Genomic DNA, 72089 nt, shown 5'->3' on the forward strand with positions numbered 1-72089 from the left:
ATAATAGTAGCAAGACACAGCTGTAAAGACAAAGCATTACAAATGCTTAGGCAGTCTGGAAGGAAGAAGACAGACACTTTTGAGTGTTAAAACGAATGTTGCAATTCAGACCTCCCAGCACCATCAGGTTTGGCTAGAAATCTCAGGGTATCTGAATTTAATTTGGAATTTGAAGTCAGACTTACTTTTAGTTGTGGCAGAATAATATGAAAAATGCTTTTTGTGTTTTTTCCAGATTTTTTTTTTTAAACTTTGAAACTAAGAATAAGAAAGGTTTATATACGCTTCTGTTTTTTTCTTAATTGGCCAATCTCATAAAAGCTTTGGTTATGATTCAGTTCAGTTCTAACTATATCTAACTTCTGTTCCTCCTTGGATATTCTGCTCCTGGGCACACAACATTTTCTTGTTAGACTGGAAAAAACTTTGCCAGATTCAGGAGCAAAGAAGAGAAAGATACATTTTGGACATTAATAAAACCTATTTATCCTCATTGGTCTAACAGATCTGCTCTCCTTTAGAGACCTGCAGAGTATTTCTAGAGCAGATGCAGGACTTGAATTCCAAACAGTTTTGGCAGAGGAATCATCTGAAAATGCAGCAGTTCTTTATATGTTAAGTAGGTATTCACTGTCTAGCACTTAGAAATAATGGGCCAAGACTTTAAAAATGTCTTCCGAAATTTACGTTGCTATGTTTATTTCAGGCCTGAGAACTGTCAAGGTTGCAAAATCTCTGAACTCACACAGTTTCCATTCAGCTTTCAGTTCCTAATTCATTTAGTAAATAAATCATGCAGAAAGCAAGCCATGTGGAAGCACTCTGTGGCAGGCAAATGTCCCAGCCAATTAGTGCTCTATGCGACACAATGAGAAAGGCCATATGTACACTGCTGCACTGTTCTTCTGACTTGAAGATCTTTATGTCTGAAAAGTTCCCCTATGAATTTTAAAAGGCTGTTATGAGGATATTCATTTGTGATAAAATCCAAGCTGCTGCTACAAGAAGATTTTTAACTGGCACATCAAGTTAAAGAGAATTAAACCTAAGGGCCAGAAACTTCTGTGCTGCTCACAAATATTACAGCTTTATAAGTAGTTCAGTGGAGTTCCCTGGGACTATTTGGAGAATGAATTGCTGCTCTGCACATGCAGAATCAGATGCTAACCCAAAATGTCTGCCTGAGACTGGTGATACAGTTTTTCCACCCTCTGCTCACACCAGTTGCTGAATATGCTCTTATTATACTTCCCTCCATGGCTTATTACTGCAATGTAACTTTTTATATATAAATCATCACAGGTTGAAGGAAGAAGGGCAACAAATGGTCTCCGAAAAATTCCAGACATATAACTTTTCTCAAGCTTCATGTGCATCAAATGCTGTTTCAGTTATACCTGGGACTTTATGTTTTGTGTCGGGCAGATGTAAAACAGCAGAAATACGTACAACGAGGTATCATGATGTCAGCAGGTAGGCATGTAAGGCTTTAGTGGCTGATTTGTTTGGTTGTTTGGGGTTTTGTTTTGTTTTGTTTTGGATTTTTTTTGTTTTGGTTCGTCTGGTTTTTTATTCTTTTCTTTTTTTTTTTTTTTTTAACATGGTTTTAAAGGTACCAAGCTAGGGATGGCAGAAGCACTTGCATGTGACTATCCCATCCATGGTTTCCTTTGATCTCTCTATCATTTACATCCTTAATTATTTACCAAAAGTGCACAGTCAGTACAACACAGCACAGCAGGCAGATGTGGAAGTGCTAATCCCATCAATATGGTTGTTAGGAGAGACAAGCTCTGAATCAGCTAAACTGTGTTCAGCATGAAGCAAATGTTGGGGGGCACGTGTGGGGTTTTTTTGTTGGTGGTTGGTTGGTTTGGTTTGGTTTAGTTTTGGGTGGGGTTTTTTGGTTGATTGGTTGGGGTTCTTTTTAATGCTAATGCTACATTTTCAAGTCCATTTTGCCCTATCAGGCAAGAGACAGCCTCAAGGTTTTCAATGTATAAATTTAAGTAGATGAAAGAAAGGAAGGAGATTAAAAACATACATCAAAGAGGGTTGGTTGGCTGGTTGGTTGGTTTTTATGCACAGCTTTACAACTTCTTGGCATAGGCAGAGGTTAATTTGCTCTCTTGATATCTTAGAATCATAGAATCATTTTGGTTGGAAAAGACCCTCAAGATCATCAAGTCCAATCATTAACCTAACACTGTCACTAAACCGTGTCCCTAAGAACCTTATCTATGAGTCTTTTAAACCCCTCCAGGGATGGCGACTCCACCACTTCTCTGGGCAGCCTATTCCAATGCCTGACAACCCTTTCTGTGAAGAAATTTTCCTAATATCCAGTCTGAACCTTCTCTGGCACAATGTGAAGCCATCTCCTCTCATCATATCACTTGTTACTTGGGAGAAGAGACCAACACCCTTCACGCTACAACCTCATTTCAGGTAGTTGTAGACGGCCGTAAGGTCTCCACTAAGCTAAAAGAAGATCTTGGAGGCAAAGGGGTGTCAGACAGGGTGAAAAAGGTTTGAGATGCTGTGTCTACACGTTAGTACGAGGTTTCCTGTTCACACTCAGATCAAACAGCCTGATCATCCATACTGCTGCACACATTGGCTTTAGTCTGGAGCCCACCAGTTTCCTAGGCAGAGGAGATCTGATCCTGCACAGGGATGGGCTTTACTTGAACTCATGAGCTCTGCCATTCCAGGCAGTGTGAACACAGCTGGAAGCCCAAAATTCAACTCCATTGCCAAAGGCAGTGAAAACATTGTCATTCAATTCACTGTAAGACCAATATGCCACTGAAAATGCTAACTACATATGGCCACACTTGCAGACCTCGGATAAATTTAGACCCTCACTTCAAAAGGTAGCCTGACCTGTGCCTTAAGTGCTGCCTGGGCTCTAGAAATGTGGGTGAAAAATAAAAACACTGAAAAGATCCTCACCAGCAATTCACGTGAACTACTTAATTATTCTTTAATCTATGGATTTCTTTTCTCGGTCTAACACAAAGGAAGGCAGAAACCCTTTGTTTGCAACTGGATATGTAAGTGCCTGGCAAGACCTGGAGTTCAGGGTCCGGTTCAGATATAAGTGTAAAAAGAACAGGAATTCACATCAGAACAGGCTTCCTAGAAGCATTTTGTCACTTCTGTTCTGAGATCTGAATAAAAACCTCAAGGTGATAATGCTTGGCAGGGTATCCTAGAAATTCAACAACAAAAGAGTTAATGCCAGAAGCGGGTGTGAATTCAAGGGGTTCTTTTTCAATATGGATCCCCTTCCTTCACCTCCCCGCTCCAGCCTTTTCTCTCTGCTGCTTTCTCCTCTTCTCCAGTCCTGATCTGGGAAGAAAATGTCAAAAACTAAACTAAAAAAAAAGAAACCCACTCGAATGTGAGGCTTTGGCACCTTTTTCAGTTTCGAGCCAGAAGTCCCTTTTTGTAGGCAAATAATCCTGCCACAGCCACAGAAGTAAAGAAAGTGGAAAATCCAATCAGCTTTAGCAATCCTGGCACAGATGGCAAGTTCCTTTCCCAGAAGGTTGTAGTGATGGGCAAAGCTGGAACATCCTGCAGGGAGAACAGCCATTATCAACATAACATCTCCAATGTGAGATGTAGGATGTAAATGAAGTAAAAACTGAACTGGGTTGAAGCAGTTCATGCTGTGAAAAAGCAGAGTGTATCAAATTTTTCTGCTCAGTTACGGGGAAGAGGAATAGACACACAGAAAGGATTCATAGCCCAGTGAAAAAGTGCAGTTCCCTCTGACCCTGTGTTACAGAGTTGTCAGATAGGTGCCTTTTCTGAATTTCTGTCATATTCCTGTTTAGGGAAGACAGTTTTGGTCAGGAAAAGTTTATTGTGCTTTTGCTTTAGTGAACCTAAATAAAAACGGACAACAAAATTTAATCTCATCAGAAAAACAGAAAAAAAAATCCATTTAATCTACAGAAAGACTTACAATTGATTCAGGTTCTGGCTTCCAAATTTCACTGTCTGGGATCTTCCTCATAGCGAACAGTATCTGAAAATATATAACATTTTTCTAGTAAGTACCATTGAAAGGGAAAAAGAGCTTGCTTCAATTTTTGTTTTTAAATGGTATGATGAAGGTAACAATTGTCTACATAAATCTCTGTGTATTCAAATTCTAAAGAAAACTTGACCTTTTTACAACTCATTTGTGGGGGGCCTGATATTTAATAAGACCTTCATCCTAGTGGAAAGTAGAAACAGTAGGAGAAAAACCTCTCACTGCTTAGTCCATGTGAGATACCAGAACTTGAGTAGTCCTATTGGAACTGGGTAATATGATTTTGACTAGGAGGTAAGTATGCACTCATGGCAAACCAAGGTGTGCATAAACTGGCTGCTGCATGGGCAAGCTGTATAGCCAGGAGTAGCTTGGTTTGCAGATTTTACCATGGTGCTGGAAGACGAATAGAATCCTGTGAGTGATGACAGACCACCACTTTCAGCCAGAGAAAAGCAAGTAAAAAAAAAAACCCCTTTGCAATGGAAAAGTAACTATTCAAAGTATCAAAGATATCAGAGATGAGTAGGATAGGAAAGATTATCTGAAATGATAGTCATGAAAGACAGCAAGATTAACTATGTCTACAGTAAAATAAAATTGAGGTGGTGATATTAATGTTTCTCCTATTTCAGGTACTTGTAGATTTAGCAAGATTTTTCACCTTTTATAATGGGTTTTTATTTTCACACACCCTGTCAGCTTTTCAATACAGGAGAGTGAGAAACACACTCACATTGGATTTTAATCATATTTTCCTTTCACAAGTAAGTGAGAAAAGGGAAACTAGATTTTTTATGAATCAACCTCGCTTGCCAACTTCCCTGCTCAGGCCTATGGAGGTTCTGCTGTAATGTCATACCTCTGGAGGTTTTCAGGACCAGCTTAGGTACACACTTCACAAATGGGACGGTTTAGGGACAGTTGATCCTTGTATTTTGGGGCAAGCGTATGGAATCTCCAGATCCCTTCCAGGCCAATTTCTGTTTAATTACTCTAGTTCTTAGCTGGAAGGTTCCCTTCACCTCATAGAACAAAGGTGACATTCCTTTTGCTGCTTCATAAATCATAATTTTCCTGAAAATATTGGAGAAATTTGCCATTTTTTCAGAAGCAAAATACTTAAGTCCTTGTTTAATGACTTTATGCAAGACTGCCTCAATGGTATGTCACTGTGTCAATGGTGTTAGAAACAGCTGAGGAAGGGACTGGCTTGGTCTGCAGAAATGCAGAACTGAGCTGTTTGAAGTGAGGCTAATGGCCATGATCTCTCAATATGATGACTAACAAAGGGCTCAATTAGGAGAAAAAATGACTACGTGAGAATTCAGGATTTCTGTTAAAGAAGAAAGGATTTCATTCCTGGAAACAGAGAAGAGTTTGATGAAATAGCCCAAGTCTGTTCTAAGCATTCCAAATCTAAATGCAAATCCTTCACCCTTTTTGAAGTCTATCTCCTTTGCAGGGATTTGCATCAAGATTTCAGAACACCTGAAGGTGTCAACACTCAGTTCCCATCTCACCACCAACCAAAAGATCTTCCATTTTCCAGAAGATATTTGACAGTGCCCTGTTTTGGGCTTGTGCCTGTACCTCTCTGGCTGCTCTTTCTCCAGCCTGTATAGCCCCCTCCATGTACCCGCTCCACTCCGTGGCTGTCTCTGTGCCAGCAAAATAGATCCTGCCGACAGGCTCCCGAATAATCCTGGAGGGGGACAAGCAGTAAGTCACATCAGCCATATCAGAAAAGAGAATTTGGATCCTTGGGTTAATGTTAGAATAGAAGTGTTTTAAATAACAGTGAGCACTTAAACATAGTAACTTTGGGTTAGCTGAGCTGGACAGGGAGTCTGCATCATATTTTCTAAAAATTTACACTGCAATTCCTTCAATGTTATTTCTGGTAGTGAATCTAGTGCTCATAGGTATGACGGACAATCAGCTTGAGATGAGACCTACTGTATCTCAGTTTCAGACAGTGTGATAAATACCAATGCTAGGCATTACTGGCACAGTGTAGCATTCTGAAATACATCCCCATGATATCTAAAGTAATAAACAATTTTTTGAAAATAATTTTTAAAAATTTACTCTATTTTTGCCAGAATTTGCAATAATTATCATTAAAATTATTTTAAAAAGCAAGGCCTCCATATGCTCTTCATTACAACCGCTTTATTGTTCCAAGTTATTTTTATATTATGAAAGCTTATACTTCAAAAACAGGGCTATTCCACCACATTAAAAACTATGTATCTGAATCCAAGATCTTGTCTGGCCAATAAGTCTTTTTCTTTTTGGTAAATCTTATTTTCATGCAAAAACTTGTGTCAGAGAGGATTGTATACAATGGCACACTGATTAATGTATTAAGACTGTACTGCCAATAGGAAAGGAACAGGCCAGAGAAATCACTCATTACTGTCAAGGTTGGCAGGAATTAACTCTCTTGTCAGTATTTATAAAATACCAGCTAAAGATGTACCAGAAACAGTAAAATCAACCTCAAATACTCGAAGCCAGTTTGGAAAACAGGTTGTGAAAACCTCCCAACTTCCTTCAAAAAACCTACTCAGATGCATTCACTGAATAATAAAGGTGACTAAAAACTCCTAATGATACTGTACTCATCCATCATAATGTCCAACTGAGACAAGTGGAAGGCTATAATATCTGTTTAAAATATTCCCCAGTGATCTTAAAGGTATAAAGTGAACAATGACAGAGGATTTATGACCCTTTCTGAGGATATTTGTTAACTTGGTCTACCTTACTACTCCAAAGCCCACTATAAATAGACACTGTACCTTCCATACTGAGTCATTATGCCTGGTGGGAAGTAGGCTGTGTAGCAACCCCCAGAATACTGCTCTTCACACCAGTTCTTCTCTTCATAATGCACTGGCTGTAAGACAGAGATTAATTCACTGAAGGAAAGGACAAAGTCCTGAGGAAGCTAATAAAAGGACTGAGGAGACAGCAGAGGAGAATAGCATATGATTCGTTGCATGTCAATGTCTGACAAGATGAGCACATTTAACAAGTCTCTTAATGCAGCATGGATGCAACACAATAAGCCTTAATTATAGACACTGCTAGCTATTTTAAAAAAAAACTAGATAATCTGGCCACTGTAGAACATAATCCTCTTAATCTGTCAATGTAAATTTATGCTTTAAGCACAAATTTAAGTTTTGAGCCATTTAAAGCAAAATTAACCTCTAGTGTAATGGGTATAGTACTTGTAATATGTACATTGGACACAAATATATACTGTTAAAAATGCAACATATAGCACTTGCATGGTTCTGCATACAATGTTGTTGTGTTTTAAAAGATGTCATTTCAAGAGATGCTGTCTATAAATTCAACTTGCATAAAATTGACCTTAAAGGACAAAGGGCATTGATCACATAAACTAAGTGTGTGATCACACAAATCCTGTCAGTTATTTACCATTACAGGGAAGAGAAGGCAAGTGAAAGGCAAAAAGAAACCACATGCAGCAGTGGATCCTAGCAACCAGTAATAGAGAAGAATCATTATGCTCTACCAGACTGAGGGGAACAGGCAAACCTGTCACAGCTGAAAACAGTCGAGATGTATAGTGGCAAACAATGTGAACACCATACATGATTCTGGACAAGAACGTATCTGTCTTTTAACCATTTCATAAGCTTGTTCTTATCCTCAGTGTCAAACACAACCAAGATATGGCATAACCTCATCTCTACCTCTCTACAGAGGGCAACAAGTGCTCCCGTAGCAGGTACCTTTTCCAAAACACTATGCAGCGCTGTGCTGGAGCATGGCAGCATCCCAGTTTCATTCTGCCCTTCCCCAGTTCAACCAATGTGACAAGAGAAACCATGGCTCAGATTGTGTGCTTACATGTAAAGCTTCCTCTAATCCGAGAACTTTTGCATAGAGCTCACATAGCCTCGTCTTCCTGCAAGAGAAAAGCAATGTAAAACTTCTGTGTAATGAAAGAGAAAACAAACCACCTCTAGTATGACATAGTTGCAAAAGAAAAAGTATTAATATCTGCATGAACTTGAGGTTCCAGCTTTTTGGGATCTATCCTAATTGCTCAGCCTCTGGATCACTAGAAATAACTCACTCACACTCCTATGCTGCATAAGTGCTGGTTTTATCAGCAGCTATGCAAGCTGTTCCCTTAAGATATGTCTAGCAGCCCAAATTCATATATTATCCAAAGGTTCTCTAGGCTGTCAGGAAAAGAAACTAGTAAGACATTGCACTTCTTTTGTCTTGACATATAGTCTAACTTACAGTTTGTTCCTACAAAGATCCAGGTACTGATAGCCTGAGGCTCTCAGGGAATCAGTATTTTATTTCTGTACCTACAAAATTTCCTCCTGTTTTAGTTTATGAGTCCATAAATCCATGAATATACTTCATTCTGTAGCAAACTCCAAGTACGAGTAAGTTTGTTCCTAAAAGCTTCTGGGTCTTACTGTTTACTGTTGGCCACGCTGCACCAATTCCCAAACACAAGAAGATCAAGATTAAATAATCGTTAACAATTGTGAAAAACAAACCTGCAAACACAACGCTGGAAAGACATTTACTTCTGGAAGCAAATCCTGTGCTCCACAGAAAGCCATGCTGAGCACAGAAATACAGCGGTCCCAGGTCTCTAACCATCTGGACTACATGTCAAGCTATATAAGCATATGAGGAAACCACATCTATACTCCTGTATGAAGCAACTCAGCTATACTCACAAGCAGCTGAACTCAAAGAATGTTATAAGAAAGGGTATGAGGAAAGCCTGTGCTCTGCCCTTTCTCCACATGTGACCTGCCCTTCAGGGAGCCTGGGAATGGTATACCAGAGGCTGGTAGGGATTCTCATGTACAGCCAGCTCCAGGGCTCCAAAAAGGTACAAGTTCACTGCTGTTTGCTAACCACATTGCAAATACAGATAAAAATAGCTGTGCAAAAGAAAACATTAAGCTTCAGGTCAAGGGCATCTTCAGACTCAAGAAACTTTGACCTTGGAAGGAATTATTCATCAATAATAGGTAGCATTTGACGGGAAAAAAACAAAAACAAAAACAAAAACAAAAACAGAAATGCAGTTTCTAAATGACTTAGTTGTACCAACATTAATCTATCTTGAGGTCATTCTCCCTAATAAGAACAATCCTTGAAGATGAGCTAGTCCCTGTGCAATATCTGCACTTTTTGTCCTAGAACAATTTAAATAAATACTTATTTATGGATTTATGGCTAATGCTAGCACGAAACATATGGAATGTGCAGTGAGCAAAATCCTTATTACTTCGTTTTGGACTCAGCTGTGAAATTGCTACCAGCACTAAATAAGAGGAATGCTATACCTGGAGATACCTAGGTAGGGTCCTGTTAAGAGTTACACTGTGCCCAGTGTGGAAGCAGCAAACACGCAGACACTCAGCTCTTTTCACTGGCCTCTTATTCCACAGCAGTGTGTGATGCCATCACCTTCGTTGCACAGGTGTGAAGGGTAGGGCACAGTCTAACCACAATAATTGCTCATTGGTATCTGGCCTGGGAAGACCAGCTGGAAGGCAGCAGTTTTTCTCTCTTCAGTCTAGCCTCAGTAAAATGGTTTCCATCCCCTCCCACAACTGCTGTTCTCAGCCATGATTTAGGATAGCTGCCATGGGCTTTACATCCTTCTCTTAATGTCCAAGCATTACCAAAAACCTTACCCAGCCATCAACATGATAGAGGGAAAGCCCAGCTTGTGTTGATAGGTGAGCACAGCATCTCAGCAAGATGCATCCTCTGTAGGGTGCCACAAGAAGCCTGTCCTCAGAAGAGATGCCTCCCTGCAAGCACCATAACCCCCATCTAAACAACACAAACTAGTCACACCCTGAGTGTACCCTGAGAGAAGGTCCAGGTTCATGCTCTGCCTTCTACTGGACCGTGATTTCCACTGGAAGGAGACTTGTGCTCATGTGCAGGACGGGAGCTGCAAGGCAGCCCAGTGGACTCCTGCCTTGGTCAACTGTAACCAGGACTTGAGAAGCCAGAGGCACCCTTGCACGAGCGTACCTCTATCAGGTACCAACCCAAGCGTATTTCGTAACTGCGAAGCCCTTCCTAGTCTAAGGTTCATTCTTCAAAAGACAAAAGTTCAAAATCCTTCTGTTTACAGCTTGTCCATAGCCAGCAGCAGAATCAGATAATTGTGCTAATGACATTAACGTCCAGGGGAAAGCAACCTTTCCTTCATAGTGCCCTGCAAACTACCAGGACAGCCCTTCATTTCACAGAAAGAGAAGCTGAAATACTGCAAATGCTCAGCTGTATCTAGCGTATTGACACACAGCGTAAGATACCATTTGGTGTTTATGACGGCTTAAAATGCTGGGCACACTGGATTTCAGAATACCTATACTACTTTTATCATCAACCACCTGCTGGGGGTCTATCTCGAAGCTTAGATGCTGAGGAAAAGGCTGACTTGTCCATTCCTGCCAAATTTAAAAGTGCTCTGTGGTACCAGGCTGTCATTTGAAAAGACTGGGACATTAACAACCCCATTTAGACCCATTATCCACAGACTGCTAGACTACCTGCAAAGCTAATCTGAGATGACTGCACCTTCTACAGTTGAACTAGCTATTACTGTGAAAATGTTTACTTGGACACAGTATTCCTTGTGACATGCTTTAAAAACAATTGTGTTTTCTCCAAGTCAAAATAAGGCTCTCCTCATATCCACGCTCTATACTTGTAGCTTTAATTTGATCAGATACTGTGAAGCAGTGTGATGGAAAAAATTCATTACTTTGTAAACTCTGTTTTACTAATAAACAGAAGAGCACTACTGTATGCATAGATTTGGTTCAACAAGACAGTAAAAACAAGCTTCATCTGTCCCTGAAAGGCATTTTTTCCCTTTACTGAGGGTGGAGAGCTGGAGGCAGCTTTCCGACATCTTTGTGATGCAGAGCTCTCATTCATGGCAGCTACAGCAGCCCCAAGGTTACACTGTGTTACAGACACTGAAAGGACCCTCCACAGTGACTAGGAAAAAAAAATCAAGCTCAGAGGCCAAAACTGTCCTTCTTATAAGTTTTTAAAGAGCTCAGTGCACTCACAGGAAGCCAGAGAGGCAGCAGTGGATACAGACGAGGGTGGCCCTGAACGCTTTCCAGGAAGGGCAGCAGAATGTTTACACTGGTTTTATAATTAGCAGCTTAGAGCAGTTCTTTTGCAAAAGTGACATATAAGCAGAGTAGGCCAGCTGGAAAATGAGAACCGGGCCCTGCGAGTGTCCAAAGGGCAGGGGCTAGCTGCCACATCTGCTGCCTGATGGGAGGAATTCTGTGGGGTCTTCATCCAAAAACACCTAAGAGATCTTCTTGCTTAAAGTGACATGTCCTCCTACTGTTGAAAAGTTACAGACAACTTCCTTCAAATCAGTGCATATTTTTCCTACTCTGGTAATTTGTAACAGACATTTTACTTGAATTCCATGCAGATCCCCTGTGATTGTACCTACCTTTCTTCTTTTGTGAGACCTGTCAGTCTTCTACATTTTCGAGCAAGAATGAAGCTGTAGGAAGACCACAAACAATTTACTTCCATTATGTTACTACATTTCCTGCATTATTTAAAATGCCAATACCTTATGATGGGGTGCTGTGATTCATAGTATTATCTCTATCCAAAATATCCATTTAATCTCCCTGTATAATGTTATACGATCTGCCTGCTGCTTGCAGAACTCACCGTGAAAGGAACCACTCTGAGATTCAGGTTATAATATTTGTATGAGCCGTTTCCCAATGACCTTAATTTTATACAGCAGTGCATGTAGGCGTATAGCAACATGAGATGAAGCCTAGGATTGAACTGTAAATTATTGTTAAATAAACTTTCTAAGACTGATCATATTCAAACAAAACAAAACAACAGCAACAAAACAAAAAACAAAACAAAACAAAAACCAAAACCAAAAACAAACAAAAAAACCAGAACAGAACAAAGTATAATTCTAGAAAACAAATTTTTTTTGAGGCAAAATATCTGGAGAAAACTTTAAATTTCTGTAACCACCCCCTTTTTTCTTCTGCGTCCTTTCCTCTTCTCCAATTTTGTACTTTGCCACATGAAAAGGCAAAATATGACCATGAGAAAAAGAAATACAGAATTTCATTTTTTAAAATTAGCAATTAAATCATAGAGATTTTTTTTTTTAAATAAAAAATCAAACATATTCACCACACACTGATAAACTCAATTCTCTAAATATTTTAAAGTATTTCCCTTCAAAGCAGGTTTTATTTCAATTGTTGCCTCTAAGACAAACTAAAAAGGCATTAACTAGACACCTTCTTTGTCTCTTACCCTATTATGGCAGGAAAGCTGCCATCAGGCTTAGTATCGTCAAGTGTTAAACCAATAGCAGCATCCTCATCTTCAATGATCATGGTACCACAATACCCTGTTAACCACAAGGTGGAAAAGAAGTGAAGATCTACATATCCAAACACAGGAACAAGCTGACAAGAAGTTGTGAAATACTCAGAACTTGACTAGAGGAAGTCCTAAACAACCTGATCTAAATTCACCCTGCTTTGAGCAAGGTATTGGACTAGATGACATCCAGAGATCCCACCCAGTCTCTATACTCTGATTTTATGATTCTAACACAACGAGATATGAAAACAAATGGAAGGAGAACAAAGAAAAAAGTAAAGTGATCCCCATCAAGTGACAAAGACTAGTGTGCTGCTCCCTTGCTGATCTGCAAGGCAGTGTAGTGTAGTGTTGCCTTGAGTCAGAGAAGTGTGAGATTCCACTGGAAGAGAAAGTTTGGGTCTGAGATGTTCTGACAATTAACAATCTTTTTCAAGCATCTTTAAACCAGCAGGACAACCAAAGAATCTCCTGATGTTGAATTCATGATAGAAAAATAAATCATTCTTCAACCTGATTAGCAAGGTAATTATTAATTGCACAGAAACAGATTGCTCTCAGATACTGAAGATGTTCAAGCGACTCTAGCACAATTGTTTCCACATATGACATTTATGCCAGACATAGGAGGAGACATCAGTACACTGTTTTGAAAACACAAATGTTTTTAAAATAAGAGTTTGAGGAAAAAAAAAATTGTTCTTAAAACAACAATGGTGTTAGCAAGGCACAGCACACAAACTGTGGGTTCTACCAGGAAATGGAAGTTACCTCTTGCCAGTCCATCCCAAACCCAACAGCCACAATCCAGAACTCTTAAAATAATTAACAGAGGTGGAGACTGGGTGAGATTTGTAGACAAACACAGATTTGGACTCATTATAACCCATAATGAGAAATGGGTGCTATTACATTGCATTTTGTCATATTTTCAGAAAGTTCTAAAAGAAATCTGAGCAATCATGATGTAAAGGGAGTCCAGGATGACTATCCCAGCTGTTGGTATCTATGTGGAGACAGCTCCAATTAACCCTGCCCAGTGCATCCAGAAGGCAGAACTTCCACTGGCTGATAACTGATGGGATAAAACCCCTTTACATCACATATCACTTGCATCTTTACATTACTGTACAAGTAGAAGAGACTTATCTCACACCCAGGTGCCACTGAAGGAAAAGGAGAGGACAACAAAGAAAAACCAAAGCAACAAGCAAGAGGCATGAGTTCCACCTTCATGCCTACCTCCTTTTTATTCCCCCATCCACCCTCTCTTCCCAACCGATCTCTCAAGTTTCTCAAACAGGGAAAGGCAAAAATGGCATAGCAGTGTACCAAGTCTCCTTCTAAGGTCCAGCATACTCCAAATACAAAGTCTGCTCCATTATCAAGTACCCTCTTCCCTCTCTCTGTCACTACTATACAATTCAAGTAAAACATAATACCCTTCTTCCTCCAAAAAGTTTCCTTATAGTACACAATGCATTTGATGACTGAGCCCATGGGGATTCGGTTGATGAGCTGATTTCTCGCTGAAGGCAAAGGTGGGTTGAAATGAATCTTCAAACAAAGAGCTGGGGGAATGGCACTGATCACATATTTGGCCTGGAGAAGAAATTACACGTAAGCCAAACGCATTCTCTGCTACTTCATCCTAAGTATATTGCTCTAATGATCTTGGCAGACATCTGAGGAAGCTACAGGGTGTATCTTCTGAAGCATTTTGGCATTTAGCATGAGAATTGCACAACTGAAACCTCACAAAATCCTGGTTTTTAAACAACAAACAAGCATTATATAAACAGCCATCTGTTCCAATGATGGGCACCTGCTCTTTCCCCAGCACTTGAAAAAAAGCCAGTGGAAAGATTTTCCATGTTACGAGAGCCCCTCAGTCTCTCTTCCATCTGGACTCCTCTGTTACAACCTGGAAGCAAAGTCTGAAGTGTTTTTCACAGAGAGTTTACTACTAAGCTACATTTTTCTGTTCATCTTACAACTATCCTTTAATTCAGAAGGTTACTGAATGCTAGAAGATATGTTAGCGAAGGAAAAGTTCAAATATGCACTTTGCTTTTCAGGCATCACTTTAAAGCTCTATCATTGCTATTACTTGGGGACAATGAGAAAGTGTGACTTTCTGTCACAGTCACTTTAATCTCTGCTACATTTTTGTGCAGGGTTTTGGAGAAGTCAGAAAGGAAAAGCTAAACATTTTCTAGACATGCCAGAATAAAAAACTACTTAGTGTTAGAGGTTTCATTACCTCATATAATTCATTATCTAAGGTTCCCACTACAACACGTTCACTCGACTGGTCGATGCGCACAACTGGCTTCCTCAGCTTCACCCGGCCTCCCAGGCGCTCCATTATTTTCTCACTGATCTGGCCAGAGCCTCCAACAAACTTCCTCTCCTGAAACAGAGAAAAGAACAACTTGGAAAAGCAGAATCAACAGAGCGGTGCTTGTGAAGCATGTATCATGGCAAACATTTTGCTTGGCAATCAAAACAAATCCCATTCTTCTGTTGTTATCAAACCATTTCAGGAAAGTTCATCAGTCTCACTTGGAAAACATATTCACATTCCTTTCTCTTTTAGTGAACTCTTCAAAAACTTCCTGTATTTGACCACCAGCCAAAAGTAGAAGTATCAGTAGCCTCAGGAGAAAATCCCTTCTCATGTGGTCTCCAAATGGACTGCACAGACTGTGTATATGTTTTCCAAGTAAGACCAATGAACTTTGTTAAAATGTGAGTCGACAAGACTTCTGGAAAGTGCTTAAACTTCTAAACATTTCTCTGAGTTCACTCTTATCCTCGCAGAAGTCTGTGCATTAGAAGTAGGAGCCCTCATCCTCATAATAAATAACAAGCTATAAGATGGAATCTTAAAGGCGCAGGAGCAGGCTGTCGCTGTGTGCTGAAAGACAAGCTGGTGGGGTAGAAGATTGGCTTGTCTGAATAGAGACCTTTGGCTGGAACTTGAGAATAAAAGAATTTATAACCTTTGGTAGAAGGGGCAGGCAACTCAAGAGGACTACAAGGATGCCGTGAAGCTGTGCTGGGAGAAAACTAGAATAGCCAAAGCCTGGCTACTGCTGCAAAAGGAAACAATAAAATGCTCTATAAATGCATCAGCAACAAAAGGAGGGCTAAGGAGAATCTCCACCCTCTGGTGGGTGTGGGAGGAAACATAGTGACAGAAGATGAGGAAAGGCTGAGGTACTTAACGCTGCCTTTACTTCAGTCTTTAATAGTCAGACCAGTTGTGCTCTAGGCACCCAGCCCCCTGAGCTGGAAGACAGGGACTGGCAGCAAAATGAAGCACCAATAATCCCAGGGAAATGGTTAGCAACCTACTACACCACTTAGACATGCACGGGTCTAAGGTACTGAGCGAGCTGGTAAAGGTGCTCACCAAGCCACTTCCCATCCTTTATCAGCAGTGCTGGCAAAGTGGGGAGGTCCCAGTTGACTGGAGGCTGGCAAACGTGATCCCCATCGACAAGGGCTAGAAGGAGGATCTAGCAAGGTGTTTAAAGATGTATAGATGAGACTCTTAGGGACTTGGTTTAGTGCCACTGTTAGGTTAACAGTTGGATTCAATGATCCTGAGGGTCTTTTCCAACCAAAATGATTCTATGATTCTAAGAAGGGATGTAGCTTACACTAAAAATGCATCCTGCAGTATGTAATGTAGCCTAACTTAACTCTAATCACCTATACTATAACACAGAATTGAAATAATACATTATGCAAGGCATTTACAATTACATTATCTATAATATTTATATCTATGTATATTTATCTGTTTTAACACGTTTTAATGTAGTCTTTGTATTTTTTAGTTACATGATTAAATAATTTGCATTTCTAAAAATATAATTACTTCTAATACAATTAGCAAAATTCGTATTCTCAAACAGAAGACCGTTAACTGTCTTCACTTCATTGAAATGCAGAAGCATTTCAAACATCTTAGAGCAATATTTAAGCAGGGGTGTTCATTTTCTTCTGACTGATTTTAAAATCTTAACAGTTTTAATCTATGGAAGCTTGCATGTTAGGGAAACCAGCTCTGGGCTACATATTCAGCATTATTTTGAAGCACTCTACACACTTTTACAGCCAGCATTGCCATCTCCATGAAGTGGTAAGGCTTACTTCAGCCTCATGACAGAAATAAGCATAGAATGTGGGTAAGCAAAGCATGTGTTCTAAGCAGAACCTAAAATGAAGTCAGAGTCAGGAACTGATACAAATCTACTGATCCCTGGGCTGATGCCTTCAGCAGAGGAATAGCCTTTAACACTAGTTTTGCAAGATCCAGATTAACATGTAAATGAGCAGAACTAGCTATCAGTGTGCTACTGGCTCAAAATCATGGGTGTCTCAGTTGGCCCTCTGAACTAAAATAAACAAACAGAAGAATGAAGTTAAAAGAGGGCCTGTCACAAGTCACAGGTGATGGCTGACAGTACCTGCCCTCCATTGGTTGTTGAGAATATCCTTGTTGTGCCCCCACACTGCTTCACGTACCACAAAAACCAAAGGGCAGAGACCTCATGCGGTTCAGAAGTGACATCCACATTCACAAACAGGGTTGCGAAACTCTTGGCAGCACTGCAACAAACACAATAAATGAATTCATTTAAAAACTGAAGGGTGACAATCTTGTTCTGTAGCAGTGGAGAGACTACATTTGGCAACCTCTTCTTTCACTGAGAGCAAAGGATTCCTTAATTTCAGTTAAAGTAGGAAACAATTTAATTTCTCTTTATGCAACATTAAAAAAAAAAAGTTAAGCAAGCACAGCTGTATTCCAGCAAAATTAGTGTTCCAGGGGACGCAAGAGCCAATGAAAGTTCATATCACTTTATGCTACTAATACAAGGTTAGCTTGTCACCCTAGACTCAGGATTAAGGGAACCAAGCCCTCCTGTCTTCACTGGACTCCAAAACCACCATGTCCTCCCATGGTTCCTGGGTTACATTCAAGATCTGCCACTCTGTTTGTACCTGCTGAATGCCTGTCCCACAAGCACGCAGCATAGGGATTATTCAACATTTGTCATAAAAAACTTAGGGATCTTGTCTAAGCTAATTATCTAAGCTCTCTGGATTAGTCAGCATCCCCTCATTGCCTGCTCCTCTACTGTGCTCAGGGAGGGTGCTGCAGCTGGAACACAACAAGGAAAGAAATGCAAGTAGGAAACCATAACTAAGGAGACAGCATGTAAACATTCATGTAAAAGTCTGGCAAGAAAAGTGAAAGAATACTTTTGGGTGCTCAACTCAGTATTTTAAACAGTGGTCTGGTAGCCACAGAAGTGGAAAAGTGGCCTGTGTCTCAAAAAGAATCACTGTTTTATGTCCTCCAGCTGGTGCTTTTATAGCAATTCTACTGAAAATTACTCTATAAATCCATATGAGGTCTTGTGGTGCACTAACACAGAGATAATTAAGGCTCAGGCGACATTCCTCCTGTTAGAAGTAAACACTTCCTCTGCCCTTACAATGAGGAGGAGTTTAAAGGCACATCGACAGGACCAGAATATGCTCAGCTTAACTGTACTGTGATTGACAGGGATTGAGATTCTAGAAGTATTTCATATGTCAGACATCAGGCAATCAATAACTTCCAAAACCAGTACAGAATCCATTTTAATTGCTTCTTCCTTTTTTTTTTTTTCCTCAGTTTTCAAACTTAAAAAAAAAAAAAAAGATGAAGAGTTAAAAGTGTCACTCAAACATATTATTTCAAACAGCTGTAGATCTATACAGAAGAAAAGGCGTCTTCTGTCCTTACTGAAAATGCAAAGTCCAGCTGAAGAAAAAGCTGATCCATTTTCTGAAATGCAGTTGCATTCTGGCTTCATTCTTGACAGCCAAAAATAATAAAGTATTTATCAATATTTGTCTGTATAAACACATACTGTAAAATATGAGAACTCTGAAAGGTATGTAGTCTAATGGGAGAATTAGTATATATATTAGTATATGCGTTAATATTTCATAAGCAGAAGGTACTATATGGTGATTAAATTCTAGTTTCTGCTGCCTTCTCCCATTCATTTCAATTCCCCATTTTCTCCTGTTGTTTTTTTTTTACCTAGAAATTGCTGTATGATTTGAACCAAGAGCACTCAGGGTACTTCCAGCATGCAACTCTAGCCAAAAGCAAATCTGTACAGTCTGTTAGATGAGAGGAAATAGTAGAAGATTACCCTTCTGGATCATTAACTTCCAGGATGGGAAGTTTCTACAGCATGTTACCTAAATCTTGAACAAACTGGGCAAATCAAGCTGGGATGCACATATAAAATCTGAAAAGCATCTTGGAATTAAGGAAGGCTGACAGCTATATGAATATTCAGGTAAAATGTCAAGTCTTGTTCCATCAGAGTTTGAAATAATATGACTGCCGTCACATGAGCTATTGACCAGTGTGTGGCATTTTGCTAACTTGTACAGCTCCTTGCCAAATCAGAGGTTCAGGTGACCAGCAGAACCAGCAGCATACATTTCCCTTTGGTTTTACTGCGTAGGGATGGTGATACAAATGAGAAAGTCTTCCTGTATGCTTTTGTGCAACCATGACTCTTGTTAAAGCAAAACAATCAGAAGATTAGAAGTTTTTGGACAAGAGTCTACTGTCATGTTGCTCTCTAGAGGGTGGCTGAAGCTGTAAAAATGCCCCTGTCCATGACAGTGTCAGCTTGAGTGGGTGCTGCCAGGATTCTGCACTAGTGTCAGGTGCTTAGCAATTCCGAAGAGGTTGCTGTAGAAATCCATCTTCTTTACAGCATGGCAGATTTTTTTTCTTTTTTAATTTATTTCAGTGTGAAGAAAACCAATCAAACTGTTGTTGAATGGGAAGTAAAGAAAGATTGCTTTGATGTATACATAAAAACAGGAAGCATTTTCGGTTTCCCTGAGAGGTATATAGTGCAGCAGTTAAACAATAGAGTGGTGGGTGTTCAAGTGATTTAGTGCTATTTTGAGACAAATGTTATTTTCACAGCACTTCGGCAACATCAACTGGTCCAGCACAGAATAAATGCACGTTGTTTCATCAAAAGTTTTATTCATAAACCTGCTGTAGCCAGAGCATTTTTTTCTTAAAAGTTAAACACACCATAAAGAGAGGAAAAGTGCATACAAGACACGAAGGTACTACCTATGTCTGCAGAAGTAGCTCTCCCAAAATATATTTTCCTTTTATCTTTATTTTAGTCTAAAATGTCATGGAAATAAAACAGAATACACTGTGTGTGTGCTAACAGGTGCTGTGGTCCATTATTATAAGATTTTCTCACTCCATTTCTTTAAAAAGGCTGTATTCCTTTGGTAGTTACATCTGTTTGCAAAGCAGTAACAGATATTTGAAGCTCTAAGGTACATAAATATTATATTTTGTAATAAGGAGTTTCTTACTTTGTCCAGCAAGTTTTATCTATGAAATCTTTCATAGTCATTTTGTCCCATTCTTCTGCATGTGGAGCCTTCCATGGGGCTTCACTGGGAATCTAAGGAGACAAAAAAGAGCATTCATCAGCAAATGAATGAATGGTATGAGAAAGAGACAACAAACACAACCAATATCAATCAATCTCATCTTTACATGGTAATGCAGCCTGCAAATTCCTAGCAGGTAATACAGCTAACTTAACAGGGGAGGCTAAAAGTTTTTTATTGTTTGTTTTAAGGGTTGTTTTTTTTTTTAATTTAAGAACAATTTTAGAGTTTAGAACTTTGCCTAGAAAGGCAAAGCACAATGCTGGGAAATGTTTCTGAGTTATTACATATCTCTTCCATTCATCTATGCAAGTAACAGCAACCTTTTCTCAAAGTCTTATAACTCAGTTGATGGAAAACATACACTACCGGTAACAAATTGAAATGGCTGAGCTGAATTTGAGAGTGGAGAAGGGCATATGTTTGAGGTCTACAAGTCTCTTAAAATATTATTTACCCAATCATCAGGCAAAGTGCTAAATATCACAGGCATAAACCCTCATGTTCATATACCCAGAAAAAAACAAAGGTATGACTGCAGACAGCCTGAGTGGCACATCCTTCAGAAAAGCTTGCCCAGATGCCACTTATAACATGTGCTCTGACCACGTACCAAAATGCATGGCACAATGCTGCTCTTCCACTACCAGATTTGTTCAAGCTAGAGCAAAATGGCCTATCTGCATCCTAGTCTCATCTTCACTCTGACCCTCCCGGAGACAAAGCTGAGCTGAGACAGCTGCAATTCTTCATGCCATACCTCCTTTCCCATTTCATCCATGGTCCTCCAGAGGTTGTTGTAGTCCAGGTAGGCCAATGGATTCCACATAGGAGGGAATGGACCTTTAAAAGGGTAAGACTTACCCTAGAAGATGAAAAACAAACAGAAACATCATAAAAACAAAATACAACCATAATCATGGCTTCTCCATGCAGGTAGCTGCACCAAATGGTGAAGCGTTCACTGGAAGAAAGCACAAGTTTAATCAATACATATAACAGCTTCCAACAGATCATGTCTGTGTGTACACATAGAACAAGAGGCAGAGGGAAAAAAATGAAACACAGGAGCTTCCATCTGAATGTAAGGAAACACTTTTTCACGGTGAGGGTGACTGAGCACTGGCACAGTTTGCTCAAAGAGGTTGTGGAGTCTCCATCTTTGGAGATAATAAAAAAAACACCTGGACATGGTCCTGGGCAATATGCTCTAGGTGGCCCTGCTGGAGTAGGAGGGCTGGACAAGATCATCTCTAGAGGTCCTGTCCAACCTTAACCATTCCGTGATCCTTTTATTTCACATGTGCAACTTAAGTTTGATACACAGTTGAATTAAGTTTGTTGTGTGCAGAACTGATGCTGCCTTGTATCTTCAAAGCTTTATATTTGCCACTTCTGGGCAACGAAAAATAATATCATGCAGTCAAGCCACTAAGATCAGACCAAAAAAATGAGATGGAACAGCGTCATTCAACTGAGATGGAAAAATGGCTATCTGTTATTGAAAAAGATAAACATGTTACATTTTTTTTCTCCTAAATGTTCATTAAAAGACTGAACTGTTAACTGTATTTGGTGGTGTGGGCTTTTTTGAGTGTTTGTTTTGTTTTGGTTTTTTGGGGGTAAGGGTGGTGTGGTGTTTTATTTTCTTTCCTTTCAAAACCAGACAAAAGCAGCTGTGATAATATTTATTATACACTAAAATCATAGCTCAGAGATCTTCCTGGAAAAAACTGTTTTCAGCTAATCTAAAAATCCCCAGCCCTACAGAAAATGTAGCATTTACTAATAACGACTCATTCTTCCAGCCCAACACCTCTGGCCATAAATTCCACAGAGTGATAGTGTGGCCAATACAAATGTCCCAATTACATCATTATATGTTTAATAGTTAAATTTTATGTATCTACATATCCACTACTAGATATTCAGAAAGTCTAGGTAAATTAAGAGTGTAAGACAGGTAATCTGTAGAGCTATTTTATTTGCACAGGATTTCCCTGGCTGACTATATAGATGGCGGCATAACAGCTTTAAAAATTCACAAAGAAATACTCATTAGCATCATGTAGTGATTAATTTTTTCACAATGTATTTTGGACTCCATAAAACAGATAAATGATAAAGGCCATATTGTGTGCCACAGCTGATTTTTCAGAGCTTATATTAAATTATGTATTAAAGTTGGCACTGTATCAGCATGAATGTCAATTCACAGAAGTACTAACTTCTAACAGATATTTGATGCAATGTCACACCAACGCAGCAGTAAAACCAAAATATTTACACTGGCTTTTGAAAGAAATAATGCATCAAGATTTGATATTTAGAACCAGGTAACAGCAACACTGTGTCTTGTTGATGAGAAGTATCTGAGGACCACTTACTCAAATAAGTGTCAGCCTTGATTTGATTTAGTTTCTTTATTAATAATGTGAAAGAAGGGACAAAAAGCACATTATTCAAGTTGCAGTAGTTTGTAAGCACCAGAAAAGGCAGTGAAAGGGTACAAAGCAATCCTGAAAGTCTCAAAACGTGGTCTAGAAATAACAAAATGAGATATAACCTTGCAAAATGCTGGGAAATAAATTTGAGGATTTCTCATTCAAAGGGAGATATAGTTAGAAAGCAGTAAGGCCAAAAATCAAACCTAAGGATAAGAGAAAATTAGTTTACAAAGAACCTCCAATAGCTTAGAGAAAATGAAAAAGAAACCGCTTTTTCACCTTGTGTTTGTACAGACACAGGATTCTAATGGAATCTTTATCAGAAACACCTAGGTAATGAAAGTTAGAAAGAAAGCGAAGTGTGGGAGGAAAGGACATGGACATATGTAGAAGTAGCTGCAAAACAACAGCTTAATTTTGCAGTGCTTTGGGGGAGAGATTATGTTTTGTAAAAGGCCAAAACATTAATAATTTAAAAGTTTTCAATTGGAAGTTTTGTTGTAGCCAGAGTAGATCTTCAGTCACTTCATGAGCCAGAGGTACCAAGATTGAAAACTTAGCATTTCAAATTTATGAATGGACATTACAACACATGTTCAAAAATAATGCAGAAAATAAAGGTTTGTGTTGTTTGTTTGTTTGTTTTTCCAATCAGCATGGAACTAATCTGCATTTCTACAGCTCTTGTCCTCAACCATCTGAAAATATATCAGTCTGGAATCAGAAAAACATATACCTGTAGGTGGAGATTAACTCAGAGAGTTTGTTTCATCAGAAGCATTTGGTCCTGAAGGGACATGAGGATACTATATGGAATCTCTTAACATGAAATTAATTTGGACTGGGGCACACCTTCATATTCTGCTGCCAAAGGGCTATGAAAGAGCAGCAAAAGCTCTCAGACTGAGTACCTTTCTATCCCAGCTAGTAACATCTGAACCGTGTTAGTAATTACCTTTTAGCTTTTCTGGACACATTAAAATCCCATAACTAACTCCTATGGCAGCAAAGTCAGTTTTACCATGCCTTCTTCTGAACACTGGAGCCAGCCTTCACTAGTGCAATTACTGTACAGGTATTCTAAAGACAGAGCATTTCAGTTTGGTTTTAAATACCTAGCACTTCCTAGATACAGATTTGTGAAACACGTATACTGCTGTGCTCAAGAAAATCAGGACAGCATCAGAATGGGTTATTCCAATTATTGATTTTGTTCTGAGCTTCCTGCTCTGCCAAAGGCAATCCTAACTGAGTTATCCCCTCTGAGTTAACTCAAGTCTTATGAATTCCCTGTGGTGCTTCCTCATGAGCACATGGCTAAGAAACACACACACACACTATATATATATTTATATATTTAGTTTTTTTCTATTTCACTGCATTTGAACTGCTGAAAGGGAAATATTGGGTATGCCTCTTGTGCAGATATCTGGGGTGACAAGTCTCACCAAGCACAAGAAGAAACTTCAATGTGGAAAATAAAAACAATCATAAAAGCGAGGGAGTCTCCTGTGAAAATTACTTTCAAGAGCTCCTAAGACATTACCTGAGGTCCCATCCTTATTTCCTATACAGACAAAACTCCAGGAGCTGTCAATCAGAATTTTGTTTGAGGAGAAACTGCAAGACTAGGCTCTACATGGAAGCAAAAATAGCAGCACCAAAGAAAGACTACACATATATCTGAGTAGTTTCCAACAAACTGAAACATTTCAGCTCTACTTCTGTTGAATTTGGACTTTTGCAAAAACAAAAACCTTATTTAAGCAAAATTTGCCTGTTTCTGTTTTATTGCTGGGAATAGCATTCTCCACACCTCCTGATGCTATATAGCCTCTAAAGAAAAACAAGACACAGATGAAAAATATGCCTCAAGATGCACAAAACATTACATTTTCAAACATTTTTTATACCTAAATGAGAGCAGTATAAAGACAGCAATAATAACTACCCCTTCTGATTAAGTGACATGATATTTCAACACCAGTATTTTAATGTTCAGAGGATTTTGGGGGGTGTTGGTTTTGGTGTTTTGTTTTTTTGTTTGTTTCTTCATTTGTTTGTTTGTTTTTAAGGCTTAGTGGTATTTAATATAGGCATATATCTATTTTTATAAACTTTCATGATGCCACTTGCAATGCTTCAAAAAGCAGAACAGCAGCATCAGCAGCTGGAGATCTACCTGTTATTGTGTGGGTCATTTCCTGCTCACAAAGGCTGTTGCTGAACTATAGGTTAATGTATACTTAAAAACCAGAAACTGCAGGGAGGAGATTCGTGCAATCCAGCTGTCTTAGGAATAAACAAATGGGGAAATGAGAAATCCAGTATTTGTCACAAATATTACAATTCTCCATAGATTTTCTCATCCATCTGTTTCACGTCAACCAAGGTTTGGCTTAGTTACATTGGACTCATGTAATATAAGTAGTATAGCAATAAACTTTCTGCATACATCAGCCATATTTCAGGTCAAATAGGTAAATAGTGGGTTATTATAGGGGGGAAAAAACCCCACGGCATAGAAACAACAGCAGCCCCTTGAATATCAGCCCCAGCAGCTGGCGGGGCATAGGGACTGAATTCCACACATTTTGCTGTTTAGCTGAGGAAGGACACACTCTGCCAGGAAATATCATCAGCATCTCAATGCAGAGCAGGATCCCAGGAGAAAGTCTGCTTTTGCAGGTGCAAGACAACTTCAAGCTCCCCTACACATTATGTACCCAGGTTGTGCTCAAGTGGGATGCAGTACTGTGAATTGAAGCCCCTGGTGCCAACGATCCATGCATTTTTTATAGCACGGTATAAACCTCTTGTACGCATAGTCAGCTTTCAGTGGAAGAAACGAGATGGTGTGGCACTGAATGAGCATGGATATTCCCTCAGCTAAACCATCTAAACCTTGGCAAAACTGAGGCTAACTTCACTGAGATGTCACTCTGAATGTTAATTCACAGTTACATAGGTTTACAGGCATGTAGTGCCCTCTGCTGATTCACAGCACTGGTACATCGCATGCACCTTGTTCTCTCAGCTTGAAATCCTAGTAACGTCATTCAGATGAAGAACAGAAACAGGAACATGCAAAGCTGTGAGAAGGAAAATGAGAAAAAGAAAAGCATCACTTCAGGCTGTAACTCAGTACCTGTCTCAGATCCTTAGTTCCCCACCTATTGCCATCTTGAAAATTACGCTTTTGGTTTGGGGTTTGGTTTGTTTGGGGGTTTTTTGTTGACTGTTTTTCTTGTTGTTTTGTTTTTAATCCATAGTATTTAACAATATGTGTAATCACAATTCTCAAGAAAACAAGTGGTATCTCCAGCTCCTGAGAAAGGTACACAGGCTTACTTAGAAAACTGTAACACCATTGGGCTTTACCAAAGTTTCTTTCATTGAGATACTGTTCAGGAGCTCATATGTTCATCTGGTTACCATACTGACAGATTTCCCAAAGGTAAAAAGATAAATAGGTTAGAAAATATAAACACAGCACAAGCAAATCTGGATAATTAGTGGTGCAAAGTTACAATAGCAAGACATGCCAAAATATTCTCTAAATATGTTTCAATAACTAATTTGAGATCATGAGCTGTGGATGTCAGTGTGTTTTGTGAAATTTGGTCAGTAAAATAATTCCATTTTAAGCATAGCATAGCCAGACACATTGTCTTAAAACAAGCATTCTGAAAACGAATGGACCTAACTGGGAACAATTTTTTTTTGCCATATTATAGAAATAAAGTCCATCTTCACTTTGCCACAAGATCAATCATAAAATCACTGGAATACATATTTTATCTGAATAAAAAAAGGCAGAATGAGGGGAAAATAAATAAATAAATAAATAAAACACTGACAAGATTAAAAAACAGAAACAGAGGTTCTGCTTTGAATTTAAAAATCACTATAACTGTTTGTTCCAATAATCTTAGAAAAGACTCCTTCTCCTTCATCCTATAACAGGCTTTTTTGTTTTCAGATATTAAGAAACACTTTTACAAAAAGCATTCAGGTGTCTTATGAAACACAGATTTATAGGGACTTCGTTTCTAAATATTCTTTGAAACTAGGCCTGCATGTGGCTTTCAACACCTGAATTAAACCTGCCTACAAAGTGAACAAAAAATTCAATAGAAAATTTCTCTGTATTTCTAGAATTAGTCTTAAAATATCCCTCCTTCCCCTCCCAAAAGCAGATAAATGGGCAAAAATAAATGAAAACAGAAGAAAAAAAAAAAAATAGAAAAGAGGAGTTTCATCTAGGAGAAAGCCATCAAATTACCTCTGCCCACAGATAACATAACCAAGCAGAGAAGGCACACACACTTTCTCACAACTAAAACACTGTCTTTAAAGAAAAAGATAATGCTGGGCTCACTAGTTTTATTTCTGAGATACTCCAGGTTATTACATTTCTTACATTAAAAAAAAAAAAAAAAAAGAAACTTTACATAAAATGTTACAGATGTGTGAAACCCAATATGCTCAGCCAGGTGTTCTTATAAGAAATATACGTTCCACTGTTTTTGTGTAGACCTCAATCAACTTCTCAAAGGAAACAAAAATTGATTCTTACAATTGGATGCAATGGAAGCTTTTCTCCCCGCAGCCTGCATTAAATAAGCTAGGTGGGAGCATAGCTACTTTTCCTTATCTCCTAGGGAACAGACCAAGGGGTCTGGGTGGGCTAAGACTGAGGAAGTTTCTTTCCATTTAGATTTCATTAAGAAATACATACTTTATTTCCAGTTAATTTTTCTTACTACTTTCATCCTCATGCTACTATTAGGTCACAGCTGTCAGTCAATTTTCCTGATCAATAAACAGCCCTTGCGAGAGCTTTCTTTACCGTTCCCTTCGACAAAGATCAATTTGTAGATTTACTGTACATAATCCTGCTTCTTTTAGGCTGTTGCAGTACAAATATTATCCATCTTCTAATTAAAAAGACGTAGTTACAAACTTCATTCTTGCAATTAATGCCAGGTCTCTGGCACAAAATGCCAGATGCCTGGCTTCTTAAAGGTTCAGATGTATTCCTCTCAGTTCCCCAAGTTCTCACTTACAAATTGTCAGCAAGAAGGAGAAAAAAACAAAAGATGTGATGTCATTTTGCCTTGCTTAAATTGGTGGCAACTGAGAGCCTCACAGATTTTTCATTCTCTGACTGTGTTCTAATTGAGATACAGAAAGAAGAATGAATGCAGTTTTATCTAGTCTTTCAAAAATTCATTTAAGGTGTTACACTATATACTACAGACAATGCCCAGAGATACTGCCCTTAGATTTGCAGAGAAGCATTTCAAAAGCTTAAATAAATCATATTGCTTAGCCTCAGTGCATATATCACTGATCTCACAGAAGAAACACCACCAAATTCTATAACTTTTGATACAGCAGTCACTTCTGAAGCTGCTAATTAAATCCCAAGACAACTGGATCATCACATTTTTTATTCATGAACAAGACCACAGCAAACTGTGTTTTAATAAGCACAATAGTCCTGAAAACAAATGACACCCAAGAGGGCTGTAAAATTTTTTTTCTGCAGATCTACTGTAGATAAGTATGTAAACCACTAACAATAGTTCAGATCTGTGGTCCTAGTTAAAAGTATTGTGTGTATAAGACTAAGTATTCACCTTCAGTGATGTGCTGCAGACTGGGTTCACATCAGCATTCTCCCCAGGGACAAAAATTGCATATGATAGTTGTGCTAAACTTGAAGAGAGCACAACACGCATTTGGACACCTCTAGCCAGTGCTGCTGGCAGATGAATGGATATGTGAAAACTCCATTCTTTTACAGGGAACTTAACTGAGGTAATGAAAGAGTCAGCAATTCTCTGTCAAGAGCCTGTCCGGTGAGCAGGGAGGGGATGCTTCATGTTTCACCCAGCATTTTAACCTGAAAGACTCCCCTGGATACGCAAAATGCCAAGCCTGCTTTCTGGTGCTGAGGAAACAACTAGCAGGACTTACTTTGATTGTCACCACACGAGGAATGTTTCAGGTGCGATACACTGTCAAAATAGCCAGCTAACTATGCCAGCACTATCCACACTCTGCACTGAGACAACACAGAGATTAAAAGGAATAAATGTCACTACCACTTTGTAGCAACCATGTTATAATCTGGGGAAATTCCAGGAACACATAGAAAGTTCTGGTGGAAAAAAAAAATCTGGAAAAAACTGACAAGAAGTATCAATGGCAGCGAGGGGATCTACCACAGGCTAGTGACCAAATTTTGAGAAACAAGCTATGTTGGTCTAATGTAGCCAGTAAGAGGAGTATTCATGTTGCCATGTTTTCATGCAAGCTATCTATCAGTGAAAACAGGACCAGAGGGTGTTCAGCTGGCACCACAGCAGGACAAAGGGTAGATCATCCTAATTGTATGTGAAGGAAATAAGTTACAAAAGATTAATCTGGCAAAGCAGACATATGAAGAAATGTTTCTTTACACAGATTTAGGGTAGCAGAGCAAACCAGTTCCACAGTTATCTTACTTAGCAAAGGAACCTGTGTTACTTGTTATAACCTCTGATTAATTTTTGGTTTAAAATACGAGAAATTTACATGGCTTTTGGGACTGCATGAAAGTGCAATTCGAATCAATGAAGAAAATATGTTGATAATTAAACCTTCACAATAATTGACACGTTTTCATATTTCAACATTTCTTTCCAGAAACTGTTACATGACAAAGGTAAAAATTGCCTGGACTACCTGTACTTTGGTTTGTTTTTCTAAGACAAGCTGTCATTTAGTGAGGAAAATTAACAACACCAATCAAAAGTCACAAATCTACCTATTTAGGGTAGGGCTCTGAATCCTCTCTTGGGCAGCTAAGGAAAAGTTTTAAGAAAGAAGTTTGAGGAAGTATTTTACATCTGCTTGCCAGTTCAATGGTAGCACTGTTAGGAGATGATGACTTCTCAGATAGTTCTGCTTTTGCTTCTTAAATCTGGATTTATGAACCTAACGTCATTCATGCTATTGAAAAGCAATGGCATTCAGACAGCTGTTTCCCTACCAAATACTACTGGCAGAGCTATACTAATTTTCTCACTAAGGCTGATGAACCAGTATTTACACAAATTAAAAGAGCATACTAATCTCCTTTCAAATGCCGTGAAAAGGGCTGCTTAACAAGTAGAGGGAAAGAAAAAAAAAAAAAAACAACGCAGGGCAAGAAATAAAATCTGGACTTTCTAAAAGATATGATACACAATATAAGTGAGACCAAAAAAAATATCACAATAGAACATGACATTAAAAAAGATTAAACAGGAAAAAAAACATACAACCCAATCAAGCTGGTAAAGCCTAATTAGCAAAGACCCACCCAGAGATGAACAAAACACATTCTTTTCATTTTGTAGTACAAAGAAACTGCATATATTACTTGCATTAAAAAGCCTCTAAAATAAATTTAATTAACTATGAAAGGTTTGATTTTGCCTCTGGGTATATGTAAAAACAGCGGCTGATTTTACAAGATACACTGTGATGCCTGGTTGTGTAGCAAGAGAAGAATTAAAATCTTTAGGTTGCATTGCCTGTCTGGGTTCAGAGAGGATTTTATGGTTCAGAATTTGATGAGATTTGGCCACAGTCACAAAGGTTGGGTCAGCAGGCAAATTCAAATTCACATGGGGCAACAGACCTTTGTATATTTTGGAATCTGATTTGTAAGATATGACTTGAGAGTACTAGTTAAATTTCAGGGAGCACACAAGAACACTGTCCATTTTCAGGGAACACATGGGCAAGCCACATGGCTGAAAGTAAGAGATCTGTATGGAATGTATTACAGTTATGTGAAATACAAAAGGCTGAACATTATTACACTGATCTGGCCACAAAATAATACATAGGATTACTATGTACTGTTGATCTTCCAGTTCTTCAACTGCAAGTAGTTCTTCAGCTATGATCATATTTTTCACATCAGCTCTACCACAACAGAAGTAATTGTGGACAGTTACTATAGCAAATCCCTTTGAGAAGACACTTCTTTCTTATAACAATTCAAGAGGAAAAATATTGGAAGACATATGGCAGACCACCTTTTCTCTATTGCTGTTTTTAAATCTGTCAATGTTTTCTTTAACCTTTGATCAAACACCAACTACTATCTGGCAAATATTTTACCAGTAATTGCACAATGGCTTTTCATAAGCGTATAATGAAACACAATGTTAATTTCCTCAGGACTAACACAGAAATTTTCCCTTCTGTGTGAGTGCAACAGTGCTCTATATTAGGAAAGTACAAAGGGTGCTCTTTTGAAGAAAGCATAGTACAAATACTGAGAATATGTGGGCTTTTTAATGTTTCTGTCTTGTTTCAGATTTTTAACAGATTGTTTAGATCTTCCTCCACAAGAATGCTTGACTCCCAGTACCTTTTGCAATTACTATTACAATGTGTTTTGCTACTCCGCATGTTAGTTTCCCCATCAGCAAAGTTATACAATCTCTTGCAATTCCTTCAGTCAGGATAATATTAATAATTGCCACTGGTTTAGGTAGCCCATCCTGAGAAACTTTCACCCTGACTGAAGATACTTCTAGGACTTCTGACAGGGACTTTCAGACACCTTGGGTAGTCTACATGAGAACTGATCTGCACAGAAGAGTCGCAGCTGTACTGTTCATAAACAATTAAGCTTTTTGAGAGCTTTTAACTAAAAGCTTAGTCCTGAACCAAGGTATCAGCTAACAGGATCTGTCTACAGGATACCTATGTGTATGTGCATGCATAAATAGTAATTTGGATGAGTTCTTCATTACCAACATATTTATTTTTCTCTGAGAAACTCAGATGATGCATACATAAACAGGTATACTCCACTGTAGCAATGAGAGAGGAGATCACTACAACTTACCTGTCTACAGCAGCATGTTTGAGAGCATCTTACCTTGACATGGTGTATCAGGTGCTCAACTTCGTTCACTTTATACGTCTCTATTCCTAACTCCTTAGATAACCGCAAGAGACGATTTTGTGTTGGCCCCACATAAGCTCCTCCAAGGTCCACATATTTAACATGCTTATTCTGGTTTATCACACACAACACACAAAGGGAGAAAGAAAAAATGAATATTAAAAAAATATAAGCCTTTTGTAAATAGCACACAACTTAAAAGAGCAACCCAGAGGAATTCTTCAAGTGAAACACTCCCAGAGCATTTTGGCCAAAATTCCTCTTTCCATTGAAAACTTCAGTTATTTGATAGAGTTCTGGTGTGGTGATTACCAAGAATCTCAGTTCTTGCTCTGTCAGGCATCTCCCCAATGACTAGTTCAAAACAGACTGTACTAGGAAGTTGCACAGGTAATATTTTCTAATGAGCAGACTGGGAGGGGGTCTCTAGAGTCAAAGTAGGGCAGAAGGTAAAGCAATGAAGGGAGACATGCTAGTTCTAGTTCCCAGCCACCCCTGTCATTCCTCCAGCCTCCGTCTCTCCTCACAACGCTTGTTATGGTTCAGCTCAAAGCTCTTCACAGCACAGCTGCCCTTACAGGTGGGGTTTTTTTTCATAGAAATTTCTCCAGTGTTTCCCCAGGAAGTGATTTTGAAACTTAGCTAATCACGTTCTCCTTCCTGGAGGAAAGAATTGATGACTCCAGAACCTGCAGATCACACAGAAATATTCCCTCCCCAGTGTCATGCCAGTCTTTCCCTACTCTTTCTGGTACAATATCAGGAAATTTCCCACCTCCTATTGCTCTAGAAATATATGTATAATTATACACATGTGTAGTTTATACTATATGTATTTATATGTAGTATAGATGGGTTTGAAGATAATTACCCTTATGGTGAAAGTTCTTCCACCAACTCTGTCATTGGCTTCAAGCAACACCACATTCAAGCCCCACTCAGTCAGCAGTTTGGCTGCTGAGAGACCTAAAAGATAAAAAGAAAAACAATATAAAGGATACTTCCGTATGCGCACCACATGGCTTTTGTGACTTGACATGTTAAACACTCATATAGGTATACATCCAAATACTGAATTTTTCATTCAAACACTTTGCTGGAGGGTGAGGAATGTCCGGAATTTCAAAAGCTTTCATGAAGCTTGTTGTTTCTGCTTTCCAGCTCTGAGTATTTTAAAGTACATTAGCAAAGTTACCATATAGTTGGGCCACAGATGTCTTCTCCTGAAGAACACATGGTCTGACTCCAAAGAGTGTGTGCTTGTGTGTGGCAACAAAAAGAAACAATATGGGTAAGTGTATCCAGAAAGAATGTTTCATTCCTCATCCATTTTCTCCATACACTTCTATTTCCATCTTTCAATTATTGAAGATGAGATACCAAGAGAGGGAACAAGGGCGAACACAGGAGGGAACATCTCATTTTAGTTCTGGTGCCATAAATCCTCAATTCCTCAATAATTACAGAGAAAAATATTAGTGTCAGACCCTGCAGCAAGTACATCAAGCCACTATAGGAATGAAGGAAACTAGAAAGGGTTCACGACATAGAGGGAATACAGCCCACAACCTCTAAGCTTAGAGGCTGGCACATATAAACAGAGATTTGTATAAACTGAGGTTCTTATTTCAGACACGAGTGAATTTCTAGTGGGATGGCAAGAGAGATATTCTAGGGGGTTGCATCATCCTCTTGAACTGGTAGGATATGTTGAAGAAAGTTCAACACAGACCAGGCTAGAGGTCACACTCATACATCATAATTTAGCTATCTTTTCTATCTCCCTGCCTTGTCACCATCAGAAGGCAACCAGTTTCCCCTAGGTGTCCTAGTACAGGTTTTTGAGAAGGAAGAGTCCAAGGAAATTGTTCCAAGTATAAGACAGCAATGAAAGAAATGGCAAAAGCACTGGTAGGAAAAAGAGATGGTCAAAGCTAGTATGACATGACTGAATGAAATGATAATGAAGAAAATATAGCAGCCCTGGATAGAGAAAGAGTATTAATGAGAGCTACTAGAAGAGTTACAGAACATCCTGGTTGCCAACTAGTGGCTTAGGAGTAGGTCCTGTTCCCAGCACTGCAGTAAATACGTAGCACTATGTTGGCTAAGTCACTTAAACTCTTTGTTTCCTCATCTCTAAAAGACAGACAATGGTGTAGACCTTTCTATCTAAAGGATTTGACATTTTCTGAAGAAAAGCAGCAGATGTTAACATTAAAAGTTCATACTGTCCTGTTTTTATTTCTGGCTTCATGGGCTTATTTATCTTGGCTTTTCACATAAGTGTTAGTGGGAAAAACAGAAATGACACTGATAAAGGTCTTTCCACACTTCCTTCTTGAGGAAATTATATTGCAAAAACATCTGGCTGCATCAGTGGCCTTGACTACACTCACAAATATTAGAAGATACTAAAGAAGAACAAAATACAGAGAACAGTCACGGTATGCAAACACAGACCACCCCTTCAAATAACTTGCAAAAAGTAATTGGAACCTGAAGAAAAAATAGACAACAAAACTCCTAAATAAATATAGCTAACCAGTTAAGGGAAAAACAAACAAACAAACTACACACACACACACACACACACACACAAAATTAAAAAAAAAAAAAAGTTGCTCTTCAAAAAATATGAGTATTCCACCAGTTGGGAGAGGATCAATAGTAGTTATTAATAATTTGCAGCGTGAATACTTAACTTGAAGGATGTCGTCACTGAAGGTTTCTGTTGGCCTGTCATGCTAATAGTTATTGACTAATCCATTAATAACATTCATTTACCAATACTGATTAAGGAATACAAAATTTGGCTTTATTAAAATCTGATGAACAAATATTTCAGTACAGTTGGGAACAAAGGCAGTTTATTCCCAAGAGCTTAACAGATAGGTCTCAAGACTCAACTGGAGCATAGCCGGTGCACGCAGGTATCAGCCCAGATACCATCTCCTTGTTTCCTTAGGCACCTTTTATCCATCCTATTGCACCTACCTACTATTTACTCCCTACTGTTTATTTTGGGGTAGATGCTACCTTTTTTTTTTCTCTCCATGCATTCCCAGATACACCTGTTAGAGATGGATAACAGTTTACTCTTTCCTGGTACAAATATACAAAACAAACAAACAAACAAGAAAAACCCAACAGTGTGGAGAGGAGGACTGGGCTCTAATACCTTGCTACTCCATGCCCATCCTCCAGGAGATCAGATCTCTATAGAGGAGGATGTGTCCTTGGGGCTTGACTCCATAGTGGAAATTGCAGTCTATAGGCTTCCCAGACTAAGCACCACCTGACCACTTTTCCAGGGCTGGTGATCCACCCCCTTCTCTCATCTACATGACAGCTCTCTTCTGGTCCAACGTTTGCTGGAGAAATTACACAAATGATTGCTGACAAAGGCAGGGAATATAGTCAACCTCTAGCTCCTCCACTCCCTCATCACTAATGGAGATGTCAAACATGTAACTGGGGGAATCCATGACAGAAGTAAAGGCAGAGGCTCAGGAGGGTGAGATGGTACAGCGAAGGACCAGATTAGGTCTCATAGCATGCATAATACACGATAAGGCAAGACTGCTGTCACAGACACCACGTTACAGTGCAATATTGACAGGCAGAAATTTTGACATTTTTGGTATCTCACACATTTGAAATCACAGTGCTGCCATATATCAACCCGTACCTGTTCCCTGGAGCTGGACCCAAGATCCCAAACTGGTTCTTGAACTGTTATTATAGTAACAGCAAGAGAACTGGATGCTGCAGAGGGAGAGCTCCAAGTCAAAGTGATACAAGGACAGATAAGGTGCCAGGAACAGCAACAAAAATATATTAAAATGGAAATTAATACTAGCACATGAATACTGGGGCATGAGGCTAAGGTTTGCTTTTCAGAAACTAAAAATTGCTGCAGGAAACTCCTATAAACCTCTTTTCTGGCCAAGAGTCAGTGTGGCCTCTCTGTGCTTAATACCCCAATTGTCACAAGCAGAGCATGCAGGAGGTCTGTGAAGCAGAGCCTGGAAAGATCTGTCATACATGATGCAAGTTATAAACTTCTTGAGAAGTTGAAGCCTTCACAAGTTTCACACATGTCGTCACTGTTTCTGCCTTACTTCTCACTCCTTTGCACATCACTAACAAAAGGCAGACCTTTAACACTTTCCACGTTGCTCCCAAGCAAGACAAACAGCCACATTCAAATATAAAGTTTATCCAAAAATGGGACTGATGCTGTTGCTACTCCCATTTCATCCGCAATGTTTTGTCACCCAATTGCACCTTCCACACCTTCCCAGGAGCATTTCAAAAGACGCAGATCTGAATTGCAATATGAGAACTCAACCACTTTCACCACCACTTTGCAGAGGACAGCAACTGAGTCCTGTTTCCACTGCAGGTCAGCCTTCCCCAAGGGGCAGAGAGCCATCTATATAGCGGAAAATGTATGGTTAAGCAGCATCTGCAGCTCTTTTCAGAGAATCGATAGGCAGGTAATTAATGCAAACAACAAAGAGGCCAAGATGATCAGTCTTATTTGAAGTCCCAGACAGAAAATACCATTATGCTTAGAGGATGTTTAACTGTGCAAGCCTTCATCCGTTACCATAGCAACACGGTACCCAACTGCAGCCACTCAAAGATACCAGTGAGAGATTGTCTCCTCCAGAATTTTATAAAGCAAGTTCAATCCACAAAAATCATTTCTCCATCATGTAGCATTTCACATTTACATGGATCTTACTCAAATATAAAAATCACAAGTATTATTTAATCTTCAGTGACAACTTATTTCTTTCCTGTTTGACATCTCTGTACCTGTTAAACATCTTAAATTGAACCATTTAATAGAACAGCTTTGATATAACCTCATTTCCTAGCATTAAAACCTTTCTTACAATAAAAGAACAACTAATTCAGATATTTTTAATTTTTAGAATAAAAAAATCTTAAATTTCTATGCCAGAGCAGAATTGGATTTATGAATGTGACAAGAGTTGCATTTTCCATCTGAACCATGTGTATTACAGGCTACAATGAAGCCCTAGAGTCAAATATAATACATGTGACTACCAAAACAAAAATTCAAAGTAATTTTATAAAAAACTGATTGAAATTTTGTAAAATCAGTCTGATTCTGCCTGAAATCAGCAAATTTACAGAAATAATATTTTACAGAATCAGACACAGAATCACAGAATCACAGAATGTTAGGGATTGGAAGGGACCTCAAAAGAACATCTAGCCCAACCCCCCTGCCAGAGCAGGAACATCTAGATGAGGTTACACAGGAATGTGTCCAGGCAGGTTTTGAATGTCTCCAGAGAAGGAGACTCCACAATACCCCTGGGCAGCCTGTTCCAGTGTTCCGTCACCCTCACTGAGAAGAAGTTTCTTCTCAAATTTAAGTGGAACCTCTTGTGTTGCAGTTTGAACCCATTATCCCTTGTCTTATCGCTGGCTGTCACCGAGAAGAGCCTGGCTCCATCCTCGTGACATTCACCCTTTCTATGTTTGTAAACAATAGCAAGGTCACTCCTCAGTCTCCTCTTCTCCAAGCTAAAGAGACCCAGCTCCCTCAGCCTTTCCTCATAAGAGAGATGCTCCACTCCCTTAATCCTCTTCGTTGCTCTACACTGGACTCTCTCCAGCAGTTCCCTGTCCTTCTTGAACTGAGGGGCCCAAAACTGGACAGAATATTCCAGATGTGGTCTTACCAGGGCAGAGTAGAGGGGAAGGAGAACCTCTCTTGACCTACTAACCACCCCTCTTCTAATACACCCCAGGATGACATTGGCCTTCCTGGCCACAAGGGCCCAGTGCTGGCTTGTGGTCATCCTGCTGTCCACCAGGACCCCCAGGTCCCTTTACCCTACACTGCTCTCTAACAGGTTGTTCCTCAACTTATACTGAAAGCTGGGGTTGTTCCTGTCCAGATTCAAGACTCTACACTTTCCCTTGTTATATTTCATTAAATTTTTCCCCGCCCAACTCTCCAGCCTGTCCAGGTCTCACTGGATGGCAGCACAGCCTTCTGGCGTGTCAGCCACTCCTCCCAGCTTGGTGTCATCAGCAAACTTGCTGATAGTACACTCTAGTCCCTCATCCAAGTCACTGATGAATATATTGAATAATACAGGCCCCAGTACTGACCCTTGAGGCACTCCACTAGATCCAGGCCTCCAACTAGACTCCACCCCATTGACCATGAGTCTCTGGCTTCTTCCCTTCAGCCAGTTCGCAGTCCACCTCACTATCCGGTCATCCAGTCCACACTTCCTCAATTTAGCTGCAAGGATGCTGTGGGAGACTGTGTCAAATGCTTTACTGAAGTCAAGGTAGACCACATCCACTGCTCTGCCATCATCTATCCACCTGGTTATGTCCTCATAAAAGACTATGAGGTTGGTTAAGCATGACTTCCCCTTGGTGAGGCCATGTTGACTGCCCCTAATGACCCTCTTATCCTTGATATGCCTTGAGATGGCACCTTTCCAGGGATGGAGGTGAGGCTGAGCAGTCTATAGTTACCCGAGTCCTCCTTCTTGCCCTTTTTGAAGACTGAATTGACATTTGCTTTCCTCCAGTCCTCAGGCACCTCTCCCGTTTCCCAAGACTTGGCAAAGATGATGAAGAGTGGTCCAGCAATGACCTCACCCAGCTCCCTCAGCACCCACGGGTGCATCCCATCCGGACCCATGGATTTATGGATGTCCAGGTTGCCTAACTGCTCCCTAACCCAGTCCTCATCAACTGAGGCACAATTCTCCATCTTCCTGCCTTCCTCTGGGGCCTCAGGGGTACAGGGCTCCTCAGGACATCCTCTGGCAGTAGAGACAGAGACAAAGAAAGCATTCAGTTACTCTGCCTTCTCTGTATCTCCTGTCACCAGGGCACCCATTTCATTCATCAGTGGGCCTACATTGCCTCGAGTGTTAGTTCTATCTGCCATGTATTTGAAGAAGCTCTTTCTGTTGTCCTTGACCCCCCTTGCAAGGTTTAATTCTAAGGAGGCCATACCTTTCCTAGTTGCCTCCCTACATCCTCTGAAAATAGCCTTTTATTCTTCCCAAGTGGCCAGCCTCTCCTTCCATGATCTGTAAACTCTCCTCTTCCACTTGAGTTTGCCCAGCAGTTCCCTGTTTAACCATGCAGGTCTCTAGGCTCCCTTCCTTTACTTCCTGTGTGTCAGGATTATCTTAGCATTTACCTTAGCATTTCCACAAAAATTTTACTAGGAAAGGACATGATTGTAAGTTGCATCTCTGATACTTCTCTAAATGATACCTCTATCTTGTTCTATTTAGTCATATTTTTGATAGGATACTTCTCTCATTCTCTTGTTGGCTAGACAACCAATACACAAGAGCAAGCCCATCAACAAGATTTTATTTCTTACTTGAGCTACACCCAATTCCCTTGCAGTGTGCAAGGGACAGGGTGGGTATCTTGGAGGAGGATAAATTATAAAGCTGTAAAATAATGTTCCCTTCTGAAGGTATTCCCACAGGTCCTGATGTACCTTCCCTATTATTCACTACTTTATCATGTTCCCCTACGTTTATTGTCTCCCTTTAAAGAACAACAATAAAAAACTTTTATCTTATATATATGCAATTATACAAATCATCTACAAATTCTAAATGTAAATTCATGTAGAGGGCAAAGAAAGAACCTCTAAGACACTGGCCTTCCTTTATATAGCTTCTAAGATGGCTATCAAAAATTCATTTACTTTATAAACTTAAAAATGTCTCTCTCCAACTGAAACTGTAAGTTGAACAGAACAAAAGGTTGCCATCATACTGGTACTGTACTTACTTGCAGGTCTTACTGCAGGACTTGCATGTCTCACACCTGGATTTCCTCAGATTCATGAAACTGACTGATATTTTCTCTCCTCCTCTTAATTTATTTATCTTAACACCAAAGATATGTTTACAAAGTACTGCCCAGGGTGGTTTTAACACTGTTAACAGATGCCAGGCACTTGAGACTTGCATACAAACATTGGCTGCACACATAGGTTAGACACATCTAAGATTTAAAAGAGACAAGGAGCCAATTTTTACCTTTGTTGTGCCTTCACAACTTGGATGTACATCTGTGAACAAGCTCTACACTGGCTTGGTTAATTGCTGACAGCATCCCTCTTGACAACACATGTTGAAACAGGGGCTAACACCTGGTTTTCCTCAGTGTATTTATTTGCAGTCCAGCATCTGCGCACCCAGTCATCCTCCAGGCAGCCAGCTCAGAGCCCAAGGGTGTCTGCGCAAGCAGCGGCTGCTGCAATTACCATGTAAATAAAGCCCAAACTGCTGAGTTTCTTGAAGACTTTTTCCTTGCTCTCAAACTGTTCAGCCACATCTAAATCACTGCAGAGATGTCGCGTAACAGATGCTGCTTCACCCAGGCCCAGCAGGCAGAGCATCCCGCAGGACGAGAGTCTGAGCCTGAGCACTCTTGATAAAGTCCAGGGAAGTACAAAAGATGTAGCACAAGGCTCAACATGAGGATTTGCCACAAAATGCACCTTGGAAACGGCATAATGACTCAGCCTACTGAACAAGCACTGTCCTCTACCTTGGGGTGAATGAAGAAATTGTGGGATGTAAAAATGTTTCATGAGACTGATAGCAAGAAAAGGAAACATATTATAATTTATTATATATAAACATGTAAGAGTTGAATTCAGGGTCACTAAGGTAAATGAACTCAAGTATTTCTTACTGTAAGTATTCAAAAATATTAGTCAGATCACCTTTGTCCATCACCATTTAACATCTTGAAGTTCTTATTTTAGAAGTCTCAGAGATTTGTATTTGTCTTCTTGATTTTGTGTCTAAGTCTCATTTTGACCAGAGCTGAAATGTCAAGAAAAATCAGCAAATCTGTCAAAACCTGCACAAAGTTATGGAAGCCAGCAACTTCCACAAGTTCCCTCACTGTTAGTTGTCTGCATACAGTAACCCTTACCTACCATGTCTGACTCTTAATTTCTCAGAAATACATACAAAATGCACATGGCAAATAAATGAGATTGACCAAAACTGCTGCACTGTACCCTGTGAAAAAAAATCCACCTGTTTTAAGACCACAGAACTTCTGAGGAGACCCTTTTTGTTAGTGGTCAGCACAATTCCAGCGTTTGAGCCAGAATAATAGGAAGAAATGAAGAGGAGTCTGTCCCAAGCAGTTGAAGTAAATTTTGAGAGATGCAGAAAAACACTCCTTCAGCCCGTAATAGTATCTGGGTAAGCTCCTACCATCTAGAAATTAGATCAGTTGATGGAAGAACCTTGTTTGCTGTTGCTTAGACCTAATTACTCTCAAGTTCAAATAAAACCCCTCCATATTTATACTCAGAGTTCTCTGACCTTCCTTTAAGAGACATTCCAAAAACAACATTTAAGTTCAGTGCCACCAGCACAATAGAGTTTGCATCCTGCTGTGATACTGATGAAGGGCAGAACCAGAGAATAGGCATGTACTTATCTGCAACTAAGCAGACGTTTTGCAATGGTGGGTTTTCTCCTTCAAATCTTCCACAGTTTCTTTATTGCATTACTGTGTTATAAACTGCAGTTTAATAGCATTGTTTTTGTTTTTGTTGACTGTTCTAATGAACAGAATCCGATTACTGCTCTGCCACTGAGAGATTGAACCTGGCACTGGTCACCTTTATCTCTGTCACTCATCATTAGCCAGCTAAAATGTTTTAATTGAAATAATGGCTTGAGACAATAATGCCTGTAAGGCATTATAGATAAGGACTGTGAGGAAAAAAAACAAAAAACAAAAACACCACACCACAACTATGGACCCAGGGTCTGGGTGAGTTAAGGTGATACAGCATTTTTGTAGCTTTCCTCACATTATGGAAAGGTCAGGGGATTTTGCTCTTCTGAAGAATACTATCCATTTATAAATTGAAGGAACATGCTCAGAATTTTAATAGGAGCACTACAACAGCGATAGCTAAGAGAACACTACTTGAAACAGTTTACAACAGGCTGGCACAACACTATCAAAAATGTTGAGCATGCACAAGAGAACAATAGTCAGTTTTCCTGCTTCATTGTTTTCTTCTTTGTAAGACAAGGTACACAGCTCACAGATTGGTCCAAGAATTGTCTAGGTGACAATACTTCTGAAAAGCAAAGAGCTACAAGGACAATGAGCTACTGCCACCCAACAATACCTTATATTAACTTAGTCTCTCACCTAAATCCGTATGTTTTCATGGGGAAGGTAACCTTTTAACTTCTCTAATTTGGGCCACCTTTACAAAGGTCCTTTAGATACCTCACTCAATCTCATGGAAGAAAGATATAGAAATTATAGTTCAGAACCTAAAAACATCATAGAGCTGCATGTCTGTAAATTGTCACTCTTGGTTCTTCTCAATGCCTTACCTCCATGTGCTGAACAGTACAATGAAAGGTATCAAAGCCACTCTTTTTTATGCATGTTGTCTGACTGTGGGAGGAGATACTCTCTCTTCCTAAGCTGTATCACTGTGCAGCAATGAATGCCATTAAAATTAGTATTATTGTCTACAACATTAGAGAATTAAAAAACAAACAAACAAAAACCAACAAAAAACAGTTTCAGAAACCTCAAGGAGCAAAAAAAAAAAACCCATTATCAATCTGTCTATATGTTTAAAATATACATTTACATAAAATATTTGTACAAAGGACATAACACTTCTGCCTAGGATACGGCACTCTATGAGCAAAATCCCCCTGCTGGAGCAGGGGAATTGGACTAGATGATCTTTTGAGGTCCCTTCCAATCCCTAATATTCTGTGATTCTGTGATAATTTATTTCTGTTAGCATTTAATTGTCTAGCTGAGGCAAAGAGTTTTTCTCTCTGAGCACTGGTTCTGTAAACTGTCACCAAGGTCGGTATGAGTGTCCCCATGAGTTAATACAACTTTACACAAACACAAGCTCTAGTACCAACTTTCTGTGATCTCTCTTCCCTGACAGTGCTCCCAAATGATTCATTTGCAGTATTTATCCAGCAAAAACCCAAACAACAACACCCAAAAAAACCACCATACCACAACCCCAAAACACAAACAGACAACCACACACCCACATTTAATATGTCCTTTGTTATGGCCCCAGGATACATTGAAGAGTTAAAGTTGATTGCATCATCATAATTATTATGATTATTATTGTTATTGTTATCTGTAGTGCAGTATTATCTCACATTTTCAATGTCAGGGCCTCCTTTGGCTTAGGTAGTCCTATTCAGCTAGTTTACAACCTTGGCTGCCTCAAAACACAACAGAGAGAAGAAATAAAGGAGATAAAGATAACTGAAAGACAAGGTAGTACTACAACAAACATACAATAATATTGGAACAAACAAACTTAGCACAATGAACTGGCTGAGGCACTATATGGGTAGTTTACTAAAAGCATCCTTTTAGGGATTATTATTACAAAGAGATATAAAAGCAAATAGAATACCAGTTAGATTTACTCTGAAGAAAAGTTTTGCCTTCCAGACCCAGCAATGTTGGAAAAAAAAGGCTAAGCTACATCTGGAAAGTTTTGCATAATTATGCAGCAGTTGCCTCAGAAGAGAAATGCTTGTCTGTTTTGCTAAGTCTTGCATGTTCTCAAGCAAATAATTCATTTTTTTCAGTCTCCTGAGAAAAGTCAATGCTCAAAACACAAATATGAGAACTTAAAAAAATAAACAGACTATCATTCCCATATCTAGACGTTAAAGAGTATCATGCAATTTCCCAGATTTCTCAGTACCTGATGACCCACAAGTATCGATCTACAGGTCACTTCTCACAGCAGCTAGCAAAGCCCCCCAGCAGAGCCACCGTGCACTCATTCCACAGCTATCAATTTCTTTTCATGTTTTCCTTGATCTTCAGCTAAATATTTTCACCCAGTTGCACCTAATAATTATGGATTTACACTGAGCATATCTCAGTATTACTTTCAAATATCCACAAAGCTGTATCCCAGTGACACTATGGAAATTCCTATCATCACCATAGCACATGTATACAAGTAGGTAAGTGTATACACATGTGCACAAGCAGGCTAGATACCACCAGCTTGTAAAGCTTACAAGGATTTGTGAATATTTTATCTATTAGAACTGAAAAATGAAGATAAATCCCACCACTTACCAGCATCCTATATAATCACTTACAATGCCAGGCAGCTTTTTGCTGCTATCCCAAAATGACCACTTCATTTATTGACAGGCAGCTCAGGATGAGCTGAGATATCAAAGGCTGAGAACATACATGTCATTCAGAGAAGTGCAAAAGGGAACCACTGAATAAGGCAATCTCCAAATGACTGTCTTCTTCCCATCTCTAAGTGCAGGCAGAAGAAAGTTCAAGCTAAACACAGCATAAAAACACCAGTGTTAAGAAACAAAAATACTACCATTAGATTTGTACCATTCTGATATGATGTGTGAGGAAAAAAATAAGGTGAAGGAAGAGCACAGAGGGGAAAAAAAAGAAGTATCTGAAGTGTAAAATAAAATAGCTTACACTCTCTACTTTCCTAACTGTGCTCACTTTTTAGCATACCTCACTGATTCAACCTCTGGCCAAGCTAGCCTGATAAAAAATCAACTCATATTGAAACAAAAGAGGTGTGTTTCTCCAATATTTAATTCATTCAAACACAGATCTATCACTCAAGCAAACAGGATGCAAGTTTATATGCAAACTATCCAGATAATCATGATGCACAGTATGAATCGACTGCTTGATCAGCTGTTGCCCTATGCAGCCAACCGACTAGACTGCATTCAATGTTTTATACATGAATTATACTATCAAAATAAAGACCAGCTAGCTGAGAGTCTACATAGGCATCTTTCCTTCCCCACCCCCCTCACTCTCAGCTGAGTTCTAGGGTGGAAACTGAAAAACATGAAGTTGAAAGTAATATTTCTAAGATGAATAGGTTTCAAAATAATTAAAACTGCATGGAACTCTTTAACCACCTGAACCATGAAGTGACAAACAGTAGTCACCATCATAAGCTAATCTTTGTGACTGGAAGATGCCAGAGGCTCTAATGAACCACAGCCAGACACTTCAGTGTCAAGCCAGTGCTAAAAAATAGCACATCTATGGTGTATTTTGCCATATACAACTGTCACCAGTAGTAGCTCATGATGTCTCAAACTTTCTAGACTGGATTATCCCCTCTTCCAGGGATGGTCTGCACTTTGTGTTCCTCCATCCTGTCCCCTGTCCTCTCTTCTACAGAACCACACACAGACCTCCTACAAAAAGCCTGATCCCCATAATTTCCTTGACCAGTTCCATGTTCTCCATCCTCAGCAACTAGTGCTCCTGATGCCATCAGGAGCCCATCCTTCCTTACACCAAGTCCATGCAGTTGAGTCCCATGGGTGGGTTGGGGACAGCAGCCCCACATACTTGCTAGGAACATCTTTCTGACAGTGGGAGCAGCACAAAGAAAGACAGGGGAGAGAGGAAGAGATGTGGGAGAAAAAGATGAGTTGAATTCCCTCAAGCAGCTTTGTCCCTGAAAATGTTTCACTCTCTTTCTCCATGCATGCTTACTCTTCCCATAAATAATATTAACATGGTTGCTTGACTAAGTCAATGCAACTCCTCTGTGGCTCGAGAGGCACTTTCCAGCATCTGTGTTTTAGCTTATTCAGAACTCAGGATCTCCACAACTGAGATGTTGATGCTCGCTCCTCTTTCTGTTCCCTTACAGCACTCCAGCCCCAAATACTGTTCATAATAATGGTTTGTGGAGAAAATACAGTTTTTAAAGGACTTCACACTGACATTACGTTTAAGGAAGCTGTTTGAATAGAAAATTGACAGGACAGAACAGGTTGCACAAAATACAAGTGCATGAGGGGGTTATTTAAAAGAACACTAGACTTTCATGGTTTCAATACCAACGTGCTGTAGTACACTCACATTGACCACTAAAGTCAAAACAAACAAACAAACAAACAAAAACAAAAACCACAAACAAGGATCATACAACACTACATAAACCTTAGAATCAGTCTGTCAGGAAATAAAGCTAGTCAATTAGATGAAGGATTATATTTTGACAAATCATCTCACAAGGCAGCAAGAACCTTAACATCTAACCTAAGTTTACAAGGATGAATGTATTGAGTATTGTCCAGGCACGAATGAGGAGTGAGTTGAGAGTCTATGGGTGAGAATTAAGGGGAAGGCTGGCAGGGATGATACTGTTGTGAGTGTCTATTACAGGCCACCAGACCAGGGTGACAAAGTTGATGAAGCCTTCTACAAGCAGCCGAGAGCAGCCTCACAGTCACAGGCGCTGGTTGTTGTGGGGGATTTTAACTTCCCTGATGTTTGCTGGAAGGACTACTCAGCCAGCCACAGCCTAGGAGGTTCCTCCAGTGCATTGATGGTAACTTTCTGTTGCAAATGGTGGAGGAGCAGGTGAGGTGCACTGCTGGACCTCATCCTCAATAACAAGGAGAGTCTGGTTGAAGTGCTAAAGGTCGAGGGCTGCCTTGGTTGCAGTGACCATGACATGTTGGAGTTCAGGATCTTGTGTGGCAGGAACAGAATAGCAAGCAGAATTGCAACCCAGGACTTCAGCAGGGCAAACTTTGACCTTTTCAAACAATTGCTATGGGAAATCCCATTGGCAAGGCTGCGTGAAAGTAAAGGGGCCCAAGACAGTTGGTTAGTGTTCGGGGACTGCTTATACCAGGCTCCAGATCAGAGCATCCTGACACACAGGAAGTCAAGGAAGGGAGCCAAGACACCTGCATGGTTAAACAGGGAACTGCTGGGCAAACTCAAGTGGAAGAGGAGAGTTTACAGATCATGGAAGGAGAGGCTGGCCACTTGGGAAGAATAAAAGGCTGTTTTCAGAGGATGTAGGGAGGCAACTAGGAAAGGTATGGCCTCCTTAGAATTAAACCTTGCAAGGGAGGTCAAGGACAACAGAAAGAGCTTCTTCAAATACATGGCAGATAGAACTAACACTAGAGGCAATGTAGGCCCACTGATAAATGAGGTGGGTGCCCTGGTGACAGAAGACACAGAGAAGGCAGAGTTACTGAATGCCTTCTTTGTCTCTGTCTACTCTGTCAGAAGCTGTCCTGAGGAGCCCCGTACCACTGAGGCCCCAGAGGAAGTCAGGACAATGGAAGAGTTTGCCTCGGTTGATGAGGACTGGGTTAGGGAGCAATTAGGCAACCTGGACATCCATAAATCCATGGGTCCGGATGGGATGCACCCGTGGGTGCTGAGGGAGTTGGGTGAGGTCGTTTCTGGACCACTCTTCATCATCTTTGCCAAGTCTTGGGAAAGGGGAGAGGTGCCTGAGGACTGGAGGAAAGCAAATGTCACTCCAGTCTTCAAAAGGGCAAGAAGGAGGACCCGGGTAACTATAGACCGGTCAGCCTCACCTCCATCCCTGGGAAGGTGATGGAACAATTTATCCTTGGTGCCATCTTAAGGCATATCAAGGATAAGAGGGTCATCAGGGGCAGTCAATATGGCTTCACCAAGGAGAAGTCATGCTTGACCAACCTCAGCTCACATCAGCTTTTTATGAGGACATAACAAGGTAGATGGATGATGGCAGAGCAGTGGATGTGGTCTACCTTGACTTCAGTAAAGCCTTTGACACAGTCTCCCACAGCATCCTCACAGCTAAACTGAGGGAGTGTGGACTTGACGATCAGGTAGTGAGGTGGACTGCGAACTGGTGAAGGAAAGAAACCAGAGAGTCATGGTCAATGGGGTGGAGTCTAGTTGGAGGCCTGTATCTAGTGGAGTGCCTCAAGGGTCAGTACTGGGGCCTACATTATTCAATATATTCATATATATATATATTTTTTTTTTTATTATTCATATATTCTATTAGAGAGCAGTACAGGGGAAAGGGACCTGGGGGTCCTGGTGGACAGCAGGATGACCACAAGCCAGCACTGGGCCCTTGTGGCCAGGAAGGCCAATGGCATCCTGGGGTGTATTAGAAGAGGGGTGGTTAGTATGTCAAGAGAGGTTCTCCTTCCCCTCTACTCTGCCCTGGTGAGACCACATCTGGAATATCATGTCCAGTTCTGGGCCCCTCAGTTCAAGAAGGACAGGGAACTGCTGGTGAGAGTCCAGTGTAGAGCAACAAAAAGGATTAAGGGAGTGGAGCATCTCCCTTATGAGGAAAGGCTGAGGGAGCTGGGTCTCTTTAGCTTGGAGAAGAGGAGACTGAGGAGTGACCTTGCTATTGTTTACAAACATATAAAGGGTGAATGTCACGAGGATGGAGCCAGGCTCTTCTCGGTGACAGCCAACGGTAGGACAAGGGATAATGGCTTCAAACTGGAACACAAGAGGTTCCACTTAAATTTGAGAAAAAACTTCTCAGTGAGGGTAACAGAACACTGGAACAAGCTGCCCAGGGGGGTTGTGGAGTCTCCTACTCTGGAGACATTCAAAACCCGCCTGGACACATTCCTGTGTAACCTCATCTAGGTGTTCCTGCTTTGGCAAGGAGATTGGACTATATGATTTTTTGAGGTCCTTTCCAATCCCTAACATTCTGTGATTCTGTGATTCTGTGTGCAATAGTGCAGAACAGCAGAAGATCTGCAGGGTAGAACAGTTGTATCCTGAATACTCAGTATCCATACTATATTCATAATGTATTGCAAAAGAGGCTTTATTTCAGACTAGCTGTTGTATCTTACAGGTTCAACATCCAGTTAGGGGCTGGAGCTCAAAAGGTGAGCTCCTAGAGCATGATTTCCCATGTAGTCTCATGTAAAAAGGAATCTGATGTATATTCTCTGAGGCTGCTTTGTGGTGCACACCATAGAGCAATAACTAGGATCAATTCGGAGATTTGCTCAAGGTACACGCTTGATCCACCCATACACTAATGTAAATGGATATCTACCAGCACCTGTAGTGTGATTAGGCTCTAGTCAAGTGCTAGACTAGATTCTGACAAATCTAACGAACTAAAAGCACCGCTGCAGGGGGTTGCCCAAGTGAAAAATGAACTCAGCTTTCTTAAAAGAATTCTAAGCTTCTCCTGGGTCTAATCTTATTTGTCAAGAAACATGCAATTTAGCAGTACAGATAAGAAAATGTTGTGGACTTTGCGGTTTGTAACACTAGTATCAACTGCCACCTATACATTTGGGTTCTCCACCAGTTATTTCAAAAAACCCAGGACTCCCTTGCACAAAGTTTTGCCACCCTGACTTACCTTCTTTTGCCTCTTCAAGGGCAGTTATCACATTTTGCTGAAGAGACAGAATGAACTTTCCCTAACACCACTCTTTCACAATGGTTAAATAAGATAATGGAAAAGCTTTCCTTAATGATGCATTGCTTTGACCCTTGGAAAATGAGATGGCTCCTGTATGTAGAACAGAAAACTTCTTATCAAATCAACTTTCAGACCAATTAAGACGTATCAGTCAGTGAATTACAACAGTGTCCCCGCTGCCTGGGCTACCAAACTATCTCACAACATAATGCAGCTGCTTTCTGTCCTGTTTACAGTGTATTGCCAAGTTTTATTTGAAAAATCTAGAAGCAGAATGGTTGTCTCCACCTACTTGGCTCATATTCCTTTGCAGTAGCTATGAGAGTAGTTGAATACAAAAGGAAGAACCCTATGATGGCAGATACAGAGACGGATGATTGAAAATATGAACGAAGATGTTCATCATGTAAACTGACAGGGAAACGCCCCAGATTCCCTCTGCCTGATTGCATCCCAGAGAGGGTGGTATCCCTCACAGTCCTCCCATGGATGGGTCCACTCCATTTCATCATGCACAGCTATTTCATCCATACCCGTATTTTGTTTGGTTTGGGTTTTTTATTTGCTTACTTGTTTGTTTTCTCTCCAAACTGGCATTACTATAGGACTATTAGATCGGTAGTGTTCTCCAAAACATAGTGTCTCCTTTGGCAAACTATTTCTGTCACCAGTGTCTCAATTAATTAAGAAAATAAGCAAGTTTGATGACACAACCTCATAGTTTTCACATGGATATTTCCATCCTCGTGCTTAAGGAGTCCTTGCAGGAAAAAAAAAAAATAAAGCTCTGAGCAAAGAAGCTGTCACGACACAACTTCCAGCTCCAGGAGGGCCTTTTACATTTCTGGTCTAAATATTCCTTAGTACCATGCATACTACAAACAGTGTGTGACAAAGTGTTTTCATGTAGCATTTTTAAGTCGGGAAATTTTCTTCTAAAATATTTATTTTTAATCTACAAGGTTCCCTAAAATGTCAAGGACTTCAGCAGTTTTCCTTACTAAACCAAATCCATCCCATAGTAAATCATCCTGTTCCTCAAATGTCTCTTTAGAGAAACCATAAACCATTCTTTTAGCCTTTAAATAAATTAATGACGACTAATTATGAATAGATCTTCATTAAATAACACTTAGATTAGCCAATTCTTTATTTTTATTCTTTGTCTTTCAACAAACCAAGTGGAATCTTCAGATAAAACATTAGTCACTTCAGAGAACAGTGACTGTCAGGGTTGCAAAGGCCTCTTCACTGCTATTCCATCATTAGGGTTTTTTTTTACTCTTCAAATTTTAAACCCTACTAATTAAATCTGGATAAAAAATGGGTAGAACCGCTGCCAAAGAGGGTCAGAACACTGCAAATGGACAGCTTTTACTAACCTAAATAAATAAACATAGTAGAGAGAGATGAATGGTGCATCTACAACACATTTGTTTGCATCCTCACATCAGCACAGCAACTCTGCTTCTTCTGTGCCTACCTGCTTTGCCTATGGCTGTTGAGGCTAACTCAAGCATGAGTTTGTACATGAGGTTTGTGCTGTTCTACAGTCATGCACCAACTGATGCCTTCCTCACCTAAAGGCAGTAACAGTAAAGACTCAGTTGGCTGCACCTCAGGCAGCTCAAAAACAGTGACTTTCTGAAGGAACGCACAGCAAATAAGGAGCAATAACAAACCTAGTCTCCAAGGAGTGACCCATTTTAAAAATCACGTACTTCATTTTCCAGTGGACAGGAAAAGAGATTTCTGCAGCAGTTCGGCACCTCAGCAGGAGTTTTCAATCAGAGCAAGGAGATACAAAACCCTACTTTCGTCACCTGGCTGCAAGGTCAATGATTAACAGAGAAGCGTGTTGGTAAAAGGCAGAGGTCAATCAAGAGTCATATGAAGTAGCTAAAGTGACTGAAGAGAGGTGTTTAATCATTAGTAATTTTTGTACATGTATATTATTCCAGCCTCTGTGTGAGGGCATGAAATCAGAGTGCTTTGAAGAAGATTTAGTGCAAAAGGAAGCAAATACACAACAGGTTCCTTACCACCACCCTGCCACTTGCCACTGTCTGTGAGCAGCAAAGAGCAAAGCACACAATTTAATATCACATAGCACTGCTTCTCTCTTCCAAGTGCTGTTTCAGAAAAACATGTGAGCTATGCAGGCCTGTAATGATTATATTCCCATGGCAACCATGAAAAACAAGGCTATATTAAAAGCTGTTACACTAAGTCTTTCACTCCAACTCATTCAACAGAAGGAACCTGTAGCACTACTCCTGGACAAAAACATGCCACTCCAAATGTTTCCCTTCGAAAGGCATGAACAGATAGTTACCACTGGTTAATTTTCTGTAATCAACTTTCACTGTGAAACACAGGACAAGTTAAAAATTGGCCATAACACTGTACAGAATAAATTGTGGTTTATAGAAAAGCCACAATTACTTTTTGCTAATCACATAAACATACTTGAAACATTCATTAATTATTTGGCAGTTTGTTATCTGAGAATCCTCCTTAGGAAATAATGCCAATTATTTTGTTTGCTACATTTTGTATGGCATTCAAATTGCACGCTGCATACCTTGATGTAATGGTTAAACAGACATCTAGATTTATATATAAAGTGAAACTAAAAGCTATGTAAAAAAAGGATTAATAAAACCATGTTTTGTAACACATATTGAGTAATCTGTTTGCAGTTTGACAAGAAATAGTAGTTGGATCTGTGGATGCATACATACTTACTATGCACTAAGGAGATTTACATACAGCACAGGAGCTATCACACTGCATACCTTCCAATATTAACAGGCCAAAACCCAACCATTTGATATGTCAAAGGCGCAGGGAAAAAACAAACAAACAAACAAACAAAAGAAAAAACCCACAACCACTACTGCACATAGACAATTTATTTGGACATGTGGATCTCAAAACAAAACACACAAGAGAGAGAGATTCACTCTGGGCAGGCCCGGTGTTCTTCCAGCCAGGATTAGATTAAAACCATCAGATTTCCACCCAGTGCAACAAGCCTTCCAGGCCTGCTGCTCATTTCTGCCAGGATGCTCATGCTCTCAAATCCATACCTGTGCTGAATGAGGAACTAGACATTTACTGCACAATTCAGCTGCTTTCAGGCATTTTTCCTTTATGCTGCTACCTGTTCTAAACAGAAGGCACCCCAAAATTTAAACTATTCTTTTGTGACAAAGGGTCTATGTATATGTGAGGCACACACAAGCCTCACCTGCCCAAATATTCCAGGGGCTCCAGTAAGAAATAAACAGGTTCAGGATATGCTGGAACTGGACAGCAAAAAAAACCAGAAAAATAAAATAATAAAATAAAATGAAATCATGAAAATAAATAATAAATAAAATAAATAACTAATAATAAAACAAACAATAAAAATAGTAAAATTATAAAACAGATAATGAACTAAATAATAAAAACAAATAGTTAAATGGTAAGACAAATAGTGAAATAAATAATAAACCAATAAAAGTCAAACATTAAAATAATAAAATATTGCCTGCAACATGTGTCATTCAGCCTGAATCATGGGGACTCTATTCAGCCAGCTTTACCGAGCTGGTTGGGATGCACTCGCACCTCGGGCTTCCCGGAGGAGACCCGCTCCGGCCGAGGAGGAGGCGAGCTGCAGCCCAGCCTCTACCCACAGCCGCCGCCGTGATGCTCCGTCCGCAACGCCGGTACCGTCACCTACCCCGAGCCGGCCGAGCCGGCGGCTGTGCGGGGCGGTGGGCGATGGCACCCAAACCGGGATGCTCGGCACCTCATGGACTGACAGGACCCCCCGCCGCTCCCCCAGGCCGCTGCACCCACCTGAGATGCCGCCCCCGACCACGATCACGTCGTATTTCTCGGCCATGGCGCTGCCCCCCGCACCCGCCTCTCACTCCCTCCGGCGGCGGCTCTGGTCCGTCTGTCGCGTCCCTCGGGCGGACCCCAACACTGCTCCGCCCTGCCAGTGGGCGACGCCTCCCGCCGCCCCGTGCGAGGCCGAAGACTGGCGGGGACGCGCTCAGCAGCGCTCCCGGGGCTGTGAGGACCCGGGCGGGGCCCGCGGGGTGAAGGTGCGCACTCCGCCGGGTGAGGATGCCCACCCTCCCGGGTGAGGGTGCGCACCCCAGGACGAGCGAGCGGTGCTGTTGCTGTTATCTCCCGGTGGTGGCTGACCCCTCGCATCGGCCCCACTCACCCACAGCGAGAGCCATGTGTGTTGCACTCATTTCTCCTACCTCTCAAAGTGTCTGGAAAGAGAGCACGCCCCTGGTTGAGGAGGGCATCCCACAAGGTGCAGAAGCTGCAGGTTGGCTGCTCTCCTCTCTCCAAAGGCTGTGGAAATGTTGGATGCTGCTTCTGCACCGCCTGTGATCACCAAAGGTGTGTCAGAGGGGACCTGCGGCTGCCAAGGCTGGTGGAATGGAGCTTGGAGGACCAGTTAGGGTTTTCCTTATGAGCGCCTCAAAACAAGCAGCATGTTGTGGCAATCACAGTTTGTGCTGTGCAACAGTGCCGTGAGTCAACACTCCTCCAGATCATCCTCCACACCAAGAGTGGTCTACCAGGACCCTCAAAAGACTCACCCACAGGGAAAAGAACCGGCTCATTCAGAAACAAAAGTGCCATCAAATTCATCTGGAGCCCTTAGGCTGGTCCCCTACACACGCAGCAGGGTTTTCCATCACTCAGGTTTCTACATGAGGGTGGCTCCAGGAAAACAGGCTTTGGGCATGGTCCGAGCATGCAAATATGTTCCATAAGGTGTATCTGGACAGATTACATCCAGCAGTCATGTCAGTCATAGCTGACCTTCCACACTCAGTGAATGGGCTCATGGCAGAAGGGGCTCAACGACAGTTGCTCAGTCTGTGTCACTCTCTGTTTCCTGGAGCTGTACATCAGAAAACACAGGCCTTGAGAGTCTGGACAGGATTCCTTATCCCTCCTTCACAATATCTCAAGTGATAGTTTGTTGTGTACAGAGACAAGTGCACCTCTGATGGGAGTCATAAATATTGACTATATCAGGTTCAGTCCTGCCTTTTTAGGGAGAATGGGAAGGGAGAAAAGATCAACTACCTGCAAAGTTAATAGTTATTCATGGTCCCATCTTATCTTTCACTACTGGGAACTGTTCCTGTTGCGTGCCATTCCCTGTGTCCTGCCCAGACATTGCATGACACTGTGCTGGTTGGTGTGGTCCAAACAGCACCAGCAGGTGTGCTGACAGACAGTGGGTTGATCACAGGACACTGCCTGAGCATGTGTCCTAGACATACTTGGTTTGCTGTATCTCATGCACAGTGGATGATTCTTCACTCACAGACACTAAGTTCAATGTCCAGTGCTAAGGCTCTGGCATCTTCATGACACCCCAGGATGAAGTGCCCTTTTTCTTCCAAGTGTATAGTGTTCAAGGTCAGGTTGGATGGGGCTTTAAGCATCCTGATCTAGTGAAAGATGTCCCTGCCCATGGCAGAGGGCGTTTGACTGGATTATCTCTTCTCTGGGCAAACTTTTCCACTGTCTCACCACCCTCATGAATAAAAAAAAATCTTCTGTAAAAAAATTTTTCGATATGCTTTCACCTCACTTTCCTCCCCATCTCTGCTTCATCTCTCATTCCTTAAAGAGGTGCTCTCCATAATTCTCCTGTCCTTTTTTTAATCTGTTTTGCAGCACTCTTCACCTGGATACTTCCTCTCCTTGCATCTTATCCACTCTTTCTCCAAGCCATGTGTCAATTGACAGATGAAGTCCAACCTTTAGGATGAAAGCCTCCCAAAGCCTGAAGAACTAGTGAACTAAACTCCATGATTTCAGCATTATATGAAGTTTGGGTTAAAGGAAAGATTAAATTAAACAAACAAAAACAACAACAGAAGGGAAAAAAAAAGAACAAACAAACAAAAAAAAAAGAGAGAAAGAGCAACATCTAGCTGAAACAAGTTTATCACAGTTCTCAATATCTGAAGTATGAAATATCCATTTGACTTAACTGGTATCTTTATTGCTTTGTGACTGTTAGATTAATTATGGCAGTGGTGATACCCAGAAAACACATGCAGTACTTATCTTTCATGGGAACACAGTTCCTCTGTGCTCACAAGTATTTTCTAGTTTGGCTGGAAGAAGGCATACCCAGAGGGGCAAGGGATGTCAAGAGTGCTAGGGACTGAGCCATCATCTGGAGGGACAAGTCACCTCCTGGAATACACAAGGAAATTCATGATAAGGCAAGGGACATGTGGTACTTTCTTTTTATATGTTTAGCAGAATGCTGCATTTATATTTCTGAAGTTCAGGCTGGTTGCTGGTAAGAGGAGAAATCAGGGTAGATAAGGGGAGAAGAAAAAAGAGGAAAAGGAGAAGGCAGTGATCCTAATTTATTTATCTCTTGTCTGTGCACATGTTCTTTGATCACTTTTAGTTTTCTGAATGTGAGAAATCAACCAATATACTTCCACACTTGAACTGGATTACTTTCTGAGGATGCTAGTCTCAAGAAGTAGTTAGTTAGTACTTATGTTCTTTTTGATGGGGTCAGCAATAAGCTGCATTGCCATATGTAATATGTTTAATGTTTCAGATATTTCATTGTATATGAGATTTGGGTCTCATCACTGTAGTTATGAATATAATAATTGCAGTTAGGTGCTGTATCTGGAACTGCAGTTCCAGGCGATTTTAGACATTCAATTCTACTTTGTGCTGCTGAAGTCTGCTTTGATCAAAACCAATCTTTTGCTTTAAAAAAATAAGAAAATTTGTGAAGAAAATTTACAGTTCCTCACCCCGTTATTTTTCTATTGCTCTCATTCCATATCCTAGGTTTGCTCTCTAGATCCTCGCCTAGCTGCTTGCTTACTCTTTCTGTGTACTTTTAGATGTGATCTCTTTCTTGTTAAGGTGATATATGTATCTACTTCTTACAAAAGAAAGTAGTCTAATGAGACCATCTACATTTTTACTTTTATTATTGTATTTCTATCTAGAAGATGCGTGAAGACAAGAACCTTTACCTCATTAAAAGCATCATAAACATCTCACTCTGAAAACAGTTTTTCTGAGTGACACTTGCCCAGCCTGAAGCAGTGCTATATGATTAATAATTTATAGGGAGAAATTCCTTATTTTTGAGAGAAGTGGTTAATGAAGAAGAGAGAAAGAGGTCTCTCCAAACAACCTGAATAAAAAGTTACTGGGAGACTAATGAGACTGAATTAACAGAAGATGAATTAACAGAAGGTTTTTAGTTTCTACTCAGAAATACATGTTCTTACTCTGATTAAAAGAATCTGTCTGATTTTGAGGATGGTTAAATCAAACCCCAAGAACTCTTCATATCAAGAGACACACAATTATCAAATGGTGGTCAGAAATAATAGTTGTAGAGATTATTTTAAACCCCACATGAAACATTCAGAGATAGGGAAGGCTATTCCAAAAGCAGAAGTGTGTAATTTTATTTGGGCTATTGCTGAAGGTAGCTATGGTTATATCTATGTGCTCAGTGCCGGGTGCCACATATTCACAATGTCCACAATACGTAACACTTAGTCCTGTGATTCCTCTCGACCATATTTATTTTCCCCACCCTGTGGCTCTAAGGAGTAATAATTTATTTTCTTTTTTTTTTCTTTTTTATTTTCTTTTTTTTTGTTTTTTTTTTAATAGGAATGTGTGAAACAGAGAGGGCTGTATTGCCAGCAGCTGGGGTACATGGTACATGCCCTAAAGTCACATGAAGGTCCATGGGAGTGTCTGAGGGCACAAAGCCCTCAAAGGGCTGTTGAGATAAAACAAACCAAATATCTGGGTCATTAAGTCTGTTTTTCTGCCACCACGGTCATATCATATAATCTCTCTGGTTAATAACTCTGGCTCAGTCTAGAGCAGGTCAAATCTTCTTCAAAGCCAGGTTGGCAGTTTTTCTGTCCTCTCTTCCACAATAAGTCAATTTCAAATGTTCATTTTTTCATCTCAGTCACTTCTGCTTCCAAAATGTTTACACCTCGATGAATTTAAACAGGTATCATATTCCCCTTTCTGCTCTTCTGTTTGCAAGGTTGATGCTTGTTAAGCACTTTAGTAGCCTTACATACTGGGGTACATATTTACTGATCCTAACAGCTCTTTTCTACATCTATCTGGGTCCAAAAGTATCTATCTTGAACTCTAGAATGCTATGACTAATTCTAAAAGAGCCTCTTTGATGGCAAAAAGGGTTGGTTGGTTGGTTGGTCGGTTGGAGTTTTCATGTCTGGAAACATTTCGTCTAATCGTATAAGGATTCTGCTTCTGGTTTTTATGACCCCATTACTTCTCTTATCCCATGTGGTTCTAATTAATTAAACAGATGAAGAGTCTCCTACGTGGGCTTTAGTGCACTATCCTTTGAATGCACACTTTTAAAAGCAAAGTAGGCTTTTTGAGAAAATAGAACAACTCGAGACCCTCCACATTTTCTCAGCTTGGAAGAGAACTAATCTGAGACAAAACATATTGTTTTCATAGCTTTTGTTAGGCACTTATACAGTGTGGCAATAAGATGGCATAAATAGCTAGGATGTCTGGTACAAAATCTACTGACAGCCCTGGACTAAATTTTGATGAAAAAAAAAGTGGAAATTTGATGGGTCAAAGCCAAAGATCTCTGAATATACAAAGACTAAGAGGTAGAATTTAGGCACATGTTTCATGACTGTCTGGTCAGTGGCTGGTAAAAACACAGTATAGCATTTTAAATCACACATCCTCTCAGCTTCTGCTCCTTAAATAGCAGTGCACTTAATAAGCCAGATTTTCATTGTTTGTTTTGTGTTACAGTCCCTCTTCATCATATTCAGTGGGAAAGTCACTGCTTCAGAACAAGCCAGTTTTCACTGCTGAAATTTCCTGCTGGAAGGTAATACATGCTGACATAGCCTTTAATCAAGGTGGCAGAATGGATTCCTCTCTTACCTGCAAGCTGTATTAGCACTAGGGTGCTTCAGTAACAGCTTTATGATCAGAGCCAGTAATTCTTCTGAATTCTTGGGTGTGGATGCAAACTCCCACTGCGATAGGTCCATGTCAGAGAGCCCTGGGTGCTCACCCTACCTTCCACCCTTCCCCACCACTGCAACCATCTCCTACTGCGCAGGGAGGAAGCTTTGTCACACAAGATAGATGGGCACCATGGCACACCCCAATGGGTACCAGACCTTCATAACAGGTCAGTGCACAAGGACTCAAGAGGTTTTAGGCTGCTTGATGATCAGAGGTTCAGGCTCAGGAGCACAGGTAAGTCTAGATGCCTTAGGGCATCGCAATCACATGCAGAGAAACTATGTGAAAAGATAGATAACAAAGAGCTTGGTTGTAAAGACTAAGACTGCATCTTCCATTGGCCATGAGATTGCATCTTCCATCAGACATGAGTATACACTTAGACTCGGTGTTTTCAGGCACCTGGTGAATTTGGTGCTTGTACTTCATTACTGGTGGGTGATGGAGAATCCTTTGAAGGTGGCATGAACATGGCTTGATACCTCTCTAGTCTTCAACTAGATCATGTAATCCTTAGGGTTAGTACCCTTATGTCTGCTAATACTGATATTACAGAAGACAGGCAAGTTTACACACATTTTCAAACATATATTTTACATAATTTCAAATTTCTCTGAAGCAATCAGTGCAGAAATTGTGAAAGCAGATGTCAGTGCTTTTGAAATGCTGTACAATTAAATGAGCATAAGTTCCATGTCAGGCTTTCCAATAAAAAATAGCCTGCTGCAAGGAGCCTCAGGAGGTTGTCTAGTCTGTCCCTTTGCCCTGTGGCAGCATCAGCCGTGACCAAAATGTGTCTTGATTAGCAGTGAATGTTAACTGGAGAGGCTAAATGTTAATAGCCAAGGTTTTTAATCCATCATAGAACAGTCTGACATTAATCTAGAGCTAATAAGCAAAAATTGAATATTTTATCAGTCAGATTCCATTCAAAGTAGGACTGATCATTAAACATAAAACCTACAAGATTAAGCTCATTAGAAAAAATAAGCGAATGTAAACACATTACTGATGAGCACACAGGGCCATAGCGCAAGAACAGAACAAGGGTCTGAGTGCCATGTCACAGACAGGCTGTCAGCTGCCTGGGGCTGTGGGCCTGAACTGTGGGTGCTCCCCATGGGAGGGCAGCATGGCAGGGCCTGGCAGCCCAGACTCATCCCACCCACAGCCAGGAGCAGCCAAGGGCACCAGGGCAGCCCCAGCCCTGGGTATCAGGCATCTCCCTGAGGAGAGGGCCAGGCTGAGGCCAGGCCGGTGGGCCCAGCTTGGTGGGGCATATGGCCAGGCAGGACAGGGCTGTGGGGACCTGGAGACCGGCCCTACTGTGGTGGCAGTTGGGTGGGGGCTGATGGCCCCAAGGGGTGACGTGAGACCCTGGGCTGCAGGCAGGTGCGGGGAGCCCTGGGAGGCATACGTCAAAACACATGACAAAATAAAACACTTTCATCCTTTTAACAAAAATGACTGCCATATCCTCTGCCAGTAACCTAATCCAAAGAGTTCCTGAAGAGTGTTTTCTTACTGAATAATGGCAGGTGACCTGCCATTTTTCTTAATCATACTATTCCTTCTGCTTTGCATCTATCGAAGTCACAGCACACCATTTCCATCTATCACTTGAAAGATAGCTCCCTTTTGGTCTGGCTGCTGCCAGACTTCATCAATTCACTGCTAACTCCAAAGGAGTTTCTAGGTTTGCATTCCTCTGGTTCATTTTTCTCTAATTCTGTGTTTGTCCTAATGCCTGATTCTCTAATTGTTACCTGTGGTGAAGTAGTCCAGTATCAGTGGCAAAACTCATGTTCTTCCACAGAAAAAACATACGGGAAGGAATTTGGTAAGCTCCTACAGTGCAAACTTAGGAAAGAACTGAAATAATGAACAACAGGCTATCATGTATTGATATGGACATTATTATCACTGAGAAGGCTATAATGTATGTATTATGTATTACTATGCATGTAAATGGTAATGCTGCTCTGAGTACCAAGGGGATGTTGATTACACTTCTGTGCACACTTACACAGTCCAACATGGCCCTGTGTAAACTGAAGTGGCTTCAGTGAAGAACCTTGAAATAATAAATGGATTGGGAAATATGCGAGCTAGTGAAAAAATTAAATTTGAAGAGGAGGAGTTTAAGAGGTTATAGTAGTTTTTACAGGTGTGATTCATTTTGTCTTATGTTGACCATCTACACAGGCAAACAAGGCTCTGCCTCCAGGCAATGGAAGAGTTAGGTAGGTCTAGAGATTGATTAACACTATACTAGGGTAGTTTATCATGAGACAAATTTCCTCTTGAGATGTCTGTCTCTCTCCAAGGACACCTAACTAATTGACTTAGACTAGATAAACTTTCAGATGATTAGAACTAGCAAAATAAGTCACACTCCAAGCATGTACCTAAGGAGCGAAGAACTACTCATAGAGTTCTTCAGTGAAGGTGAGAGAAGTGCTAACGAATACTTCTAACCTAGAAGAAAAGGAGAAATAAATACAAATCTTTCCTGTAAACTTAACATTTGGTTATTTTGTAAAGACTGTAGGACCTTGTCTTCATTCTTGAGAAGCAGCCAGGAGGTTGTGAGTTCAAGGTGAATTGGCTCCTTTGCTCTTCCATGACTGCAAAGGTCTGTATTGTCCTGCTCATTCTCCATGAGCCTTTCATTACTGCCCCTCAGTGCCCTGAGGGAATGCTGATACAGCTTCCTGAATGGGCATAGAGAACCCTTTTACATAGAAAGATAAGGGCCTTGATAATCATTAATGTCATAGCACAGATTTTAAGCACCCATAAACATAAACAGCAACAACTGCATGCTGGCCCAGAATCAAGTTTTTAACTTACAATTGCCCTTTGCACTCTGTGTTTTCTAAATATCCAAAATCCCGGCACTGCAAAGTGCTGAGTTTAATCCAAATCTTTCTGTGCTAAATCCTCTCGGGTCACAACTTGATCCTGTTCTTTGGGACTTCAGGTAGATTTTCTATATTCATGTTATTTCTCTTTCTATTATATACACAGTTTTCATTCTTTCCAGGCCTAAACTTTCTCCAAAATCTTTAATTACTCTATAAATTCCCAAGTCCAGCCCCTCATCAACTTTTCCTTTTATGCTTCCTTTAACTCATTTCCATAAAAGAAAAACTGTATCCACTAACTAGATGCACACTAATTTTATAGTAAACATTAAATATACAGTATATTTAATGTTGCATATATTAAATATACTATAGTAGAATATAGATCTAAAGATAAGCAGGAATTTTTATATTGTCTTCATGCTATTTTTTGTCTCTGAGTTTTTAGGTCTGTCTTCACCTATTGTCTTCCATTTTAAATCCTGCTTCTTTTGAAACGCTTGGTTATTTTAATAAGCTTAACTTGCAAAGGTGTTTTGTTTATATTAGCACTTCTCTACAGAGCAGCTAGAATAACTCATAAGTCTCATTGTTTTCTGCAAAAAGGAGCTGCTGCATTCACTTTATATTTACAGATCTCCTACAGAAGCCAATCTTCTAGTTTCAATGAAAAAAAAATTATTTTGAGGTTAGGTACACTAGAATTTTAACTACTGTCACATACAGACAGCGAAAATAGTTTTCAGATAAACATATTGTTCAATCTCCTCTCCTGTTTCTCACGATCAGTATTTTGGCTTCATGAAGTAGCCAGCAGGTAGTTAGTGTTACTGTGGGCTGTATTTCACAAAAGGTAGATTTTAGAGGAGTTTAGTACTAGACATCTGTCGAGGGTTAAGATTGCGGGGTGACAATAAAACCCTGGCAGATGTATTGTTAATCCCCTCTCCCTCCCACTTCCCCCTTTTTGCCCCTCCCTCTCCCCCCTTCCACTCAGGAGAGGCGATTGGGAGGTAAAAAGAAGGACAGAGAGAAGAGAGTTGAAAAAATTAAAGATGTTTTACTAATGCTACTAGTAAGAATAGAGAAAATAATACAAAATATACAAAACCAATCTTGAAAGTCTCAGCAACTGCAGAGCCAGCACCCAAAGTCCTGGATTGGACTCTGCAGCCAACCAGAGCTGGATTCAGTCTGTCACTAGGCCTCAGTTCACAGGGACGACTAGCAAGGTCCTCTCCTAATGTCGGCCATAAGCAGAAGGAAAAAAGAGAGGAGATCCTCGTGATCTCCCATTTTATATGAAGTATTCACGTGAATGGAATGTTATACACAGTTGGTCAGTTGTTCCTCGTCGCCCCTCTCGCGAGATGTCCATCCATGCTTATCAATAAGTTTGCATTCCATTGCTAGGTTTTACCAAAACATGTGTCTGGTTCTCCAGGAAAAATGCAGTTAATATGAAGGCTTTAGCTGACAGGCAAAATTCACTGAAAGAGAAACTTGTTTTTAACAAAACCAGGACAACATCATGTTTTAAAATTCTGTTATTTCACAGAGATGAGCAAGCAGCTGGACAGCACCGGGGCCCTCCTCAGCTCAAGGTGACCTAGCTTCTTGTTACTGCTGACTGTGTTGAACAGAGTTTTCAGAGCTGAGAGGAACTTCAACTATTTCACCTGAAGACTTCACGTGGTCCTAGCTCTATCTTCATTAACTAGATTTGTGAATCAGAATATCATCTAGAATCTAGAATATCATCAACCATCTAGGTTGCAGCATGAAAACAAAATTTTGTCATGTTCAAATAGCTGACCCTACTGTCTGCATGCTTGGGAGAAGGACTGCAGGGATCTTTCATCTTCTGTCAGTTATCATTTCAAAACAGACAGCAGAAAAAATCAAGGTGAGCCTTCTGCATTTTCTCTGTTGGGATTAAAATCTTGGTCCTGAGCCACCAGTTGCATTTGACTGATTGGCTACTTTATGTATGCAGTGGCCATTGCTTTCTCTCATGCCCTTCTGGGGAGTGGTTGATACCTGATGGTAAAATGTCAGATGTTTGTAACTCATTCTATGGAGGCACTTGGAGTAGGGTACTCAGCAAGGCTACTTCCATCTGCTTTGCTTGTTCAGGTAGGCATCCTTTTGTTTCAAATGTTCTACTAGAACTCCAAATGTTGTCCTGAGATCAGACCATGCACAGATGTGAATCTGTACTCTTTTTGAAATCATGTCTGCTTCCCTAACATCCTTTTGTCTGTCTTGCTTTGCATTATTTTCTTCCGGTTCCCTATTGTTGGCATGGCTGAGTGGGCCTGAACTTTCTCAGTCTTTATTCCTGTTACCTGCATGTATCTGCATTATAAGCACAGTGGTCAGAGAAAATGCTATGATGTCTGTCTGAATGCAGTAGCACTGCTTACTGCTGTTGTTTATATTGTGCATATGGCTAGTTCAGATGTGGGTTAGTCCATCTGCTACGTCTCTCTGCCAGTTTGGAGACAGGGCACAAAACGAATTTCCTTGTTTGCATTTTTTCAGTATTATTGCAGATCATGATGTGAGGGGTGAGTTTATAGCCATCTGCAACTTCTGCCACATTTTTTTTGCTTGGCTTATTGCTTATCACTGATGTATTTTGTGATCTTGTTCCAGTGACTGTCAGAGTCAATGGAGAGATTCATACTGGTGTCTAGGAATTGTTTGCTGGCAGCCTGTGATATGGCTTTTAGTGCTATTCTAAAATACCTGGGTTTGAAAAAATGTTTTAGTTTTCATGCATGATTTTAGATGAAAAGAACATTAACATGTGCAAAAAGTTCACTAAAGTTGGACAGACTTTTGTCTAAGCCACACAGGTTTCTAGAACTGGTACCTGTCTGGAGATACCTGGACAAAGATACAAGAAATACCTTATCTGGTAATTCTTTGACAAATAGATGTGACTTTTAAGTTATGTCAGTCAAGTGAAGCAATTGAAGCAATTCTGTCAGACAGGTCTTATGAATTCACAGTCATAAATGCCTTAGCACCGACATAAGATTTTAATAAACTAAGTATATTTGCATACTTTCATTCTTGGAGAATATGTACAGACAATGCGAGAAAGAAATGGCATTTAAAAACTGATTAGTGATTTCAAATACCCTGAGTTCATTAGAATAGTCAGCATTTTGCCTGGGATTGACTGACCAAAAAAAATATCAGAGATAAGCAAAGTAAACCCACTATGATTAATTAGCAAATATATGTGATATTTCTGGAAAAAATCCTGACACTTTCATAGGAGACTCTGGGACGGTAAACATATAACCTCACGGCTTGCCCAATGAGGGAATGTATTCTGAAGTGAGATTCTTACATGTACCTGTATCTTTTAAACTGGCACTCAGAAGTCATATCCCCATGAACAGTGGCTTCTACTGCATTATAAAATATCAGTCCCTTGGGAAACAGGTATTGGCTTTCCCCTGAAGAAGGTGTTTCACAGTGTGGATTAGTACTCCATTCCACAGCTGCCAGGCTCTGGGGTCTCTAGACTTGGTCCCATGGTGAGTGGTGAGAGATCTCACAGAAGCTAGCCTGTAGCCACTGAACCATAAACCACGGAGTCAGACTACTAAAACCCTCTGTTCTGCCCTCAAGCTGTCTCCCGGGCAAAGCCAGCACCGTTTTCACACCCCTAGGAGACTACAATGCAGTTTTCTAGGCTGCAGTGTTAGTGCAAACTATGTGTAGGGTTGGGCTGGCCAGTAGTGTCTGCATTTACTCAGGTCCATCAAAGGGCAGAGATAAACTTGAAGGTTTCACAAGAGCTCTGTGTTGATGGAGAGTGAGAGAGGCCTCCTGAAGCCTGAATGGTCACTGAATTCACGCTGTTTCAGGTGGCTGCTACTGAACACATTGCTAATCCACATGAGGCAATAGTGAGAGTTTGGCCTAAAAAGTTGCAGAGGAACCCAGCAAAATAAGTGGTGTTGTTATTCGCTTGAACCATCTTTCTGGCCACTCTGAATGATACAGACTCCTTCCAGGAAACTCTGCTCTGTCTAAAAGCTTGATTTATCTTTCCTAAGATCATGCCTGGAATTTCCCATGTCACCTTTTCCTTTGCATAAGCCTTTGTAAAGTAAACAGTGTTCATACTTCCTAAACTCTGTCATGGAATTTTGTGTCTAGTTCTCATCCTGTGATATGGCAGTGTTCCTAGACCTGCTTTCATGGTGATTTGCTATGCTTGAAGAAGAAGCTGCAGATGTACAAGACTTGGGCAATGAACAATACACAGGGAACTGAGGGTACAGCTTAGATCAGGGTTGTCAAAAGCATTTTCACAAGGGACTACATCAGCCTCACATTTATACAGTCCTAAAATTACACTTGGTCTTTTGAAGGTGACCATGAGGCTGATGTGGCCCCCGGTGAAAATGCGTTTGACACCCCTGGCTTAGATGAAGGACTTTATGGTGACAGGAGGTTAAGATAGCACAAGTATTGTAACACGTATTCTAGAGGAGTGCATGTAGTGACATTTCATTGATGGAATATTGTCATGACAGCAGTTTGATGTTGCTTGATTTCTTCATTTAGAATAGCTGTAATTTGTTTTCACTCATGTCTGAAAAGTATTCATGAGACCAACCTGTGCAAGGTGTCCTGAGCTCCAGATGAATGTTGACCAATGACCACAGAAACAGCCATGGCACCTGTGAATAGGGCACACTCTAATAAAGGTGAGCACAGGGATTCTGTAGACCCAGAGCACGATTCCTCAGTGGATAATCATGCAGGCATACGGTAAGCCTTATGAGGCCAGGGCACTCACTGTTAGATTTGAGGATCTTTTTAAACTTGGGGATGTTGGGACCTGACTTCGGGGTTTATATCTTAAGATGGCACTGTGCATTCAGTATAATATTTCCCCAAATGACCACGGTTAGATAGTATGATGTCATGGGAAGTAACTGTGTAATTTCTTTAAAAGAGTTTCCAACATTCACAGCCTGCTGGTCTTCATCATTCCACAGACTGTAAAATGCATCCTGAACAAGGACGTGTTCCAGAGGTAATGGTGTTGCTTATTTGCCAACAAATAATGTCATTCTGAATTTTAAAGGAAATTGCTCTTTGTACCCTGTAAATTAATCTTGAGGAACTGTTTGTCTTCAAAGCACAGTGTTCTGGAAGATTGTGGCAAGCAATCTGCAGATGGTCATGGAGCTAACGTCACCTTCATAGTATTTTCAATTAGAAGTGTGCTGAAGATGCATGATTGCCTATAGAAATTCTGAGAGGTGACATGGTCTTCAGAGATAAAAAATGTGGAAATCACCAAGCAAAGAATACCGGACTCCATAACCTCTGGGCATTATGGAGGAGTGAAGATAAAATGTAAATGAATATTAGTGTCTAGAGACAGCATAACAATAGGGCATAAAATCTAAATTATGTCATTAATTACTAAGTATGGAACAATGTTCTTTCTGAGAGGAATTGTTTTGATTATGATTAAAAATGTTTTTAAAAAATAAGACTTTTTTTGTTCATAAATGTCTGTCTTTCTTTGGCTGATGTGAAGTACGTATCTCAGTTCTGTGCACTAGAAATAGTACAGGACTTGAATTTCTTACTGTGAAGAAATACTTCCAGCACTTCTAGAGGCAAGCTATAGCTTAAAATTCATACATGCCACACATAGTGTCATCCAGTTTATTTCAAAGCAGAGCTGTCACTGCATATATTCTGCAGTTAGCATTAGTCCCATACAATTTTGCACTAATATTAATCACAGACTTCAGTAATTTTAGTTGTGCTTCAACATCATCAGTTCTCTAAAAGAGGAATTCTTTGTAAACACTTGTAACAGAAATAAATATTGGAGAGAAATATCATAAGACTAACAATTTGTATCACAGGTTTCATTATATGATAATTATTTCATCTTATTAGTGTTTTCATCTGTGTTCAAACTGTATTGCCACTGCTTTTGAATAGGCAAGCAAAAAGGTGATGTGTCTCTGCTCTGCTATGAAGTACATGCTTGTTTTGTTTCTTGTGAACAGTGTGATCTTCTATTACATTCTCTTGACACTAGTTCTGTTCTAGCAAGATTCCTGTTCTTTTTCCAGTATCTAATCATGCTCCCATCAAAGTATCAGTCCCCGAGGGAGAGGGAAGGAGGGGAGAAGCACATATGTTGCATGCCAGGAGACAGAGAAGCTATTTTTATTTATAATGAAAATGATAGAACAACGTAGTTTAAATGCATGAAGCAGCAAAATGGAAAATCTCGAGTTTTATCAACAATTAGGTTATTTTTTCCTCTCTGTGTCTAGCTTGGGTAGATTCATCTGATGCTAAAAATGATGCATAATCCAGCAAAATCAGAACAGCAGATCAGTATACAATTAGAAATTATGTTCTAGTTATTACTGTAGTCCTATGAAGCCTCAGAGCCTGAACACATGTCCTGTACTTTGATCTCAGTACAGAAAAATTTTCATTGCTGGCATTTGAAAAGGCCATGGCAATTAAATGAGATAGAGGCAAAGTGTTCTACTGGCTGGTGTATACTTCCCCAGAAGGTTCATAACCTTAGCAATATCAGGACAGATTATAGATTAAGTAGTCTTCAAATAAAGCATGATCATGCCACCCTCTCTCCTTGTTGACTTTGATCATATTCTGGATCATAGTTATTGTCCAAAATGGTCCATAGGTCACACGTGTTCATGAGCTGTAAAGGGCATTTGTGTTCTCCAGCAGACTATGTAACTCAAGTCTCTTCGTGACTGAAGAATTTACATTTGGTAGAAAATGAAGATAAGAGCTCCCCACAATCATCCTATTTCCATGCTGCTTCTCACACTCCAAAACAGCCTGTAAAACACAGCTGGATGATGCTGAACACCAGGCAGTACCACACTACTCATTGCCTTGGAAGTTGAATGGCAGCCAAAGAGCCAGTGTCCAGGAGGCTCCTGCTGCTGTCTCTCAGTGCAGGCAGGGGAAAGAAATGTCACAGACCTTAAATCCAGAAAAAGCATGGTGTGGCACATCTTTATGTTACATGATGAGGTACTGTGCAGAATCCAGAGGATAAGGAATTTGGTCTTGATCCTTCCTGGTGCAACTGAAGATCTGGTTTTGTGAGGCTGTGTTTGTTTTATTTTGTTGTTTGTGTGTTGTTTCTGTTTGCTTTTCTTTTCCCTGTTAGCTTGTCTTTGAATTCAGGAGAAGGTCTTCAGTCGAAAGTCTACTGTTCCAGGAGCACAGATAAGTAGGTAGGAAAGCAGAGACTACACAAACATAACTCTCTCTTCACCTGGGGCTGGGGAGTTGGAAGAGTGGAGAATAAAAAGAAATGATAATCAGTTCTTTCTCAAAGTGGGAGTACTTGTATTTATCAGTGAAAAGTGGGGTTTGTAAAAGGTGTCACTCTGTTGCAAGAAGTAAGTGAAGCTGTCCGGAAGCCTCCTGAATTGGGATGTCAGAGCTATATTGCTTCAGCATACACACAGCAAAGCTTGCTCAGGGAAAGACTGAGATTCCTCACACATTTTCACTTAAGCTTTGCTCTTTGCCATTAGCAGAGACTCCCAGGTGACAACTGCCCTGATAGTCAGTGTAGCTCCATGTGCTTATTCTCTGTGGAACCAGCATTTACATCTTTCTTCTTCTTTTTTTTTCTTTCTTTTTTGAATTGTAGTTGCAAGTCATACACCTATGCCCCACCACTACTTCTCCACTCAAAATATTTTGTCTTGGGCTGTTTTCTGAGGTTTTAAAACACCTTTTCCCCTGCCTTTTCCCCTGCCCCATCCCCTTTCCCATACACCTTTGCAGCTATAAAGCCTAAGCCTTTCTGTTCCTTTATTCAAAACCAAGATATCTTACTTCTTGCAGTCTTTACACTGTAATTTAAAGCAGTGGCATATCTGTTTATTGCTGGAGCATTATAGTAAGGCAGGATTAATGTTGATACTGGCTGTGTCAAGAACCTGACTTCAAGCCTCAAGGGATTTCTAAGCCTCCTGGCTATGTGACAAGCATTTTAAGGTCTTTGGAAAGTGCAGAGTATAAACAAGAACAGGAGTGAAAATGTAAACCAGGAGAAAACAAAATCAAATCAGTCTTAGAAAGAAAATGGGGGTAGGGGGAGGGAAGGAAGAGTAAAAGCAGATGCAGAGAGCTATGTTCAAGACCTTGGGTTAAATCTACCTCAGCTCTGCAGGTGTCTGCAGCAGGCAATGAGAGCTCATGCTCATAGCTGCAAGCTAAAGCCGGATTTCCTCTTGCCAAAGAACGGTTAGAACAAATAGGCTACCTCAGCCTGCACTTTGACAATCCAAATGTTGCCAGGCTGTCCTGTTATGTGAAAGAAATTTGTTTTACATTTACTTTTTCAAAACATTGCAGCTCCGCTGTCTTTTTAGCTCAGCTTTGATGGCAGCTTGTGACTCCTTTTCTGCTTGCTGAGCAGAGGATCACTTAGACATAATATTTCCGTGATAGCCCCTGCAATGAGGACACATGCCTTGACCTCCTCTGCTTAGTTAGTGGCTCATTTTTTTTAACCCTCTCCTCAGGGGTCATGCATCATGAACTTACCCAAAAGAAAGATACTGTGACAGAATTGTTATGATGCACTGTTACACACAGGGCATGAAGACCTGAGGAGATCACCTAATTCACTGCACTGTCTGGAGGTAGGATTAACTGCACCTAAATATTTATCGGAACTGTTCTTAATGGCACCTGAAGATACATCTTAACAGACACCTACTGCAATCCTCCAGTACTTCATTGTCTTCTGTTTAAGAACCTTTTTTTTTAATTATGGATATTAGGAATTTAATCCCTGCAGCTGCTTTTTGCATGTTTTAATATTTTCAGCAGATTTTCCCTCAGACTTCTCTAGGTTATACAACCCATTTCCTTTGATTCTTTCTTATAGATTATGTTTTCATGCCCTTTAATTATTCAAATTTCTCTCATCTGTATCTTCTCCAGTAAGTGAACATCTTTCTTGAGCTCTAAACTGATCACCCTATTCCAGCTGAACCTTTACTAATGCTAAATAATGTGGAGAGATTGCTTCAGGTACCTCCTGGTGCCTCCAAGTATCACATTTAGCTTTCTCATAACAACATGATGTTATTGACTTATGCTCCACTGTGACTCACTGTAACCCCCATATCTCCTCCTGGTGAAGATTTGTATTTGTATAGCTGATTATTCTTTCCTGTCTGATGCATCTTTCAGGTGTCCTTTCTGTTTACTTTAGGCAATACTTTCAATTTATCAGGATTGCTATGGATACTTATTCGTATTAGCAGTCCCTCCTGCTTAATGCCACAGTAAGAGTTTTCTGTTTTCCATCAGCTTGGTCACCAGTGAAAATATGAAGGACCCCAACTCCCATTTTTGACAGTGTTTACTAGCAGCTACTCTCTGAAAGCAGTTGCTTACTCACCTCTCAGAAGTTCCACCCAGACCAGGTTTTCTCATTTTATTTGTGAGGATACAACTGGAGCGACTATGTTTAGAGCATCCCTGTATATCCTATTAATCTCCACAGCTCCTGTGTGGTTATACCTGGATCTGGGTTCTTTGAGTTAAAAATATCCTCATTTTTTGGTGTGTGTGCACAGTATATTGATCTGTACCCATGACAGAAGAATATCAGCATGCAGAAGAATATCAGCAAGAAGGGAAATATTTACAGTGCAAATAAGAGTAATGGTGCAACACTGGAATTTGTTATTGTTGATGTCAGTAACCACTTACACTAGTGGGCAGTGAAAGTGTCATGTGAAAGAAACAGGGAGTCATCCTAACCCTGACTTACGAGATCATCTTAAGCTACTAAAATTGCTTACATTTATAGTAATTGGGCTTTATGCTGTGAAAAAAAAAAAAAAACAAAAAAAACAAACAGGGGACTAGGGAGGAAAATAAAGTATTGACAGAATGAGAAGAAACACTGTTAAAAAAATAGAAACATTGTTATTTTTTTTTCCCCCTTATAACTTGGTTTCCTTTCTTATCACATACATGAGAGGGAGGTACGGATACTGGTAAGAGAGATCACAAAACAAGGAAGGATTTTTGGTACAGACGTAGTTTCAGCTGATGAAGTTTTGCCTGAAAAACAGCTCACTGAACAATTTGCTATTTTACAGATATTCACAACCATTGGGTTTTTTTCTTGCACAAGTAGAGAAAAAGACCAGGAATTTGTGAGAATCCAACTGAAATAAGCAGGCACTAAAGAAAGACAGAAGGGTAGCTCTGCAGGCTGCAGAATCACAAAGCCTATCTGGTTTCTGGCTTGGATTTAGCCTATGTGTTCTTTTGTTTTGTTCTGTTTTTTTTCAAAATGTCTCTTTCCCTTCTGGACTCTTCTTTGTCTATAGCATGGTTGCAGACAGTTCTTCCTTGGAGGCATTACTTTGTCACTGATTCTCAGCTGTAAAGACTTAAATATCATCTAAATATGAAGCTGAAGGTGGATGGCAAAAACTGCTCTTCAAAAGCCTTGACTGTTAACTGAATATCTGAACTTTGCGTCCCCTTTACTTGTCCCAGCTGCATAAACTCGGATGCTGTTAAGACAGACTCTCCTGGCTGAAGTTGTAGATTGGCAGTATCGACCTTGTTTGTCCCTGGCCAAACCTCATGTCATCTTACTTTAAGTGCAAGAACCAAGAGCCCATAGTCATGGTATTTCACAAAATGTCGTGAAATGACAAGAGTGTTAGAGCAACTCTGTTGTTAACATAAATCACTGTGCCATCTGCAGCATGGGTAGAGGCCATCTGCACACCGACCCTGCAGCACAGGCTTACTCTAACCACCAAATTTTTAGTTCAGCCCTGGGACAGCAAGCTAGGAACAGTTTATAAATCTAACCTTTCCATTCCCTGCCAGGGCTTCAACAGGGCATTTGTCACCTCCTCATCCCTCTTTCATACCCGTGCAAATCTTCACCATCCCACAGCTGGCAACAGGACACCCTCAGTGTAAAGCTGCTTTTCTAGAAGTTTGCTGTCCCAAACATCTCTCCATCCCAGGAGGCTTGGGAGTGTAAAAACATTGTGGGCAAGATTTGGGGTTATGTCAGGCTTTTCCATCGGTATGGTATGATATTGCTGGCAGCTTCATGTGTAATAAGAAAAGTGTAATGCGGTGATTTTGCCTTTTCATGTATTGAATGTTTAAGGACCACTCGTGTTCCTTTCTTCTGTCTAGAGTTATCCCCTGGTGCTATCCAGGATGCTCATATTCTTCATCCTTCTGAGCTGACACAGGCCCTGCTTGTGATACTTAGTATAACTTTTACAGTGTGAAATACACACAGTTTTTAAAAGCCTGACTTTGT

The 72089-nt window shown here is 40.3% G+C and overlaps 1 protein-coding gene across 1 annotated transcript; it reads right to left on the minus strand.

Annotated features, from left to right (window-relative positions):
* Positions 1–3426: 3426 nt before the first annotated feature.
* LOC308047882 (amine oxidase [flavin-containing] B-like) lies at positions 3427–52665 on the minus strand (the record flags this gene model as incomplete). Its single annotated transcript, XM_080356688.1, has 15 exons — positions 52605–52665; positions 32289–32383; positions 31391–31528; positions 20772–20876; positions 19931–20022; positions 16975–17116; positions 14757–14906; positions 13936–14095; positions 12422–12518; positions 11574–11627; positions 7940–7997; positions 6856–6953; positions 5642–5753; positions 3977–4039; positions 3427–3582 (listed from the first exon to the last, which is right to left on the minus strand). The coding sequence occupies exons 1-15, from the start codon at positions 52648–52650 to the stop codon at positions 3427–3429; spliced, it is 1566 nt and encodes a 521-aa protein (XP_080212814.1). The 5' UTR covers positions 52651–52665.
* Positions 52666–72089: the final 19424 nt, after the last annotated feature.

Source organism: Nesoenas mayeri (genome assembly GCF_963082525.1).
Source record: "Nesoenas mayeri genome assembly, chromosome: 1".
NCBI lineage: Eukaryota > Metazoa > Chordata > Aves > Columbiformes > Columbidae > Nesoenas > Nesoenas mayeri.